We start from the raw sequence: 72,089 nt of genomic DNA on the forward strand, positions 1-72,089 counted from the left end.
CCGAAAGGGGCGTTGTGGGGTGCTAACACCTTCCCCGCACGTAACCGACTCCCTTACCCAACTCTGGTTGTAATGGCCAAAGTTGATTTGCGAAATCAATTGCCTTATCCCTTTTTCCAATGTTTTGAGTAAAACATTGGTGGCGACTCCAAGAACCCTACTTTGCGAAAACCACTAATCCATGGAGAGTCTCGTTTGAGATTAACATGGATTGGTGACTCATTTAATAAAATTGTTAGTTCGATGAGGTCTCAGTTTGAGAATAAGTCGTTCTAGTTATCCACCACTTTTAAAACAATTAAAAAGAGTCCAACCATCGTCGCGAATGCCAAGGACCGTTTCGGCGGGTGGCGACAGATGGCGACTCCACTGGGGAAGCCTCGAGAGTCAATCCCATTTAGTGATGGATTATTTCTAAAAATAATAGTTTAAAATTACTTCGTTACCCCTCACTTGTATGATAACATGTTTTATCTATTTGGCTTTAATAACTGTTGTATGTTTAAATTTCCGCAATTGTTTGAAATACAAACTGCACACGAACCTTTGCACACAACAGTTCCCTCTATACCCGGGGGCATGAGTGGAAAGCCATAGGGAGTGGATGTTAGTACGGCCGGTTGTCGAATGGGTCTATAGGTGCCCGTAGACCGTTGTCGGAAAGCATCACTCAAGGTGATAACCATGAACTCAAGTCTGACAGTGCGTTGGAGCTTTCCATCGACTTACGACGAGAGGAATTGGGTCCCTATAATGGGGGCACCTTAGGGGCCTTGGACCGGTGAGAACAGTTAGAACCTCCTTGAATATGCACTTTTCTGCAGGATACCCCTACCTCGTGATTCGCTCGTGACTGTTCGTGGATGAGTGAATTGTTTGTGCATTGCTTATGTGACATTGTATGAGCATACATTGCACTATTTAAATATACAACATTCCTTTTTAAATAAGAATAAATAGAAATAAGAATCTTCCATTACATGGTGTTAACATCTACATTCATCACATTCATATAGGTAGTTTCCCTTTTCACCCAAAAAATACAAAAAAAAAAAAACAAAATACCCAAAGAAAAATAAAGAAAAATATTATTTATCCAAACCAAGCAATATCATGCATCATCTTAGGAAAACCCCGAAAACATGATAATGCTTAGTTGAATAAACACTATGCATGCATATTCACCGCCATCATCTCATATCATGCATTTTATTGTAGATCATGGAGGGATCTAGGGGAATGCAAGGGCAGTTCAAGAAAGTGGATTTCTTATTATACCGTGCCGAGAGGTTGGATCACCTCTGTTCTTTGATGCCACGAGAGGCTCGCATTGAGTTTGAAAAATCATATGGACGAGTTCTCGACTTGATGAAGATATGTGTGGATCCAGCTTTTCTGAGAGCATTGGTTCACTTCTGGAGTCTCGATCTGCATTGCTTCGAGTTCCCCCAGTTTGACTTAGTTCCTACTCTCGAGGAGTACGAGCTCATGCTACGATGGCCCAAATCAGCCGGGGTCTATATCTTTCATGGCAATCATGTGGTCGTGGAGAGGGTCGCTACTCAAGTCAAACTACCATCACGATTATCTGCCTTAGTGGGGAACGGCAGCATCAAAGGTTGGAAGCTCGCTATGATAGAAGACCACCTTTCTTCCTTGGCTGGTGAGGGAGATTGGTTAGCTTTCAACAAGACTCTAGCGTTAGCCGTGTTTGGGACGATCCTATTCCCCTTTCACGCTAACACAGTGGACCATGCTGCTATGGACGCTTTCTTTGCTTGGGACGTACACATGAAGAGTCCCGTGCCTGCCATTCTTGCCGACACCTTGCTTTCTGTCAACCTATCTCAGCAGAAGCAAGGGAAGACTATCCGATTCTGCACCTCCTTGTTGTATGTGTGGGGCATCACACACTTCTATGCCTCTAGTCACATGGGGACCTTGCCCGATCCATTGAGGAGTTTTTCGAAGATCCCCGTACGCCGCCGCTACGCTTCCGAATGGAAGGAGGAGATGGAACAGTGGAGTATTGAGCACTTCACGTGGGTTTGTCCTTGGTTCCGTCCAAGCAATATATTGATGAGATGCGGCAGCTATCCAAGCATACCATTGATGGGCCTCAGAGGTTGCATAGCCTACTCACCTAGATTGGCTATGAGGCAACTTATGAGGACTCAGATTGTTCCTACTCAAGAGGAGCTTGGAGGATTGTGTTTCTCCTTTGATTCCGAGCATCAGAGGGACATGCACGCTGTCATTAGAGCGTGGGAGAGACCAATCTATGAGGGAGATCAAGAGCTTGGAAAGCCTCGGGTATCCGTCTCCACAGATTACGAGATATGGAGGAACGAGAGCGGGGTGTCCCAACCATCTACCTCTTGCGCAACCGCAACTACAAGGAGGTTAATGCAAGAACAAGTCGATGCCTTGACCAAGAAACTGGAAATCATGGGAGCTCAGATGAGAGTTCTTGAAGAGAAAAACGAAGAATCCAGTTTCGTCATTGATGGTCTACAAAGGCAATGCAAGAAAAAGGACCACGAGATAGAGCGGCTCAAGGATGAGTGTGCTAACCTCAATGAGGAGGCTACTCGGGCATCCAAAATGCCAAAGGTTGAACCGAGTAGTCAACTCCGAGAAGTCAATGCAAAGATAGCACACCTTGAAGCCGAGTATGCAAGGCAGGCACAGTTGATCAAGGACATGCAAGATGATCTGCTCTTGACTCGATCCGACGCACAACAATGGCAGGAAGTTGCTCAACAACAAACCGCAAGCCTTTCCGATTTCCACAAGAAGGAAAGGGAGGGACTAGCACAAATGGCTAGACTCCGAGAGGAGAAGGATCGAGCCGAAGACGAGCTTAACGAGCTGCAGGCCATGATCAACTATCACATTCAAAAAGCGAAGGACGCTCAAAAGACTAGCGATGATATGAGCCAAGCAGTCCATATGCAAGTCGAAGCAATGGCCCGCCGTGTAGAGGAAGCCGAAGACGAATGGAGAAGAAACATGAACCCGCCTGTGGGTTTCTATCGGCTTTTCTCATTTTGTAAAAAATTGCTTCAAAGCATTGTATAATAAGTTGTACACTTTCTTTGATTAATAAAATCGAATTTTTGAGATTTATTGCCTTTGCATTTCATAGTCATTCATTTGCGCATATCTCTCCCGGTAATTTATTAATAACATTAATAAAAAGAAAGAATTAATAGATGCGTATGTTCAGAATGGATCGCACGCTATTTGTAATTAAGTGCAAACCAACAACTACGCCAAGCGAACACACGTCAGCTCCGTTGTTGGTAATCAAGACTAATAAAGGGGAAGGTCCGACACCGTTAAGGATCACTGCTCCAAGGCCTTTTCCCTACGAATCAAATAAGGCTGTGCCGTGGATATACGACATCCATTCGTCTGCCGACAGTGATATCTCTAACATCGCTGGACTTGGGGGCATGACTAGGAGTGGCAGAATCTACACTCCCGAAGATCTTCATGACAAAGCTCCCAAGAATAAAGGAAAAGAAAAAGAGAAAACCGAGGAAAATAAAGAATCCGAGGAGGAGACTGACGAGCTGTTAAAGTATATACGACAGAGCGAGTACTCCATCGTGGATCAACTTCATAGGACGCCGACAAATATCACTCTGTTGTCGTTGATCCTAAGCTCCGAACCGCATCGACAAGCTCTGTTGAAAGTCTTGAACGAGGCATATGTGTCGCACACCATCTCCCAAGACAAGTTTGAGGGGATTGTTAGTCACATCACGGCTAATGATCACCTCACTTTCACCGATGAAGAGATCCCCGCTGAGGGATTGAACCACAACAAGCCCTTGCACATCTCTGTAAAGTGCAAGGAGTATCACATCGCTAAAGTCTTGGTGGATAACGGATCTTCTTTGAACGTGATGCCAAGAATGGACACATACAAGAATGGAGAGACTCAAAATAAAATCAAAATAGCACAAGCAAATAGTTCCTAAACAAGTTGATTGAGGAAGAAATTCAAGACAATCAACCAATGGATCTATGAACACAAGAACTTCAAACTATAGATCCGAAAATTGAAAAAACTCAAACAAGACAAGACAAGAACACACAAACACAAAACAGACACAAAATTTTGAAGAACACTTATCTCCTTGAAAACCTGGCTCTGATACCAAAAATGATGGAAGAGAATAGGAGAAGTGGAAGGTGTAGCTTCTCCTTGAATCCGCCAATGCTAGGATCTTCTTCAAAGGAGATTAGAAACCGTGATGAAGAACACTTGAAGACAATAGAAACTCGGATCTAGGTGTCCTAAGCTATGGAGGGAAGCATCCAAGCTCAAGCCTCAAGGGATTGCACACTTCAAAGAGAAGGAAAATAGGTTTTCCTAGGGTATTTTGAAGGCACTCTCTAAGACTTTCTCTCTTGGAATTTCGGTGACTTTGAGGGAGAAACTTGGCTCAATGGCTCTCAAATTTCTGAATATTCAAAGTGAGTACAATAGATGAGAGGAGGGAAACATATAGCATCCGAATTTGAGGAGAACACTTGGCGCCACATGATTGGTCACATGTTGGCGCCAAGATTTGAATTCAAATTCAAATTTGAATTCAAACCTTGTGTCACATGCTCATGACCGGTCATGTAGAGCTAAATGAAAGATTAGGTTGAATTTAGAGTGAATTTAGGGTTGCATTTCGGTGTCACACTTGTGCAACCAAGGTGGTGCCAAAAGTGTGACCTAAATGCAACTTAAATTCATCTAAATTTGACCTAATTTGTCCTAATTCAAATGAACTATTAATCCTCCTTAAACCCTAAACTAATGACCAAAATACAATGGTCTAATGAATACAATCAATAGGAAATATTACAAGAATGAAAATGAGCCCAATATTGGGTAGCAAAAGCCCAAAGGCCCATGAAGCCCAAAACTAGGCCCAACTAGCCTATAACCTAAAATGCTACTCTATGTGGTCCAAAATACAAGACCAAAATATATGATACCTATACTAACATGATGTATACAAAACATATGAAAATAGATATAACAAAATATGGCCCATGAAAAATTCAACTTGGGCTTTCCTAGGCCCAATGGGCCCGATGGGCCCTGACAGGCCCAAACCTTCATGTCTATCCAACTCCTCTTGGATCTTTAAGTATGTCACCTCTTGCACTTCAAAGCATGATTCCATCATCCCCTCCCTCTTGAAAAGGAATTGTCCTCAAATCTCGAGGATGAATGGAAGAAGAAAAATTAACACCTACATATAAAACATGCAAGGAATAAGAAGTAACATGGTAAGAGAAAAGATCATGGATCCTAAGAGGAGTCCTAGTATCTAACCTAACAAAGAAAGATAAAATATTAGACTCTCTAAAAATAGGCTCCTCTTCTAAGCATAACCTAGAAGTAAAACCTAAAAATGTAAGAACACTATGACTAAGACAATGAAAAGACTGATTTTTAAACACTACAATATCTTGCCTAAAGTTCCCTAAATGGTATCCTAGGCTTTTCCTAAAATATAAAGAAAATACTACTAAAAAACGTCCTAAACAATTTTGGATGTGATTGTTTATTAGATACTCATAGTCATATATTCTATTTTTGTCTTGTAGGGAAGGAAACATATTAAGTTCAAAAAAATAAGAACTTCCCATAAGATCAAGCATAGAATATATATTATTACAAGTTATATCTACTAAACAATGTAAACCAAAAATTGGGTGCTTTATGAAATCCAAAGAAATACTTCCTTCCTTGTGCACCGTCAAGGAAGTAGTATAAGGAGTAACACTAGGTATAGTCCACTCCTTTTTCACTATATCTCGAAGTTGAGAAGAATTCTTTACTTGAAATTCATTTTGTTCTTCATTCTCAACTTTAAGATAAGTGGCAGCATTAGGATAAGAGTCAAGACTTTTATGAATAAAGAGAGTTCTTTTCAAGTCTTGTTTGGTCATATCTCTTTTGTCACAAATGTCTTAGTGGAGTCCCCTTTATCCACACTCTGTCCTTCTTTCTTTTCTTTGTTTCTTTTCTTTTTCATTTGCTTTTGATCCTCAAACACTTGGGGTGGTGTTAAAGGATTAAAAACAATTTCCTTATTTTTATGAATGAAGGATATTTTGTTAGTGAGGCCATCATGTATAGTTTGTTTATCAAATTGCCATGGCCTACCAAGCAAAATATGACAAGCTTCCATAGGGATCACATCACATAAAACTTTATCTTTATAATCCCCTATAGAAAACTTGACCTTCACTTGTTGATTCACCTCCAATTCCTCACCTTCATTGAGCCAATGAAGTTTGTAGGGGTGAGGGTGAGGAATGGTGGTAAGGGCTAACTTGTTAATCAACCTTGTACTACAACAATTTGAACATGATCCACTATCAACAATGAGAGAACAAGTTCTTTTGGAAACTAAACATCTTGTGTGAAAGATGTTCTCTCTTTGTGACAGTGAAGTAGGACAAGGTTGACTTCCAAGAAGCCTTTTGACCATAAGAAGATCACCATCAACAGGATATAGCTTTTCAATTTGAGGATCTTCCTTACTAGTCTCACTATCACTTGAAGTGGTAGAACTAGATTCATCAAGGCTACTATAAATGTCTTATCCTCTCAAAACCATGACCTTTTTAGTTGGACATTGAGAAGCTATATGGCCTCTCCCAAGACATTTAAAGCATTTGATGTCACTAGTTTTACTACTAGAAGTGACAACATTTTTATCATTTTCTTTTTTTATTTCTTTTTCTTGACCCTTGCTAGAGTTTTTAGAAGAGTCATATTGACCCTCTCTCTTGTAGTCATTCTTGATATAAGAGTTAGTTTGAGTTTTTCCTTTTCTCAAATTTTGTTGTTCCACCCTTATACAAAGTTGGACCAAATCATCAAGGTCCCTATAAGGGAGTAACTCAACTCTATCTCTTATGTCAAAATTTAGACCACTCAAAAACCTAGCAATGGTCAATCTTTCCTCTTCCCTTATGCCAGCCCTCATGAGATACAACTCCATCTTTTGTCTATACTCCTCAACACTCATATTCTTTTGTTGGAGTCTTTGGAGCTTATCCATAAGCTCCCTACTATAATAAGAAGGTATGTGCCTTCTTCTCATAGCACTCCTTAACTCATTCCAATAAGTGATGGGAGGATCATTATGAAGTCTTCTCTCTCTTTCCAAGGATGTCCACCAATACATGGCTTGTCCTTGAAAAGCTAGGGTGGCTAAAGGAACTTTTCTTTCCTCACCTACTTTATGACAAGTGAAAATTTGTTCCACTTTCATCTCCCAATCCAAGTAGGCATCCACATCTTCTTTTCCATGAAAGTAAGGGAGATCAACCCTTGATTCCCTCACTTTGTGTTCTTTAATGACTCTCCTAGGATGAGGTTGATAGTAAGCATCCATATGCAAACTACCATCATTATTTTGGCTTTGAGAATCATTGGAGCTCTTGGTTGAGCTCCTAGAAGAACCTTTTGGACTTTTATTTTTATTTAATCTTTTCAAAAGTTTTTCTTCTCGTTGCTTAATCATTTGAATCTCTTGTTCTAAAGCCATGATTTGTACTTCTTTTTCAAGTTTTTCTTTTTGTTTTTGAAGTACTTCATCTTGCTTCCAAAGTTTTAGTGCTTCAACCTCCTTTACAATTCTTTTAAAACTTTTAGGAGATTGAAAGTCACTACTACTTTGAGAATGTTGACTCATGATTAAGCAATAAGAGTTTATATGCTATGCAAAAAGGTATAAAATATTTTTGAGATTTTCTAGGAATGAAAATAGCACTTGGAAGTCTAAGTGTACAAGTTGCACTATCAAGGGAGGTGAGCTACAAAGAGCCACTTAATAACCAAGCCTTTTCAAGTGGAAATCACTAAACTCCTTTGTGGTATTTCCAATTCCCCAAAACTTTTCACAAAATTTTTTTGTATGCTTTTTACAACTTTGTTTGTTTTTGACACTTAACTAAGCGTGAGCAAATAAGACTACACAATTCTAGACGTTTATAGGCAACAAAGTAAAGCAATTAAGTACAAGAAAACTTAAAAAGAAGCAAGTTAAGCAACTAGTCGGATATCCTAAGTGGAAGCTTGAAACATATGAAATTTCCAAGCCACTTCCACTAGTACTACACGTGAGAGTCTATCAAGGATGTAGATATACCTGACCAGCTTCTTAATACTCCCTCCAAGCTTTACAAATTGGTTTAAAAATACAAGAGAATTGACAAAAATTAAACTAGCCTAAAAAGCAATAAAGTGGCGGTTTTAGTGACCAAATAGTGACGGATTGTTGTGCAAATTTTCCAACACTTAACCAAGTGTTTAATCCGCCACTAATCCTTCAATATGCTGCTCCTGGACCTGCAAAAGAAACACAACAAAGAGGTTAAAGTGGCTGCCTCACAAGGTGAAGGGATTGGTCACTCAAGTGAAGGAAATTTAGGAGGATTTTGGTCACTAAATTAGGTCAAATTTGGTGATTATAGTGTCCAAAAGTTTTCCTACTCTTTGTTGAGCAATGCTTGATCCTTGAGCAAGGATTTAAGGCCACTTCCAGCACAGGAAATTATTGAAAGAAAACTAGACAAGCAACAAAGCACAATTTGGAAAGCTTATACCAAAATTAAGAGTAATATGTGTATATGACAAGACTCAAAGAAGTTCAACAAGTAAAACTGAAAATTAAGACTCCAAATAAAAGCTAGCACTCAGAGAGAAGAGTTCCTAGATAGGTACTAGAATAGATGAACAAAACAAAAAAAATTTGAAGACAATTGGACAAGTATAGCAAAAGTAGTAGCCAAAACAATAACAAGGAATCAAGTAGGTTTTTCAACTTGTATACCTCTCGGCTTTTTCCTTTTAATTTTCTTTCTCTATTTTTTTTTTATTCTTTCTTTTTCCAGTATCAAATTAAGAGTCCAGAGAGTATATTTCCCTTTTGTTTCAAAATTTTCAATGATTCCAAGCTATAGAAACCGAGAATACAAATCAGCAAAAAATTAGGTCAAATTTCAAGTAACTTGAATAACTAGTGCACTAGTCTTTAGGTTTTTGGTTTGGATTCCTTTTGAACTCTTTTCTTTTTGATCTTTTGAACACTTTAGGCTCTGTTTTATCTCTGTTTTCAGCCTCTAATTTTTTTAAAATTTGAATCCACAAGAAGAGTGCACTAGAAGTAGGTTTACACTTGAAATTTTGAGTCACAAAAATTTTTATAAGATTTTCAATGGAATGTGATTTGAAAACTTAAGAACATAATAGAAACCTAACTCTAAAGAAACTTGCTAGGACTAATAGCAAATTATGAACACAAAAAGGTAAAGAAAAAGCACATATAGGTAGGCACAAAGAGAAGCAAAACCGAGAGCAATATGTAGACACAAAATTCAAAATAAAACTAGGTTAAACATGCTATTCAAGGAATTGGCAACATTTAAGGATTAAACACAAACTTCTAAGACAAAACATAGATTCAAAACCAAAATCTAAATGCAATGCATGAGGTCCAATCACGGACACATAGAAGAATGGAGAGACTCAAAATAAAATCAAAATAGCACAAGCAAATAGTTCCTAAACAAGTTGATTGAGGAAGAAATTCAAGACAATCAACCAATGGATCTATGAACACAAGAACTTCAAACTATAGATCCGAAAATTGAAAAAACTCAAACAAGACAAGACAAGAACACACAAACACAAAACGGACACAAAATTTTGAAGAACACTTATCTCCTTGAAAACCTGGCTCTGATACCAAAAATGATGGAAGAGAATAGGAGAAGTGGAAGGTGTAGCTTCTCCTTGAATCCGCCAATGCTAGGATCTTCTTCAAAGGAGATTAGAAACCGTGATGAAGAACACTTGAAGACAATAGAAACTCGGATCTAGGTGTCCTAAGCTATGGAGGGAAGCATCCAAGCTCAAGCCTCAAGGGATTGCACACTTCAAAGAGAAGGAAAATAGGTTTTCCTAGGGTATTTTGAAGGCACTCTCTAAGACTTTCTCTCTTGGAATTTCGGTGACTTTGAGGGAGAAACTTGGCTCAATGGCTCTCAAATTTCTGAATATTCAAAGTGAGTACAATAGATGAGAGGAGGGAAACATATAGCATCCGAATTTGAGGAGAACACTTGGCGCCACATGATTGGTCACATGTTGGCGCCAAGATTTGAATTCAAATTCAAATTTGAATTCAAACCTTGTGTCACATGCTCATGACCGGTCATGTAGAGCTAAATGAAAGATTAGGTTGAATTTAGAGTGAATTTAGGGTTGCATTTCGGTGTCACACTTGTGCAACCAAGGTGGTGCCAAAAGTGTGACCTAAATGCAACTTAAATTCATCTAAATTTGACCTAATTTGTCCTAATTCAAATGAACTATTAATCCTCCTTAAACCCTAAACTAATGACCAAAATACAATGGTCTAATGAATACAATCAATAGGAAATATTACAAGAATGAAAATGAGCCAAATATTGGGTACCAAAAGCCCAAAGGCCCATGAAGCCCAAAACTAGGCCCAACTAGCCTATAACCTAAAATGCTACTCTATGTGGTCCAAAATACAAGACCAAAATATATGATACCTATACTAACATGATGTATACAAAACATATGAAAATAGATATAACAAAATATGGCCCATGAAAAATTCAACTTGGGCCTTCCTAGGCCCAATGGGCCCGATGGGCCCTGACAGGCCCAAACCTTCATGTCTATCCAACTCCTCTTGGATCTTTAAGTATGTCACCTCTTGCACTCCAAAGCATGATTCCATCATCTAGGCAATGTAGACCCCTAAAATTGTCCGGGTCGGAAATAAGACTCGAAGACTCTCAAAGATCGAAGGGAAGTCAGCCAGAAGGACTCCTAGAGGACCATAGGATGACTATCTGTAGCTTTAGAGGTCTTAGAGTAGCTAAAAATAAGAAAGTGGGAGGATTGAAGCTCAATACGGCCTCCTTGGAGTTCAGTACGGCCGTACTGCACATTTTGAACTACAATACGGCCGTACTGAAACCAATACGGCCGTATTGAAGTTTTTGAACTTCAATACGGCCGTACTGAATTCAATACGGCCGTATTGAAGTTCAAAAACTCAATACGGGCCGTATTGACCCCAAAGGCCGTACTGCGCCTCATTCCTATATATAGGACGTCATTTGGACGTCATTCCACACTTTTTGACACTTCTCCACAGTGTTTTGACTCTCTCCTTGAGTGTTCTGGGGTTTTTGAGCAGTGTTCTGCCCTAGAAATCGCTCTAAGAGACAATCCGACAAAGTTCTTGAGTCACGAGCCATTTGCTTGAGTCTCGAACCTAGTCGAAGGGAAATCCTTTGGATTTCCATAGTCAAAAATTATTTTAGGAGAGGAGCGAGCGAGCTTGTAGAGGGAAGGAGCGCCAAAAAGCCTCCTAAACATCGTTTGAATTTATAAAAGCTTGCTTCAGAGGTTTCTCTTCTAATCCTTTCTTTTATCGCTTTATTTTCTTGATTGTTGCATTCATATTTAAAGCTTTTCATAATGTAGATACTTAGTTTATAATTGTTTAAATAAATAAATAGGGGTAATTTAGTAATTTTACACTGTTATTTATAAAATAATCCGTCATAGGGAACCCTAATGGGGCGTTGTGGGGTGCTAACACCTTCCTCACACGTAACCGACTCCCTTACCCAACTCTGGTTGTAATGGCCAAGGTTGATTTACGAAAATCAATTGCTTTATCCCTTTTTCCAATGTTTTGAGTAAAACATTGGTGGCGACTCCAAGAACCCTACTTTTTGCGAAAACCACTAATCCATGGAGGGTCCCGCTTAGGATTAACATGGATTGGTGAATCATTTTAATAAAATTGTTAGTTCGACAAGGTCTCAGTTTGAGAATAAGTCGTTCTAACCATTCACTATTTTTCAAATCTAAAAAGAGTCCAACCATCGTCGCGAATGCCAAGGTCCGTTTCGGCGGGTGGCGACAGGCAAAAATAAGGACAATCAAAAACAAAATAAATCCATGATGGTACCATGAACTGAATTCAGAAAGAAAAGCTCAAGGGAAACTATCCAAGTTGTCAAAATACAACGCTAATAAACAAGACTTTCTTAACTTCATAAGTGTTTAATCAAACAAGCCTAAACACATAAGCCTACCTCGGCCAGCCATTCTTACAAAAACCATTTTCAAAATAATAATCCCCTCTAAAACACAAAACTTTTTAAAATATACCTTTCCTTTCTTTTCTCTCTTGTCCCAAACGATTTTAGGATAATCTAGTGGAAACATGGAGATATAGTAATCAATAGGAGGGTTGATACGTCTTCTAAAAGAAGGGAAGGATCACTTGGTTGATGACACCAATCTAACACGCATCATTCCTCGGTTACAGAAATCGGCAGCGCACAGTCCGTCTAGAGGAATGGCAAAAATCCTAACAAAAACGCATCGGTTAATTCTTTTGAAAAATGAATCAAATAGAATTAGGTGCATCATACCGCATACATGCATACAGATGATAGGTGTACTGGAAGATCACTTATTCTCTGTTTATCCAAAAAAAAAAAAAAAAAAAAAAAAAAAAACCTCAATATGCCCGTACCAGTCTCAATACGCCCGTATTGAGACTAGGGTTACAGGCAACCTTTCAGATTCAATACGGGCGTACTGAACCCAATACGCCCGTATTGACCCCAATGGTCACACCAATACGGGCGTATTGAATCCAATACGGCCCGTATTGGTTCCCATTTTTACACAATAACGGCCATGTCAGTACGGCCGTATTGAATTCAATACAGGCCGTACTGACGTGAAATTTTCTATAAATAGCCCATTTTCCCCCCTCATTTCTGCACAGCATTCTTCACTCCTTTGCATACCTTCTTTGTGAGTGTGTCTGAGATCTTCCCAAACTCCGAGAAATGGCCGAATCGTCGAGAAAGAGGCAAATGGTTCCCGCCCAACGCGAAATGACCGCGCGGCACCTAGAGAGGCTGGAGCTTCTTGAGTCGTTTGTCTTCAAGCCATCAAGGGTGCTCGACTTTAGCATCCTCCAAGCGATGGAGTGGGAGGACGAGGTCCGTGGCTATATTGCCGCCATAGGATGGGGGTTCCTCCTTAACCCCCACCCTAAGATCTTCCCGACTGCGACAAAGGAGTTCTTGGCCACCGTCGGCGTCACTGAGTCGACGAACAGCTTTGGAGAGGCGGTCTACTCGGTGGATTTCTGGATGAATGGAGGATACCGCTCCTTGTCGTTGGACGAGTTCAACGTCCAAGCCGACTTCTTTTCACGAGCCGATCAGCTAGAGTATCGGGACGCCATCTGCGAGTACCCTGATAGTCCGACCCAGATTGAGATGTGGCGAGAGATCACGAGTCAGATGGATTACCATGCTGGAGTGAAGGGTACTCGGCTCCCGACTACACTCCGGATCTGCCATAAGCTGATCACCGGCTCTATCCATGCCAGATCAAAGAGCCCAGAGTCAGTGACACGACAGGATCTACTGGCTCTTTACTGCATGGTCACCAGACAGAGGGCCAACCCCGGATTCTTCTTCCTCGAGCACATAAAGAATCTGGGGGCACGAGAGGGTAGCGCAGCTCGGCAGGGATACATCATGGTCTCCACGCTTCTTTCACGGCTTGCCGAGAACTGGGGGTGTCCCGATGGCGTAGACGCGGAGGAGTTGGCGCCTAAGCCCATCAACGCTGCCACCCTGATCAACATGAGGATCATTGCCAAGGCAGGGAGGCAATACGTACGGACGACCACCGACGACACCTTCAGCGAGCTCTTTGCAGATATTGAGCTCCCGGGTGACGAGGACCCGCAGCCTGAGGCCGGCACCTCGCAGCAGGACAGGGCCTACTTCGATGCTCGCTTCGACGCCTTGCAGCGGAGCATCGATACTCGATTTGATGCCGCTCAGCACAGCATCGGCGCCTTGCAGCAGAGCGTCGACACTCGATTCGATGCTGCTCAGCACGGTATCGACGCCCTCAGACAGGAGTTCGACAGCCTGTCGGTCTGGCTGCACCGTCACTTCCCCGACCCTCCACAGGACCCGCCGGCAAAGGAGTGAAGACCGGCTATTCTTTTTTCTTGTTTTTTATGTATTTGTTTGATCGGGCTGTGCCCCACCTTTTCATTTGTACAAATTTCATTCTATTCAATAAATGGAATTTTCCACTTTTGAGTCCAAATTCTTTAGCATTTTAATTTCTGTACAGAAAAAGCCAAAATCAACAAAAAAGGCAAAAATACAGAAAAAGCCAAAATCAACAAAAAGGCAAAAAAAAAAGAAAAACCGAAATCAACAAAAAAGGCAAATATAGAAAATCCCACAAAATCGTACAGAATAACTGAGCCTGGAGAGGCTTGCCTAAATAATACTCCCCAGAAATTTCAGTTCACACTCTTGGGCCGAATCCCCAGTAAGAGCTATCAAAGCAAGATCAGCAAGATTTCCCAATGGAAGCAATGATCATCCAAACGCAATATCCAAGTCAAAGGACTCAGACTTCCTCAGTGGAAGATAGCTTTCCGACTCAAGCGACGAGTGAAGCTAAGCCTGAAGAGGCTTCTTAAATAATACTCTGGGATACATAAGATCCTTAAAATCCCATTCGCCTACTCAGAGGCACCTCTTCAAAAAGAGAAAATTCAAAAAATATCCATAATCATTCCCCAAGCGGAATTCGGCACTTGGCCAATCATTGAACGCCAAGATGATCTGCCTAACCAAAGAGGCTAATCAAAATCAACGACAGAATCCCCCAGTGGATAACAGCCTACGCAGAGGCAACAAAACCAGAAAATCAAAAGACTCCCGAATAAGGATAACCGGGATACTCCACCAACGTCGAAAGGACGTCAGCCAATCATAAGGCACCGCTCATCTCAGAAAGAGCATCTTTGTGTCTGCACCCCAAGGAATCAGAAATTCCCCATTGGGCACCAACTACGCAGTGGAAAGTTGGGACACAAGAACCTATGAGTAACTGCACATCCCCTAGACGGATCCCTGCGTTATCCAGCCCTCAGCGGCACCAAAATCAAAAACAAACCGTCGAAGCAGCATCGTGGACTGTGAAGACAAAAACCATCACAAGACCCTGGAGAGGGCAAACTCACACTGCCAAAGTGATCAGAAACACGAAGGCAGACCCTGGAGAGGGCAAACTCACGCTACCAAAGTGATCAGAAACACGGAGGTATGCAACCCTGGGGAGGGCAAACCGCAGACCCTAGAAAGGGCAAACTCAACTGCCTAGGTTGTCAGAAACACCGAAGCAGAGCTTGGAGAGGCGGTACTCACGCTACCAAAGTGATCAGAAACACGGAGGTATGCAGCTTCCAGCTCGGGCGACGAGTGAAGCTAAGCCTGGAGAGGCGGTACTCAGCTACCCTGTCGTCAGAAACAACAGTGGTATGCAACTGTCAAGGTCGTCAGAAACAACCAAGACAGAGCCTGGAGAGGCGGTACTCAGCTGCCCCATCGTCAGAAACAATGGAGGTATGCAACTGCCAATGTCGTCAGAAACAACAGAGGCAGAGCCTGGAGAGGCAGTACTCAGCTACCGAGATTGTCAGAAACACCGAGGTATGCACGAGCCTGGAGAGGCAACGACTAATACTCAACCTAGAGAGGCTACTCAACAATTTTCCACCGGAAGACACTACAAGTCAGAAGGATGGCTCATTCCCCGGACAATTAGGGTCAACTCCTTTACTTGTCAACCGGTACACCAAAAGGCCGTTTGACTAAGTAAAAGGGGGGCAGCTGTAGACCCCTAAAATTGTCCGGGTCGGAAATAAGACTCGAAGACTCTCAAAGACCGAAGGAAAGTCAGCCAGAAGGACTCCTAGAAGACCCTAGGATGATTATCTGTAGGTTTAGAGGTCTTAGAGTAGCTCGAAATAAGGAAGTGGGAGGATTGGAGCTCAATACGGCCTCCTAGAAGTTCAGTACGGCCGTACTGATCATTTTGAACTACAATACGGCCGTACTGAAACCAATACGGTCGTACTGAAGTTTTTGAACTTCAGTACGGCCGTACTGAATTCAATACGGCCGTACTGTAGTTCAAAACTTCAGTACGGGCCGTATTGACCCCAGAGGCCGTACTGCGCCTCACTCCTATATATAGGACGTCATTTGGACGTCATTCCACACTTTCCAACACTTTTGGACACCTTTTTGACTCTCTCCTTGAGTATTCTGGGGTTTTTGAGCAGTGTTCTGCCCTAGAAATTGCTCTGAGAGTCGATCCAACGAAGTTCTTGAGTCACGAGCCATTTGCTTGAGTCTCGAACCTAGTCGAAGGGAAATCTTTTGGATTTCCATAGTCAAAAATTATTTTTTAGGAAGGAGCGAGCGAGCGTGTAGAGGGAGGGAGCGCCAAAAAGCCTCCTAGACTTTGTTGAGATATATAAAAGCACGCTTCAAAGGTTTCTTCTTCAAAATCCCTTCTTTTACTGCTTTCTGATTGTTGCATATTGTCATCATGTAGATATCTCGTTAACAATCGTTTATAATAAATAGGGGTAATTTAGTAATTTTACATTGTTATTTATGAAATAATCTGTCATAGAGAACCCGAAAGGGGCGTTGTGGGGTGCTAATACCTTCCCCGCACGTAACCGACTCCCTTACCCAACTCTGGTTGTAATGGCCAAAGTTGATTTGCGAAATCAATTGCCTTATCCCTTTTTCCAATGTTTTGAGTAAAACATTGGTGGCGACTCCAAGAACCCTACTTTGCGAAAACCACTAATCCATGGAGAGTCTCGTTTGAGATTAACATGGATTGGTGACTCATTTAATAAAATTGTTAGTTCGATGAGGTCTCAGTTTGAGAATAAGTCGTTCTAGCAATCCACCACTTTTAAAACAATTAAAAAGAGTCCAACCATAGTCGCGAATGCCAAGGACCGTTTCGGCGGGTGGCGACAACCACGTATGGTCCTTCGTAATTCGGGGCCCTATCGTGGCTTGCTCTTCTCTCTACTCCTGCTTCGGCAGAGGATTCTTGCTCACGTCGGGCGCTGTCGAATCAAAAGTGATCCACCCAGCATCGATAAGGTCTTGGACCTTATATTTGAGAGCTCTACAGTTCTCCGTTGAATGCCCCGGTGCTCCCGAATGGTATAGACATTTGTCTTGCGGATTGTACCAATCGGGGTAAGGTGGATCAATTTTCCTTGGTGGAATGTTAGCTAGAAGATGAGCTTGCACTAGCTTCGGCAGGAGGTCGCTATATGTGGTCGGAAGTTTATCAAACTTCTTAACAGGGTTGTACTGCGATTTTCCCGACTTCGAAGCGGAGGAAGATGAAGAAATAGTTATGGCGTTGACTCCTCCCTCCTTATTCTTCCCATAGGTCTTCTTAGCTTCAAATGATTGGGAAGGCTTAGCTAGCTTCCCACTTTTCAGCCCTTGTTCCACTCTTTCTCCAATGGTGATGATGTCTGAAAAGAGCGTTGTCGTGTTCCCTATCATCTTGTCGTAATAGGGACCGGTCAACGAGTTTATAAACAAGGACACCGTCTCCTTATCCGACAGCGGGGGCTCTATTTGTGCCGCCAACTCCCTCCATCGTTGGGCGTATGCCTCAAAGGATTCATCACTTTTCTTACTCAAGGCTTGAAGGTCGGACCTATCGGGTGTTAGGTCGATGTTATACTTGTAGCGCTTGAGAAATGCGTCGGCCAACTGCTTCCATGTACGCACCTGATTCCCATCCAGCTGCATATACCAGTTGAGTGCGGTGTCTGCCAAGCTCTCTTGGAAGCAATGGATTAAGAGCTTTTCATTAGTGGCATATGCAGCCATCTTTCGGCAATACATGGTGAGATGACTTTTGGGGCAAGTCGATCCCACATACTTTGGGAGATCGGGCACTTTAAATTTGGGAGGGAATTGGATGTCCCTCACTAAGCACATGTCGGCGGCATCTTTGATATCAAAATCATGCCCCTCCATAGCCCTCAGCCGGTCCTCGAGAGCGTGGAATTGCTCCTTTGAAATCTCGGGCTCTCTAATTGTAATCCCCGCCCCAAGGGGTACAGCTTGCGGAGGCTCATGCTCTTGCTCCTCCTCATGATAGGACTCATGGTCACTGTGTTGAGCCCCGTGTATGTTTTGGTGACGCATGAGTTCCACCATTTGCGCCATTTGCTCCTTGAGCTGTGAGAGCTCGGCTGTAAGCTTCCTATTTTGTTCCTCCAACGCGTCCATTTTCTTGAGTTTCTGCGCGCGCGTGAGGACAGAGAGATGACCAGCCACTTTCTAAAATGAATGCTTAATCTAATTAGTTTATTTATGGAATGAATACACTCTTGACATGAGCTTGATAACCTTCCATCTTTAAGGTGCTACCTTTTTAAGACGGAGGTTTACCATCCTCCTTGACTTATGATCTCTCCCCAACGGAGAATCTCAATAGTCATGGGTCTCTTTCACTCATGTCAAGGGGTATTGGTGAGCCTAAAATGAATGGTTATGAGGATGCATGATGTCTTATTGGTAATGATGCACATGCTCCTTACTTTTATTATATTTTCACACATGGTCTTTCCTCTCATGTCATGACATTTTTCATGCATGGGGGTTATTCTTAGACCTCATCACGAGGTTTATTATTAATGCACAAACAATGTCACATAGACCTATACACAAACAATTCACTCATCCACGAACAGTCACGAGCGAATCACGAGGTAGGGGTGTCCTGCAAACAAGTGCATATTCAAGGAGGTTCTAACTGTTCTCACCGGTCTAAGGCCCCCAAGGTGCCCCCATTATAGGGACCCAATCCCTCTCGTCGTAAGTCGATGGAAAGCTCCAACGCACTGTCAGACTTGAGTTCATGGTTTTCACCTTGAGTGATGTTTTCCGACAACGGTCTACGGGCACCTATAGACCCATTCGACAACCGGCCGTACTAACATCCACTCCCTATGGCTTTCCACTCATGCCCCCGGGTATAGAGGGAACTGTTGTGTGCAAAGGTTCGTGTGCAGTTTATATTTCAAACAATTGCGAAAATTTAAACATCCAACAGTTATTAAAGCCAATTAGGTAAAACATATTATCATACAAGCGAGGGGTAATGAAGTAATTTTAAACTATTATTTTAGAAATAATTCATCACTAAATGGGACTGACTCTCGAGGCTTCCCCAGTGAAGTCGCCATCTGTCGCCACCCGCCGAAACGGACATTGGCATTCGCGACGATGGTTGGACTCTTTTTAGTTTTGAAAAATGATGGATTGTTAGAACGACTTATTCTCAAACTGAGACTTCATCGAGCTAACAATTTTGTTAAATGATTCTCACCAATCCGTGTTAATCCCAAACGGGACCCTCCATGGATTAATGGTTTTCGCAAAAAGGGGTTCTTGGAGTCGCCACCAATGTTTTACTCAAAACATTGGAAAAAGACATAAGGCAATTGATTTTCGCAAATCAACTTTGGCCATTACAACCAGATTCGGGTAAGGGAGTCGATTACGTGTGAGGAAGGTGTTAGCACCCCACAACACCCCTTTCGGGTTCCCTATGACGGATTATTTCATAAATAATAGCGTAAAATTACTAAACTACCCCTATTTATTAGAACGATTATAAGTAAACTATCTACATGATGAAAGCTTTAAACGTGCAATGCAACAATCAAAAAGCGATAAATGAAAGCGGTAAAAGAAAGGCTTTGGAAAGAAACCTTCGAAGCGGGCTTTTTTATATTCAAAAAGGAGTTTAGGAGGCTTTTTGGCGCTCCTTCCCACTACACGTTCGCTCGCTCCTTTCCCTAAAAATAAATTTTTACTATGGAAATCAAAGAGATTTCCCTTCGACTTGTTCGAGTCTCAAGTTAAAGGCTCGTGAACTCAAGAACTTAGTCGGATCAGCTCTCGGAGAGATTTCTAGGGCAAAGAATAGCTCAAAAACCCAAGAATACTCAGCAAGAGGGTGGAGAAATGCTCTAAAAGTGTCCAAAATGTGTGGAAGGACGAGCCAATGACGTCCTATTTATAGGATTGAGGCGCAGTACGGCCTAGGGAGTCAATACGGCCCGTACTGAGTTTTTGAACTACAGTACGGCCGTACTGAAGTTCAAAAACTTCAGTACGGCTGTATTGATTTCATTATGGCCGTATTGTAGTTCAAATGGCTCAGTACGGCCGTACTGAACCTCTAGGAGGGCGTATTGAGCTCCAATCCTCACACACCCTTATTCTAAGCTACTCTAAGACTTCTAGACCTACAAAGAATCATCCTAGGGTCTTCCAGGAGTCCTTCCGGCTGACTTTCCTTCGGTCTTCGAGAGTCTTTGAGTCTTATTTCCGACCCGGACAATTTTAGGGGTCTACAACCCTCTGATAGTAGCCAATTTATCTTCTCACATGTTGTCATTATTTCACTTAAAGAGGCATCTACCATTGTCTTTCCAGTATCACGTGAAGATATTATGGTAAAAAGCACATGGATTAGAATATACTCAAGAAAGTTACAATATTCTTATGCAAAATGTATAATTCATACATATTTTAGACTGATGAATGAAACAATATGATAACTAAAAACAAAAAAGATGCTTGTATGCTTCCCAGAATATATGATTTATTCAAAAACCTTCACACACTCAGCCTTGAACTCCGGCAAGAACTCCCTCTCCACATTGGCAACAACCACGAGAGCCTTTGTCGCGGCCTTCCGCATTGACCAATCGTCGCTGCTCAGCGACACCACCAAGCAGGGATCCGGAGCTCCGTCGATCGCGGCGGCAAGACACAGCGCCGCGCCAGCCTGCGCGTTCTGGTCCTGCTCCGTGAACAGCACCTCCGCCAACAGCTTCACGAACGAACCTAACGGCTGCTTGCTGACGTGGTGCAACAATGCCGCGACGAAACTCACACACGCGGATCGCACCGACGAGTTCGCGTCTCGGAGCCGCCGCACGACGCAATCGGGCTTGAAGCCCTCGAGGTGGAGGATGGAGATGTCGGCGGTGGCAGCGTCGGGGGCGAGGCCGGAGGAGAGCATGAGGTTTAGGGTTTGGTGGATGGGGGAGAGGAGAGGGATTGGGAGTGGGAGTGGGAGGAGGCGGCTAGGTTTACGTCTGGAGTGAAAGGGTAGTGAGCACTAAAATTAGGGTCCCATATCTACATCGGTCATAAGCAAAACCGATGTAGAATAACTCCCTGGATTTCATTTCTACATCGGTTACAGGCAAAACCGATGTAAATATGTTTGTATTTTCTATCTATTTACAAGTTTGCCACCGCGTTGAGCATTTACATCGGTTATTTTAGAACCAATGTAAATATGGCGATGTTAAATAGTATTTTTGTAGTAGTGGCATGGTCAACATTCCCCTAAGAGTCACAAAAGCACTAAAGATGAGCTTAGGCAACTTAGGGAATATATTAGGAAAAAAGAGATAGAAAATGAAAAAAACAATGAAACCATAAGGGAGTTGTTAAATAAACTTGTGGTGGGTGAGACTAGCAAACCCCATGGCAATGAGGGTCATGGGCCTACTAGACCCAAAAGACATGATGGAGAGAGGCCTTCTAGTCTCATAAGCATTCACATGATGATGGGTCATCTAGACCCAAAAGCCATCACTCACACACTCACTCATTAACAAGTGAAGGGTTTTATAGTAGTCACCATGATGATGGCTACTATCAAAGACCCCCTAGGCACCATAGGCCTAGGCATGATACAACCTCTTCTAGAGAACCTAGGTTTGACCTTCCTCCCTTCTATGGAAAAGATAATGTGGATGATTACCTAGATTGGGAGATGAAGGTTGAACAACTCTTCACTTGCCACAATGTGAGTGAAGAGAGAAAGGTTCCCATGGCTACCCTAAGCTTTCAAGGGTATGCCATGTATTGGTGGACTTCCCTTGAGAGAGAAAAAAGAACTCATCATGAGCCTCCAATTCAATATTGGAATGAGCTTAGAAGTGCCTTGAGGAGAAGGCACATTCCTCCATATTTTGAGAGGGAGTTGATGGACAAGCTCCAAAGACTCCAACAAAGAACCCTTAGTGTTGAGGAATATAGGCAACAAATGGAGTTGCTTATGATGAGGGCTGGCATAAGAGAGGAGGAAAGAACAACCATAGCTAGGTTTCAAAGTGGCCTAAACCTAGAGATTAGGGATAAAGTTGAACTATTACCCTATAGAGATCTAAATGAGCTAGTTCAACTTTGTGTGAGGGTAGAACAACAACTAAGAAGAAAGCCTAGTTTTAGGAAAGAAACTACCCCCTACCCTAAAAAGGACTTCAAGAAGGAGGGTACTCCCTCCTATCCAAAAGAAAGGCCACAAAAAGAAAAATCAAAAGAAAAACCTTCCCATGATACTAGGACTAGTTCCATTAAGTGTTTTAAGTGCTTAGGAAGGGGACACATAGCTTCCCAATGCCCCACAAAAAAAACCATGATCATTAGAGGCAATGAGATCCTAAGTGAAGAAAGCACTTCATCTTCTTCATCATCCTCAAGTGAAGAAGATGCTAGTCTTAGTTCTAGTGAGGAAGCACCATGTGAAGGTGACCTATTGGTTGTCCAAAGGTTACTTACCAACCAACCCAATGATCAAGACCAATCACAAAGAGATAACCTTTTTCATTCTAGATGCAAAATTTTTAAGAAAACTTGTTCTCTCATTGTTGATAGTGGATCTTGTAATAATTTTGTAAGCCAAAGGTTGGTTGATAAGCTTAACCTAACTACTATAGCCCATCCAAAATCTTAAAAACTTCAATGGCTTAATGAGAATGGACCTATAGAAGTTAAGGATCAAGTAAATGTTCCTTTCTCCATTGGAAAATATAAAGATGAAATTTTATGTGATATAATTCCAATGGATGCAAGCCACATTTTACTTGGAAGGCCTTGGCAACATGATAGGAAGGCCATTCATGATGGTGTTACAAATAAAATTCGCCTAGTCCACCTAGGCAAGAAACACACCTTGACTCCTCTTTCACCTTCACAAGTGTTGGAGGATCAAGTATTTATGAAATCAAAAAAAAGAAAAGAGGAAAAAAAGAAGGTTCTAGAGTTGGAGGGTAGTGTCTCCTCCAAGGAAGTTGTCCCTAGAAGTCAATTTTTAATAGAACATTCTATTAAAAAATGTCTTCTAGTTGAACAACCTCTTTACCTTCTCAATGATAAAAAGACACTACTCTTGGAAATGAGTAAGGAGGATAGTGTCTCCTCCAAAAATCTTGTGATAAAGGAAAGTCACTTTTCTATTAAAAATGATTACAAAAAGACTTTTCTTCTTCACCAAGATTTTAGCTCTTTTTCTATTGCTGCCACGGACTTAGAGCTTAAGATCCACAACCTAAATAATTTTGAAAATAAAGGATCTCAAGTTCTTAGTCTTGTGAAGAAGGAGTGGACTTCACCTAGTTCTACTTCTTATGCTACTACTTTGGTGGTGCCCACTGTAGACAGCCATTGTCTATTTAGGACTTTTCCTTCTTTAGTTGTTCTAATAAAGCACCCAACCTTTGGTTTATATTGTTTATTAGATACATCTCATGGTGTTTTATTTTCTACTTTTGATCTTAAGGGAAGTTCAAAATTCTTTGAACTTAATTTTACTACTTCCCTTCAAGATCAAATTAGATTCTATGACTTTTCTAAACTCTTTACACCCTCTTCCATGATGTATCTAACATATAATATGATCAAGGGTTGTCTAGGTAGTTTCCTTATTATATTCACTTTGTTTTCTTGTAGAAGCCTAGGTTACTACATAGGGTGCTTTAGGCAAGATATCTTAGTATATAGGACTACTTCCTTAGTTTCTTATAGTTTTAGTACTTTCACATTTTTAGGATTTAGTTTTACACTTAGACTACACTATAGTGAGGATCCTATTCTTATGCTTAGAGAACCTATCCTTCCTAGTCTAAGGACCCTTGCTAGGATTATAGCAGGAATTCCTCATAGGGTGCACTTTCCATATATATTACATGAATATGTCATCCCTAATGCTTTGTTTTTTGTTTTCATTGTAGGTGATGATATCTTTGTGGAAGGACCATTGGATTTGAGGACAAATGGGGGGAGGGTATGATGGAAATCTAATCCCCAAGGATCCCTTTGGAAGAGGTAAGACCAAGAAGGGTGAAGGTTGAGCTAAGGAGTTTCCATTGTACATACTTGTACATACTTGTAGATACTTGTATAGGTGCATTTTTGCCTTTGTATTTGTAAGGCACTTTATTTTCCTTTTTAGTAGCTTTTTGTATATGGTTTCTAGGGTAGGTTACTTGGACACTTTGACTCCATTTAACCTAACCTAGAAATACATTCCTTTTTAGTTTTTCTAGTAGGAGTGGCAATAGCAAAATAGAGAGTGTCCTTAGTAAGCTAGAGTGTGCTCCTAGCAATTTAGCCAAAGGTGGTCCTAGGCTAAAATTTTCATATTAGACTCATTTTACTCCTAATTTTTCATAGATTTGATTTAGCTAGGTTCCATTCACATTGGATGAACCTAACTAAACCAAATTGACCATTTTAAGAACGGATGGAGTAAAATAAACCCAATGGGCCGCCCACCTAGAAGTGTGTTCACACTTTGTGTTCACACTTGTCTACACTTGGCCGAATTTTTAGGAGACTCTCAAGCTTGGAAGCTTGAAGCACAAGCTTCTCCTTGGTTAGCTTACCAAGCAAGCCAAGTGAGAAGCTTGCTCTCAAGCCTCTTAACTTGGACGGTTGTAGCTAGACTCAACCATGGTTCCTAGTGAACCATGGTTAAGACTAGCTTGCTCTCTAAGCTTCCTACTCCTATATACTTGTAAATCTTACCTTGTAAGACACTTTTGATGTATTGAGAATTCATTTTCTGAAATTGAGTTCAGATTTTCTCTCTTCCAAAAGTCCCTAAACCTCTTTGAGTGCATCCAATTCTCTTATCCCTTCCATAGAAGAGTGTGGTGAGAATTGAAGGGGCTTATCTCTTCTCCAAGGAGTGGCGCCTCTTGGGAGTGTTTCTCCACCAACCGTGGTGGCTTTAAGGCTTCCTCCTCCATAGGAAGCCTTAACCAAGCATAGGAAGGATCAAGGAGTTCAAGGTCTAGGGAGGAGATTGAAGGAGACTCACATCAATCCGGGTTTCTCTACAAATCTTCCATCAACTCCTCTTAGGATCCATGATCTTTTTTCTTACCATCTCACTTCTTATTCCTTGCATGTTTTACATGTAGGTGCTAATTTTTCTTCCATGCATCCTCTAGATTTGAGGACAAATCCTTTTCAAGAGGGAGGGGATGATGGAATCATACTTGGGAATGGAAGAGGTGACACACTCAAAGATCCAAGAGGAGTGGGGTAGATATGGAAGATTGGGCCAGTCAAGGCCCAATGGGCCCTATGGGCTTGGAAGGCCCAAAGCAAGTTTCAACATGGGCCTATCTTGTTATAAATATTCTTGTTATATTTTGTTAACATAGTTTGAATATATTTTGGCCTTGTATTTTGGACCACATAGAGTAGTATTTTAAGTTTTAGGCTTGTTGGGCCTAGTTTTGGGCTTCATGAGCCTTTGGGCTTTTGGTACCCAATATTGGGCTCATTTTCTTTCTTGTAATTTTTTCTATTCATTGTATTTCTTGGACCAATGTATTTAGGTCATTAGATTAGGAAAATACAAGGAATACTAAAGTAGGCTAACTAGGTTAAATTAGGTTTAATTTGGAAGCCATTTAAGTTACATTTGACTCACATGTTTTGCACCATTGGTGGCTGAACATGTGACACTCAAATTAACCCTAAATGACTCTCAAATCAAACCTAGATGCACCTTAGGTACCTAAAGTTTCGGCCAAACACATGGGAGCCAAAATTTGAATTCAAATTTCAAATTTGAATTCAAATTTTGGGCACCACATGTAAGCTTTGACTTAGGCGCCCAAAAGTGTGCATAACCGGATGCTACTTAAGTATTTCTTCTACTCTTTGGATTCACTTTTGAGATTAATAAAATTGGAGAGCTTATTCAGCCCAATTTTCCCTTGAAAGTCACCGTGAGAGAGAGCTACACTTTTAGGAATCCATTAGGTTTTTCCTCCTCTTTGAAGTGAGCTCTCCCTTGAACCTTAAGCTTGGATGCTTCCATCCAAGGCTTAAGCCTTCTTCCAATCCGTGAATCATCCTCCATCTAGTGTTCATCACTTCGGTTCCAAGCTCCTTGAAGAAGATCCGAGCTAAGGTGAAGAATAGGAGAAGAACAACATTCACTCCTCCTACCTTCTCCATCATTGTTGATTTTATAAAATTGAGGTACTAAAATTGTAGATTTTAAAAAAAGAGAGAATAAAATTATAAATTTCATATTATAAAAAGATCAAAAATAAAATTTAATCAAAAAATATATTGTCATATCATTCAAGTTCAACCAATAACACATCCAATACAAATCTATTTGTCAATATTATAAAATACCTCACTTAAATCATTCAACATTAAAAATTTTTAAAATAACAAATATCATTAAATTTAAACTTAGATTTTTTGCTTAGAGCTGACATAATTACAATAGTCAATAATAAAAAAAATGAGAGAACAAAATGAGACAAAATAATAATAATAATAATAATAATAATAGAGTTTCATTTTACTAGTGAAATATAATGAAGGACTTTCATATTTGAACACATATTTATCTTTCACTAAAAGTTCAAACTTCATAACTCAAACCAAAATTAATAATAAAACTAAAATAAAAATAATAGGATTTTTTAATCAAATAGATTAATTTGATTCCATTTCTAAAAATGAAAATTTGAAATATAAATCAAACTAATTAGATTTATATCGTTTTAATCTGAATTTAAAGATAAATTTAAAAAGTTTATTAAAAGTAAAAAAGTTATTATTGAACAAAACTCTTAAAAAGTAAAAACATTACGTTGAATAATGAGTTTAAAAAAATTATCTCTTAAGATATATATTCTTATTTATAAATTTAAATTATAATAAAATTTAATTATGAATATAAAAGTTATTATATAATTTATATATTTAAATATTAATATAAAATAAATATATATTTTGTGTATTACACATATTAAAATATTACCTATTTTTCTTTTAATTTGAAAATTTTATTTAATTAAAAATACATTTAGATTTATTAATAATATTTTAAGCATGGTAAATTGGTTTATTTATATATTATATTATAACAACATATAATAATAATAGTAATACATTTTTAATAAAAATAATATATATTGATATTACTATTAATATCTTATTTTTTATTTGAAATTGAAATTAGTAAAAACAAAATTGAAATCTTCCTCACTTGCTAAGAATTTATCTTTCTGTCATTATGCATCCATGATTTTTTTATTCGCCTATTTTCTTGCGATACTTGATTTTCAGTTTTTATTTTCCATACAATTATTTTCTTCCTTCTCCAAAAATTTATGAATTTCCTTCTGCTTCACTACCTCGAACCTTGACACTTTTGGCACCTCTCTCCAAAGCCCTCTCTTAATTCCAAAAACAGGTTTCGTATTGTTAGGAAAAAAATTATAACTTCTCAATGATATTTGCCAGTAAGATATTTTAGAATCATCGTCAATGTTTGCTATGTCACGGTACAGAGACGTATTTAGAAATTTCGAGGCCTTAGGCAAAAATTAAGCTAGGGGCCTATATTAATATAGCGTATTTTTACACTAGTGATAGTTAATTCATTTAATCTATCTTATAGCATAGTTGATCTTAAATATGATTTAATCAATTTTAATTTTGAAAACTTGTTTCAACAGTCGTAACAGTTACATATAATGTTAATAATATTCTATATTTGGAAAAGAACATAAATATTTTTAATGGTGTGTTAATTTCATTTGTTAGAATTTCTTTAAAAAATTTTAATTCTGAAAACAAATCAAGACCATCAATATCAAAATGGTTCTCAAAACTCTAAATATTTTCAAGATTGATAAAAGATTTTTTCAATTCATCTTTCCCTAAAATCTTTCCCTAAAGTTTTAAATTTATTTGAATCAAATAAAAAACCAAACATGTTTTCATATTCTAAAAATTGTTCAAATCGACTCTTGATAGAAGAAATAGATTGATGTAATATATACAAAAATTAACCAATGCGAAAAGAATCTTCAGCAGAATGAGCTATCTTATTACTATCAATGTCATCAAAATGTTTTTTTCCTATGAATCTTATACTTTTGATTGAACTTACACTACAAGAAAAATTGTTATTATCTACGGAATATTATCTACGGAAATTTTTTCGTAGATAACATTTAATTATCTAAGAAATATTATCTACGGAATATTTTCCGTAGATAATATTTAATTTTCTACAGAATATTATCTACGCAATTTTTTTCGTAGATAATTTCCAGTTATCTACGGAAATATCCGTAGATAACTGGAAATTATCTACGGAAAAAATTCCGTAGATAAATTCCGTAAGTAAAACATATTTTTATTATCTTTTCATTTTTATTTATTATAAAATAATTAAAATATTTAATTTAACATCATTAAAAAAAAATAATCATTATAAAATTTATTCTTTTTTAGTTTAATTATTTATTATAATACTTTTTATTTACCAAAAAATTATTTTTAATTAAAATATATTTTAGAATAATGAATAGCTTTAACTTTTGTGTACCATATTTAATGGAAAACATAAAGAAAAGATGAATTCAGTTTTACTTTATTAAACGTAAGAAACAAATTAAAGATTGAATTTTTTTAACAAATAAAAACTAATATAACAATTAATAATTTATATTTCTATTTATATTAATTATAAATATTTCTTATATCATATAATAATTTATATAATTTATTTAATATTTTTTAAGTTAAATTTGATTCTCTTATTTTTAAAAGATTTATAAATTTATAATTTGTAATTTATAATTTACAATTTAAAATTTAAAATTTAAAACGGATATTATAAACATACAAATTGGAAAACGAAAGTCCCGCGTTTCACTTGAAGTCCCTAATCCCTAATCCCTAACTCTGCATCTCCTCCTTGAAGCACCTCCTTCTTGAAGCACTCTGCATCTTGGCGGCACTTCTTCTCGATAAGTTTGATGTTCCAGGTGGAGTCGTGTGCAGTGTGAAGTAATATTTGCATTTTTGTGGGTCAAAATCAAGGAACTCTCATGCAAAATCGAATAGCATTACAATGTTTCACAAATATCTTTTTAGTTTTTAGGAGTCAAGATACCCATTCACTAAATTACGACTTCCCCCTTTCTTATTTTATGCATCTCAATGTCCATTTCTGCCTTCTAAGATGTTAATTAATTTTATGTTTTACATTTCAGTTACATTTCAGTTCCTAACTCTCTTGGAACACACCACTGGTCATCACGGGCTCTCTCCTCTGCATGTAGCTGCTGCCAATGGTCGGATCGAGGTTGTTCTTGTTCCTGTTCCTTGATTCCTTTGTCTTGTCTTGTCTCTGGATTTCAGTGGTGTTGTGTTTTTGTTGCTTTGTGTTTTGATCATGCTGGTGTTTTCTTAAAACAATAAAATAAATAAAAAAAATTGGGCAGGTTCTTTTAATGTTGTTGGACAGGTCTTCCAATGTTGATATATTGAATCGCCAAAAACAGGTGCCTTTCTTGTCTCTGTTTATCTTTGCCTGCAATTGAACTCTTTTAAGTTTTACTACATGTTTGGATAAACTTCTTTACAAACATTTATAAGTAAATATAATAAAAGTCTTGTTGGATACAAACTTGTAACAACTTTCAAGAGTTTATTATCTGCTAAAATTAAAGAGCTTTTTTCAGTAGAGAAGATTTTAAAAAAAGTCCTAGTTTGTATTCGATCAGACTCTAAAGGTCTAATTGGATAGATTTCTGCAGAAAAGTACTTTACGAAAAGAAAAATAAGAAACAAAGCTAAAATTAGTTTATGCATATGCTAATTTGTAGAAGGTTTTTCTTATTAGCTTCTGCAAAGTCTTATTTTTAATGTATGCATAAACTAGTTTTAGCTTATAGAGCTTCTTATTTTTCTTATGGTCGTAGATAAATATATCTTGTCTATTAATGTTTATGTTTTCTGCTGTCTCAATGTTCATATAGAAAACTATAAATAATTACATCACAATATGTATTAGTTTTTCTTTACTATTGTTTCATCTTGCAATTCTTTTTATTTTTAATTTGTAGCAGAGCAGCACCGTGAATAGTTGAAGCTGAAAACAAGATTTGAATCACTTCAAAGAACCCAAAGGTAAATGCAGGATTCAATTACTTTAATATTGTATTTATCCCTGCTACTATAGAAACATTAGGAGTTATGATTTGCACGGTGCACCAAAAGAAAAACAACCCTTCACTGACAAAGAGAATTAGTTGTTAATGAAATTGAAATTTATTTTTTGTGGCTTTTATTTAATAGCAATAACTCAATTTCCTGTATCTCTTGGTTGGGCCAAAACTTTAATGGCTAAAGAATAAGTTTAATATATTTGTAGACTCTATTTTTTTATTTATAGAATTTTAATAAGGTTCTTAAACTTTTAAAAAAATATAATTAGATCTTTAGTCTTTTTACAATTAATAATTAGACAGACAACCTTTATTAGCCTTCTCGCATTAGTCCCAATTCAATGCACGCTCACCAAATGCAGACTTATACTCATGATTCATGAATGTATGATCATACTATCCTATACATCATCAACATATAAATAATCCAAGAAGAGTTTGGGAGATAAGGTAGAGAGTTTTGATCAAAAGAGTCAAAACTCCAAGCATTGGAGAACAACTGGTTTTCTTCTGTGCTTGGATTGGTGTCCCATGTTTCTCTTCTTAGAGTCATTAGTTCCTCCAAGAAATCATGGTCATAGAGCTCCATCTCTCTCTCTGTTATTGTGAATATGATAATTCTTTAAGAAACACCTTTTTAGTTTTGAGAATATGTAGTATAGTGAGGGTGAAGAATTTATAGGGGAGTACAACGAGGGTTGTGGCGTATGGATTATTATATGCAATGTAGTATGTGTGATGATGTATTCATTAAAACCTATGGCCTAAGACAGAAATGGAATCTGCTTTTTTCATTTCACAGCGATTAATGTCTTTTTCACCGAAATCTCTGCAATCAAACACAAACTATATATTTAATTGGTATTCTTGGAAAACTCTGACCGTCGTATCTGTCTGGAAACAAAAAGAATGGAGTTACTATCATAAAACCTGCCAGGTTCTTTGTATGTTTAAAGCTATGCAATATAAATTATTGTAAACAGAATGGAAAACAAACCCTTTCCACCTCTCTCTCTCGACCCTTGAAAATAATTTCTTAGATGGGTCCCACTCCCCAATGCCTCCAAAATTTGGCATAGCTCACGAATTCAAATGAGTTGGTACTCTTCTTTTGTTCTTTCTGCACTACCTCTCCTATCCAATTCGCTTAATACTTAATTAAAATTGTAATTTCATAGCCAATAAAAAACCAGACTATCAATTTATACTTAATTTTCTAGTTAAAAGCCATTAAGCTAAAAGTATGGAATCATCACCCTCTCGTCACTAGGTAAGAATAGGACATTCTATAACATAATATTTACGTAGATGATAGTATTATTGTAATACAACCTCCTATACCTTCCAAAGGATTGTTATTTTTTGGTTTATGCATTTAGTTTATAGTGGGAAATATGCAACATCGATCAGAGCTTGCACTCTTCAACTACTTACCCTTTTTCTTAAAGTGAAAATTGTTCATGTAGAAGTAATTCACTAGTCTTTTTTCATCTTAAATTTGAGAAGTCCTTTCGTATTAGTGTACCTATTGGTTTGCTCTTTTCCGTACGTAACTTCTTCAACATTTTTATAGCACACTAATTACTTATCCTATAGGAAATTCTAATCTTACAAATTAATAGGAAATTCTAGTTTCAAAGACATTCTAAAGTTACATATTAGAATATTTTATTGGGAAGATGAATTTATATTCCCGTGCTATTGGATTGATTATGATTCCAAAGAAAAGTACTTCATCTCTCCGAGATCAAACTTCTAGAACTCGATCTCCATATCTAACTTGAACTACTTTTCATTCCTCAGTTTTTATACTTATATTTATTTAAGCTTTCATTCTGCTCTGCCTCACAATAGAATTTGTAAATAGAAGAGGTATTGAAGTGAGTTCATATTTTCACTTTACAGAGCCCTGCAGATGGTGTAAGCAGATTTAGAACAAGTAACATAAGTCTTGTTGATCTAGCTGGGTTAGAACGGCAAAAATTAACAGGTGCAGTAGGAGACCGTTTGAAGGAAGCTGGCAATATTAACAGATCACTTTCACAGCTCGGGTATGGTTTAAAATGTGTGTCTATACATTGATATTTGATATCAGAGTTGAAATACAAATTACAATCAATCACAAATAATGAATAGCTTTAACTTTTTATGCTAATGATTACTTTAGACTTCTTTTTTAATTTGGATAAGTAATACCAGAAAGGTAATGAAGTCTGCATATATAGCATGAGTTTGAATTAATTTTCTATTCGATTAAAATCAATAATAAAATCACTTAAAGTCAAAACAAAAAATAACTTTTTTAACTTTTGACAGTAATTCTGAGTCTGGGAATTGATTATATAGAAAGTGTCTGAATATAGTATTAGTATGATGGATATGCGTCAGCAGTTATGGAGGTAGAATCTAAGTTTTAGAGTTATGAAATGTATGTATGGGACATGTGCAAGTGTAAGTCCACAAAGAGATCATTACTATCTTCTTAAATGGAGTCTTATAGATGCATCCTTGTGGTTGTCAGTTGACTCGAATTCCTTTGGTTACAACAGTCCTCTTAAGTGCTGGGAAAAGGTGCCTCTCATATTGAATTTTTATTGAAATATAAATAGTTATAGTATTAAAGAATTAAGAATTTTGGTATAATTAACTTTTGAACCGACAATAGTTAAATTAGTTAAAAATGATCAATTTTTTTTCTAATTTCTAGTTGATAGTCTACTGTTCAAACTTAAATAAATTGTCAAAGTTAGAAGCAGAGCAGTATATTCCTTCAAATAAAAATATCCTATGTATATTCTTATTTATATAATAATTGTAACAACTTTCTATGGTGCACGTGCTTATTATTTGTATGCTAGCAAGGTTTATTTTTCAGTCAACTTTCTTTTTTTCCAATAATTCATTGCAATTTAATGCTTGTTTTACATTATTATTGTAACTTTGGTATAACACATTCCTGAATCTTCTTTGCAGAACCCGTGACATAAACATAGTAGTTGGCCACGTACATGTTTTGAATAGTAGCGAAAGCATCATACAATATCTAGGAGTTTGATTGATTAATAACTTCTCAAAGACCCTCGTCAAGTATTTAATTGTTTACTATTGCAAATATTTTATTAATTTTTTACTATCTAGCTGACGACGAATAATTCTATTTAGATGTGATCATGTGAATCTGTCAACTAAGATCTAATAAGTAATTATCTTATAATTAATAACATGTTTAGATATTACTATATTTATCATATTTAACTTATTTTGATTATATCATTAGTGATGTGAAATTTTTAATATGCACCTTTTATTCTAAGTATTGAGTATCTCAAATATAAAATTACTTTTCAATGCAAAAATACTTTTCTCTTTTTGGACCACTAGGATGCCATTTTAACAATCTCAAATTTGCTTGTTCATGTCAGATTTGTGAATGTTCACTACTATTTGCTCGACTAGAAGTGCTTAACATAAATCTATGAAAGCTAATTTCAAATATGTTTATATTAATAATGAAGTATTGTACGGAATTACTATGGTAGCCTGGTTTGCATAATTCCAACAATAGTATAATATAAAACATGAAATAATAGTATAATATAAAACATTAAGATAGCGTTGGCCAATTGCATGGGCACATGATTCTGAATGACTTTAAACTGGTTAAAAACCAGTTTACCCCAACAGATTTGAATATAGCGTTGGTATGCAAAGGGCATATGACAATATATTTAAATGTTATTAATATGTAGAAGATGAATTCCATTCCAACACCTTTGTCTTTCCATGTTCTAATATATTTGTTATAAATATACAGAACATGAATTCTATCCCAGCAAGTCGTCAATGGATGTATGATAGAATGTATATGGGGAGAAGAGGTTTAAAGGAATCTTTTGTACATGGGGTTGAAGAGTTTATAAGAATAGCTTGTCAACAACAAAGCTATATTAATGAAGGGAAACTTAGATGTCCATGTGCTAAATGTCCGTCCACAAAGATTGATGGTGTTCATACTGTGAAGGTTCACCTTTTCAAGTATGGGTTCATGCCGAACTACTACATTTGGACTAATCATGGTGAAGAGATGGAAAATGTTGACAATAATCTCATAGGTGCTTCAAGTATTGGTATAAATGCGACTGAAAGTGAAACCTCTAACTCAATGCATGATATGATGTGTGATGCTCTTAGGCAACATGGGGCATTTGACATACTAGGAAATAATAACGTGGAAGAGCCTCCGAATGAAGAAGCACAAAGATTTTACAATCTTTTATCTGAGGCAAATTGTCCATTGTATGAGGGATCATCAGAGTCTAAGTTATCAATGTGTGTAAGACTTTTAGCATGCAAGTCTAATTGGAATGTTCCCGATGAATGCGTCGATTTTATAACAAAAATGTTGTTGGATGTGACTCCTGTGAATAAATGTTTGCCCAAAAATTACTATGACACTAAAAGATTAGTGTCAAAATTGGGACTGAGTGCTAGAAGGATAGATTGTTGCGAAAATTGGGCATATGTGTTGGCATCAAAATAGAAGTACCTCTGGTGTTTTACGTCATCCCTCAGTGGTGAAGCCTGGAAGCACTTTGATCGAGTGTATCCAGATTTTGCAGCCGATCCTCGCAATGTACGACTTGTTTTACGCTTAGATGGGTTTAATCCATACATTCAATCAACAACTCCACCTTATTCTTGTTGGCCGGTAATTGTAACCCCATACAATCTTCCCCCTAAAATGTGCATGACAAAACCATTTATGTTTTTAACTTGTCTTATACCTGGTCCACGGAATCCAAAGGCAGCTATTGATGTGTATCTAGAACCATTGATTGACGATCTTAAAAAGTTGTGGATTGGTGTCCAAACCTATGACATTTCAAAGAAGCAAAATTTTATGATGAAGGCAACATTAATGTGGACTATTAATGACTTCCCTGCATATGGCATGTTGTCTGGTTGGGGAACTCAAGGTAAATTGGCATGTCCACATTGCATGGAGCATTCTAAAGCCTTTACATTAGAGAATGGCGGTAAAAATTGTTGGTTTGACTCACACCGAAGGTTTTTACCCACCAATCATGCATTCAGGAAGAACTGAAAAGCGTTTATAAAAGGCAAGGTTGAAACTGATGCGCCACCACCTACATTGATACCCGATCAAGTTTGGCAAAGAGTTAGGGATTTACCTTTAGTAACAGAAAATCCTAGCTTGCCTAGGTTACAAGGATATGGGGAGTCACATAATTCGAGGAAAAGAAGTATATTTTGGGATCTTCCTTATTGGAAAGATAATATTTTGAGACACAATCTTGATGTGATGCACATTGAGAAGAATTTCTTTGATAACATATTGAACACTGTTATGAATGTTAGTGGTAAAACGAAAGACAATGAGAAGGCACAGATGGACCTAGCTTTGTATTGTAGTCGACCTGACTTGGAAATGAAATTGCAACTGAATGGGAAAATGTTAAAGCCAAAAGCAAATTACACTTTACCTATAGAGGAATCAAAGATACTTTGTCGTTAGATAAAAGAACTCCGAGTTCCGGATGGTTATTCATCCAACTTGGCAAGATGTGCTGATGTCGAAAAGGGAAGGATGCATGGCATGAAAAGCCATGACTGCCATGTTTTCATGGAGTGTTTACTTCCTATTGCATTCAGTTCATTACCAGTGCATGCTTTAAATCCACTAACTGAAATAAGTCATTTCTTCAAAGACTTGTGCTCTACCACATTGAAGGTTGAGGATTTGGATAGGATGGAACTAAACATTCCAATTATTCTTTGCAAATTGGAAAGAGTATTCCTTCCCGCATTCTTTGATTCAATGGAACATCTACCTATTCACCTTGCATATGAAGCACGACTTGGTGGTCCAGTTCAATATAGGTGGATGTATCCATTTGAAAGGTACTACAATTATCATACTATTCTATATAACTAGTATTGTTCAATGTTTATGAACCCTAACCTATTCATATAATTTTATAAATTTATGGGAGATTCTAAGCGATCAGTGAAAAATAAGGCGAGGGTTGAAGGATCGATATGTGCATCTTACATACACCGTGAAACAACTCATTTTTGTTCTCATTATTTCCACAACTCCACGTTGTCATCGCAAAGTTGTAGAAATGAATTGGAAAATGAAAGTGATAGGTGTCCATCATCGTTGTCCATATTTAATCAACCAGCTCGTCATTCTGGGAAGCAAAAATCTCATTGGTTAAGCCAGCAACAATGGAAGTCAGCCCATGTTCATGTTTTGATCAATTGTACAGAAGTTAAACCATATCTTGAGTCAGTATTTTCCAACAATTGATTTTGTAGTATAGTAAATCAAACTTTCTTTTTGAACTGACCACCTCATTCATATTTTTTGATAGTTCATTCCTACAATTAGAACATATAAGTGAATCAACAGCTCCTTCTCGCATACATGATGATTTCCCCAAGTGGTTTAAGGATCATGTACGTAGCACAAAATTTATTTTACTTTAACATTACTTATATAAAACATAACAAATACTTTGTTGAATATTGTAGGTTTACAATGAACCTATAAGCGTCAGAAACCAACACTTGAGAGAATTATCACTTGGTCCGTTCATTGAGGTTAAAGAATGGCACACTCTATATGTGAATGGCTATAAATTTCATAACCATGAATGGAGTCAAGGTAAAAAGACAATAAATAGTAGAGTTTATGTCAAAGGGCTTACTGAAAGAGGTGATGATGACTTCTATGGGGTCATCCAACACATATATGAACTAGAGTACAATAGTTCAAGTTCTCCCAAGAAAGTCATGTTATTTTATTGTGACTGGTATGATCCATCACAAAGAGGTACAAGAGTAGATCCCAAATATAATGTTGTCAATATTCGCATGGATAGAAGATATGTGGCATATGATCCATTTATTATTGCTCATAATGTAAGGCAAGTTTATTATGTCGCATATCCAACATCACGAATAGATAAATGCGGTTGGTGTGTGCCAATTAAAACAAAGCCTAGAGGTCATATAGAATGTCATGTGGAGGACGATGTACCGTACCAAGTAGACCAAGTGTCACACGTCAATGAAGTCATAGAAGTAGAACCTATTTTAGGCTTCCAAGATTCACAAATTCTTGTTGAAGAAGAAGATGAACCGTCCGAGATACAACCAGTTCATTTGGAAGAACATATTCAACAAGGGGAATTTGAAGACAATGATTTGGAGCAAAATTATGATGATGAAGAAGGAGAATTTGAAGACTATGATTCCGAAGAGGACAATGAAGAAATGGAGATGGATAATGAGAATTCTGATTCGTCTGACTAGGATTATATCTATTATAGAAATTGTGAGTAGGCAAATATCATGTTCAATTGTAACATCAATGTTTAATTAATATTTATATAAAACCAATATATATTGTTTCTCGTAGTAATCACTTGATATTTGCATTGTTTTAATTGCTACATAGTATTTAATTATAATGTTTTAAAAACCATTAGGTAACATAATCATGTTTAATTCTATGTTGTGAAATGTTTAAACATTGAATCACCACAATTTGTTAAATTGTTTTTTTGCAGATAATGGCATCAGGAGGTGCTGATAAGTTTCCCCAATGTCCTTCACTTGGTGGCAACAAAGGAAAAAAAGGGGAAAAAACCAAGGTATGTTCTTAGACTACCTAAACAAACAACCCAACCACTTGTAGGTTTAGAGCCCATAACTCCTCAAACTGAAATCCCTGCACCCATGCCTCACCAAACAGAAGTTGCTACGAGCACACCTCCCCAAACCCAAAATGCTAGAACCATACCTCCTAACACCCAAATTGCTACTCCCCCATTACCCCAAACCCAAAATGTTGAACCCACATGCTCCCAAAAACAAAATCAGTTACCTTCTTCTAGAGCTTCACATTGTGAACCTAGTAGCAATGCATCACCAATGTCAGTACCCTCCAGACTTTTTGAAATTCCTACTGGAGATGAAGAGCAAGTGTCCAACAATGATACATCACCATTCAACAATGAAGATCCACCAGCTGGGTCTATTCTTCCAATGATTGAGCCTTGTAATGATGGGTAAAACTTATAATTTTTGCTTTCTAAATCCTATTTTTTCTTTCCCAGCATTGAACTGATTTAATTTTTTTTCCTCATTAATTAGGTTTTATCCAAGCAGGGTAGCATCTAAGGCAATCACATTGACTATTAAGCAACAATTTGTTGAGCCATGGATGACTTGGGGTGCAATGACGGAAGAACAAAAAGATATCTTCTTTCAGCGTTTTAAGGTACATAATTTGTTTATTATCATTCTGTTCTAAAGGGATTACGTTAAATGCACTAAGTTTGTAGTCATGAATAATTTAATTGCTTCCTTATTCTGTTTATGCAGAAAAAAGTTTCATGGAGACGTGAATATGAAAAGAAGATAAAAAAAATATTTCACACAAAAACATCTCATAGGCTTTCTGAAATGTTCAAGAAAGCTCGTCAAATAAACAAGAAGCCTGATTGGATGTTTGATATAGTTTGGCAGAGTTTGATTTCCCAGTGGATGGCCCCAGAATTTAAAACAAAGAGTATCCAAGCTCAAAAAAATAGAGCATCTGAGAAAGGTGAAAGTCTGCACACAGGTGGCTCCATCACCCATCACGAGCATGCTATGCGGATGGTAATTACATTAAACTAATATATTTTATTTAATATAATTTTAGAAATATGATGATTAACTATTTATACAATTATAGTCACAAGAGTTGGGTCGCCTTCCACATGTTGATGAGTTGTTCCACCAAACTCATGTACGGAAGCTTACGGGTGATTTTGTTGACCAAAGATCTAAGCGAACATATGTGAGTTATTTTTTTCGTATTATTGCTTTATTCTGAAAAGAATAAAGCAATCTAGGTGGGAGCCTCGTGCACTGGGCCGCCCTTTTTTTATTGCTTTATTCTTTTCAATTTTAATCATCTTTGATAAATGTCACTTCTAAACATCTTTATTTGTGAAATAGGATCAATTTGAGACTATATTTAATCAAGCTAGGTCTGAGGCTGCATCTTGTACGTGAGGTTCTGAAACGTCTTCTATGGACCCAGTTCAGGAAGAAAGACTCCGCAATAAGAGTTGGATTGCTGCTGCTGGTGGGGTTACAGACAAAAGAAGACTTTATGGGGTTGGAAAAGTCGTTTCTCCATTGAAAATGGTGGATACCTTCACAAATATATCTTCTGCTCGTGCTACTGAAGATTCAGACAAAATTATTCAATTGGAAGAGCAAGTCCGTAAGTCTAGGGAGGAGGCTCGTCAATCTAGGGAGGAGGCTCGTCAATCTAGGGAACAAAATGAATGCTTGCAACGCCAGTTTCAATCCCTGTTCAATGCTGTTCTACCTCTCCTACCTTCTGATACACAACATATTTTGCAACAACAAGTGGATCAACAATTTCATGACAACCACGATGACCAACAACCACCACCTACTGGACACTATGGAGATGACTATTAGTTAGATTTTTTTTAGATTATGGATCCACAACTATTTAAATATTTTATTATGTATAATTTTATGCAAAAATAGTCTTATTTTACACTATGACATGGAAACTAATTATGCATAATTGCTATGGGTATTTAGATTTTAAAGATGTTTGATTTTATATCGTGGTTATAGGATATTTAAAGAAATCTGAGAAGTGATTTTATTAATATTTCTGACCAGGTAAAACTATTTATAAAGATTGGTCTGGAAAGGTAAACAAAACAATTCATGCTATGTTGAAATCAGTTATCTACGGAAATTTTCGTAGGTAAGTTATCTACGGAAATTTTCGTAGATAAACGCATCCGTAGATAAATTTCGTAGATAAATTTCGTAGATAAACGCATCCGTAGATAAATTCTATATCCGTAGATAACGTTATCTACAGAAGATTTTCCGTAGATAATGTTATCTATGACCTTATTATTTATGGATTTTTTTTCATAGATAATCCGTAGATAATTATAAGTTATCTACGGATTTTCATCATTATCTACGGATTTTTTCCGTAGATAATGCTGATTTTTCTTGTAGTGTTAGGCTCTATATCCATTTCAATAGCCATTTCTTTGGTGGATTCTAATGCAGATGCAAAACCATTTTACCTATAATTTTTTAAATAAGGTCTCTTAAGTGATCTATAACATCTATATGCATATCTTTAAATTGCATAATCTTACTTATAGAATTAATTGTGAAAAGTATATCATACCAAATATTCATTCCTAATAAAAATTCAAAATTCTCCATCTCATAAGTTGCCAAACACATGGCTTCACTCTTTATCTTAGGATCTTCACTAGTTTTCGATAATTGAACAAGTGCATCCCTTATTTTTGGTGCTTGAAACTTTATGGCTTTAATATTTCAAGTAATTTTAATAATAAAAAAATAAAAGATATAAAAAATGTAAGATATGTGTCTTATAAAATTTAATTTTTTTATTTAGATATTTGTTGAGGAAGAGATTTTCCCCCCTATAATCTTAATTAAGTGTATGGAACATTTCCAAGAGTGTTCTGGGCATTTTATGTTATTATGAATTTATGTTGTTTTACTATTTCATTTGGCTACGTAAATTCAATGATTTTTATCCTGTATTAGAAAATTCTTGATTTTTTTAATCTTGTTTTGTAAATTACTTAAAACATTCACTTTTAGTTTTTGAGAAACTTAATATCACAATTGAAGGTTGTTTTCACAAATTGAATTTTGCATGAAAAATACTATTCCAAACATTCTCTCAAATTGATGTTGTTCACGAAATAATGTTTATTACTACATCAATATGATTGATGCAGACATGTTAACTAATAGCATGTGAGGATCAAGGATGTCTTCTTCAAACAATTATGATCTTAAGGTATGTTGAGTTGTTTTTAATGTCATTTTAAATATATGATTAAAAAAAACAAATTATCATGAAAAATATAGATTGTGATACTAAAATTGGTAAAATGACTTCTTTCTAATCTTAGTGAAACTATAAAATTAATTGCAGGTGTCATGACTATTAACTAATGGAACTTATGGAGTTGCAACAGAAGACTTAAAAAATTATGATGTAATCCATCTAGTGGGACTAAGAATTGGTGTCATCTCTTTGATTAACATATTCACAGATGTTACAAACAATATTAAGTAGCTAAGACTTGGAAGGAGTGATGGAATGTTTTGCTAACAAGTTTGTGGCTATTATATTCTTAGAAGAATACCCAATTTATTTATTTATTTATTTTTTACATTTTCTCTTGTAATAATGACAAAGCATATCTTTATTGATTAGTTTTATTTACATTTTGTTAAAATATATATTATGAGAAAATTTATAATATAATCATTTAATCTATTTTTTATGTGTATTTTATTAATGCATTTTTGCATAAATGAATTATTATATATATAATTTTGCAAAGGTAAAATAATAGGGTAATTTGTATGAAAAAGTAAAATATTATAGACAAAATTGAAATCAATATCATAATTAGAAAATGAAATTAAAGACCAAAATAAAAAATACTATATTATTATTAATATTATTTTAAATAATAATTACTAGTTGTGACAAAATATTTTGACACTAATGGTAATATCTTTATTATTTAAAACTCTTAATAGTGACAATTAACTTATCACTATTATATTATTGTATATTTGTGATAACTTGATTTTGTCACTGTTATATATATAAATATTAGTGACAATAATTTTCTCACAATAAACACTAATATTTGTGACATTTGAAAAATCGTCGCTAATTTAATAGTGACTCGCGCATTAGTGACGATCGCTGATAAATCAAAATATCGTCACAAAATGCTTTTAGTGATGAATTTCAAACTTTTAGTGACAAATGTGGTTATCACAAAAAAATAATTTTCTTGTAGTGATGGCTGAACACTTTGAGTGATATATTGATTTAGCCGAGATTTCCTTTCCCAAGTTCTCTTTCTCTCAAAGCTTGTTTCTCTCTTTGAAATTTTTTCTTTTCTCTTATCATCTCTTGAGTATGGTGAGAAATTGAAGAGACTTATCATTCTTCAAGAGTGTGACGCCATTAAGGAGATTCTCCACATCATCTTGTTTGGTGAAAATGGCTTCTAGCATCCATGGAAGCCACTGAAAAAGTTTGAAGGGGTCCAAGAGGTGAAGATCCTTCCTTAGAATCTTGAAGGAGCTAGCTACATTAATCTTGTTTCTCCTAGGTTTTCTATCATAAGAATTTTGGAAGAGAGAAAACTCAATGATATATCTCATATATTCATCAAAAGTGACTGGATTATACAAGAGTCCTATATATAGGGTTTATTAGCTTGTGCTACAAGTTACTCCAACCTAGGTTAAAAATAACCTAAGTTAGATTAACTTGAACTCAAGACAACTAATCCTAGTCTACTTAACCTATTTGGCCAACCCAAGCTCCACATATCACTTTCTTAGATCTAGAATCACAAATTAGAGCTTGCCATGTGGCAAGGCAAGGAAAGTATAACTCATGTCACCATCCTAGATCTAGAATGGCCAATGAGAGCTTGCCATATGACATGCCATGTTTGATGAAAAAGTTTGACATGATTGATATTCATCTTATGTCTTACTACCTTGACAACAAGAAGACAAAGACATCTTTATGACTTAAGAAGGTTATGCTATGTAGATGATTAAGAAGTTATGATGAATGAATCTAATCCAGTTGACACACAAATGGAATATAAAGTCAAATTATCAAAGCATGGAGAAGGAGAAAAAGTGGATCCAACACTCTTTAAGAGATTGATTGGAAGTTCGCGATATTTAATTAACATGCATAAGACCTAATATTCTCTACGCAGTTGGAGTTGTTAGTAATGCATGTAGAATCTAACAATCAATCATTTGAAGGTGACAAAGAATTTCTTTAATATATCAAAGATACAACAAATCTTGGCTTCTACTATTTTATTTCTGATGACTAAAAACTTGTTGGATATAGTGATAGGGACTGGAGTGGACATGTGGTTCGTGGTAAAAACACAACTAGCTTTGTGTTCTACATGGGAGACATTACCTTCACATGCATTTCAAAGAAGTAACCAATTGTTACTCTTTCTAGCTACTTGTGAAGTGGAATACGTAGCTACTACCTCACGTGTTTGCCATGCAATTGGTTATGAAATCTACTAAAGGAGTTGGGTTTGTTGCATGAAAATCATACCAAGATTTTTGTAGAAAATAAGTCAACAATAGCATTAGCTAAGAACTTAGGTTTCCATGACCAAAGTAAACACATTATATATGCATTATCACTACATTAGAAAGTGCCTAACAAGAAAGGATGTGCATTTAAAGTATGTGATGATTCATGATCAAGTAGTAGATATCTTCACCAAGCCACTTAAAAAAAATATTTCACCACATTGAAAAGCTTGATTGAAGTAATAAAATCAAGGGGGAGGGGGTGTTGAAATATAAACATGATTTTGGAACTTATTTGTCTAAATAAAAGTCCAATTTCTAGAAACTTGTTAAGGTCACATTCTAGAAGTATTTTGAAAAGAATCTTTGAAGATAATTCTAGAGAACATATAAAATTATTTGTAATATGTGAGTAGGTTTGAATTTTTGAACAACTTTCTAGAGAATCATTTGTAGCCATTAGATTAAAGATGTGTTGCCAAAATCTTAGCTATTGATTGAGGAGAAGCAACTAAAATAAATAGAAATGATATCTTTGTATGCAACCAAAATCAATATATGTTCAATTAAAAATATAAGTTGTTTCTCTAAATTAAAACGTATAGTGTTTATCATTTTTCCATACTTCTTCTATTAATAAATTTTTATTCCAACAGTTTTCAAATTCTAATAACTAATTATATTTTTGAGCTATTCAAAAAATAGGAACATTTTATTTTTTTATTTTTTTTTTCTTCACTTCAAAGTATTTATGATTATCATTCCTAGCATCCGAAGAAGTAATTATAATAATATTAGTTACATATGATATGACATATTTAGATAAACTTATACATAAACCTTATTTTAAGATAAGATAAAATAAAAGGAAAAATGAAATAAATTTTTTCTTAAACTACAATTAAGTTATTCATATGATAAAAAAATTATTTTAGAGATATTAATAAATGAAAGAACTTTTATAATTATGTTACAGATAAACTAATTTTAACTTTTAAAAAATTTAATAATACTATTTTTTTTTCTTTTATATATTGTTCTCCTAAATATGTATTTATGTTAGTATTTAATTACATAGCAGTCTTATACATAAGATATGAATGTAAATAATTTTTTATCTCTTCCAATCAATTTTAAATGATACTCATTGATGATTTGTATCATCCAACACTACAGTCTACAAAAGTATTGAAACTCCAACATGCAGCTTCAAACCAAACTAGCTCAAAAGCAGTCATCTTTAATTACAGTATAATTTAGATAATTCAAATTCAGCTCTCACTCGTGATGACCCCATTTGTCAGTTCGTTAAGTCTCTCTCTTTCTGAATAGCCTGTATCTTGTGATACTGATACATAATAAAACTAACTATATATATCATCACTGAGAAGATCCCTTTATAACCCATCCTAAAACTGATTGATCGCTGAGTGAGTATCCAATCGCTGTTGCGGTGTTACTGAGTGGCCCCTTCCCCAATTCAATGCTTCCTCCTGCAGTGACCTGTCCTTGCCACCACCAACGAATGCTTGTCCTACGGGTGCCCCAATGCAAGTATAGTCGCTGGTAAGAACGTGACCCACATAGTAATCGTTAACTGCATGAGAATAGGGCAATGGAGGTGAGGCATATAGAAAGTGTTGGTGCGGTAGTGATGGTTGTGTTGGCATGTGCAGTGAGGATGAAGCTCCAGACATGTATCTTGGGAATCTTAGACGCATTGTCGGGTCACCCATGTTGCTTGCAGGATGAGGATAGCCCCCTAATGCTATTGGTTGACAGCATCTGAAACAGTTGTACATTTAATTTACTTGTTCAAAAAGATAAACTATTAATGTGGAGGAAAACAAGTTTCAAAAGTTTTGAAATCTAAAAAATGTGGAAGAATTAAGTGTAATGTTAAAATTTTTGATTCATAGTGAAATGGGAAGATTCTTTACTAGTGTTTTTATTTTTATTTTTTATTTTCTCTTTCTCCTTTTTAATTACCAAAGTATTATTAAATGTTTTATAAAAGATACATTGAAAATAACTTGTATTTTTTTGTTTTATTTATTTTCTTTACAAATATTTGAAAAATAAAAACAACTTCAAATTATATAGTGACAATTTAATAATTAAAGAATGAAAATAAAAAAAAACTGTAATAATTTTTTACTAATATTTCTAATGTTCTATAAAGTAAACATAAAGTTAATGTACATGTATTTAATATTTAAAACATAAAAATTATATTTAATTCATTATTTACTCATCTAATTTCGGAAACGTATTTACAATGATATTTTATATATATTTAAATCATTATAACTGATTTTCTAACTTCTTTTACCCAATTGTTGATACATTATGCTTTCGTATACACTAACTTTTGTATTTTTCCATTTCTTACGTGGCTATTTATTTTAATATTCTTTTTTTCTTTCTTTCAAACCTAAAATCCAACGATGTTATATGTATTTCATATAACCACATTACTTTGCAGGATAAAACTTTTATTTTTATTGTATTATTTCTTAAACTAAAAAGATAATTAGTGATCTGTTTGTTTAAATATTTTTTTATAAAAGGATTTTTTTTAAGAAAAAATAAACACATTTTTATTTTTTGATGTATTTCTTTAAACTTTCTTTTAAAAATAAGTATTTTTCTTTATTTTGTGAAACAACTCTTTTCTGGTTATTAAAGAATTGCATTTTTAATTTTTTTTTAAGTAAACAGGCCTAATATATAGAACGATGTTAAAAGAACTTTAGAATTATTCATTAGTTAATCTTCATAACTTCAATGTGATTAATAATATTGTTCTCTTTATCCTCATAATAATTTATAAGTGTGATATTTAAAAGAAAAAAGAAAAAAGTCTCAAAATAAGTATCATAATAATCTTCGTAATATTCTTTAAAAAAATATTATGTTACATTTCATATAAAAATAATAATCATATTTAAAATTTATATTTCATCTATTTATTAATTTTTTTTTAGTATATATAAAACAATATATCACGGTGTAGAAACTTATTATAGCATGGAATGGGTATTTTAAAAGAGAGTTAAAACTTAAAAAGATGCATCGCAAGAAGAGTTAGGGAAATAGTACTTGCATATACCCCAGGTACAAAGAGAAAATTAGAAAGGACAATATAAAAGTCAGTAATAGTATGTATGTTCATACCCTAGCTGGGGGGCAGCTTGGGTGCTTATGCTATGATCGTTACGGTAGACCAGCTGACGAGCATGGTTCAGGGTCTCTGTTTCCCTCTCTGCACCACAGACAGACACACAAACACGCATCAAATCAAACAAGGAAACAAAAACGATTTCCTTTTATTTAAAAAATGTACCAAGAATTTCAGCACTACGGCCTACAATTTTGTGATTGAAATGACAATGCTTCATATGATCAAATCATTAACAACCATCCAGTGTTTCCATTTTTTAAATGTCTTTTTATTTAAGAGAATATTGAATAATAGACTATTTTATGGTTTTGTTTAATTGGGTTATTTATTTATTTTTCATAAAATGGGGAAAATAGAAAAACAAAAGGCTAAAGAGGACTAGCTAGCCTTGGCGATGGCGGTTCATGTGTCCCCCAAGAGCCTGTGACTTGCAGAACTTAAGGGAACAAAATCTACACTCGTAGACCTTCTCACACTCTTCGATTGCATCCTTGAAGCTGTCTTGCTTTTTCCTGCAGTCTGAAAAAAAAAAAAAAAAAAAAGCTAAGTTACTAACTTCCATGACACCCCTCTTTTCCGATACCCAAATCATGAATAAAATAATTAAATTTAATTAAAACCTAATTTTTTCTTTGATTCCATTCTCATGCATTTTCCATTATTATTTGTGTTTGGCTTTCATGTTTTAAGAAAGGTAAAGGAGGCTGGGGAAGACAAAAGGGAAAAATAAAATAATAGAAGAGAAAAACTGTAATGAGTGTTAAAATATGAAATATGATAAACCATGCATGTGGTATTAGTTTCTTCCATTTTGTTTCCAAATATATGATGAGAAAGCTGTATTGATTTGGTATCTATGGATGTCCCCCAAAAAAGAAAACCATAAAACAATATAACTTTTATGTTGCTTTGAACTTTTATAGCAAAATATATGTGGTATAATGTCAAAAAAAAAAAAAAAATATATATATATATATATATATATATATATATATATATATATATATATATATATGTGGTATATGATCATTAATTAAAAAAGGTTTACCGGATGAGGAAGTATCTTGGAGGAGTTGTTTGCCATCTCTAAAGTACTCATCAGGCAAGTTGTTAAGATCTAATGGGTTCTTTTCTGGTCTCCTGTTAAGGAACACAACAAAGTCAAGAGAGAGAATATGTGTATTCAAGAGTTAGAGAACGAGATAGAGAACATAATAATCAATGAGAATCAGTGAGAAGGTTTAGTGGGGGAAGACCTACATGATACCGACAGAGAGAGACAGAAAAATAAAATGAAGGTATGGGAGTGAAGTGGGGGCAAAAACTGTTTCAGATCCGAAGGTAAAACTAAAACACTATACACTTCTGTTTGAGACTCTGATATATAGATGCTAGCCGAGTGATATATGGTGGAAGATAAAGGAGTTTTGAAAGTTTTCTTCAGTTCCTCTGCCACCCTTCTCTCTCTCCCTTAAACATAAATTAAACTAATGAGTCTCGTGACTATGGAAAAAATAATTCAAATTTGTCTTGTATTTTTATTTTATTTTATTTTAATTTCCTTCCTTTTTTATATATGGGGAGTGGAATTAATTAAATACGAAAATTAGCATTGCTAGTTTCTTTTGGTTTGGTTGAGACTAAGAAGAAAGAAAACAATGGCACAGAAAAAAGTTTCAGTAGTCCTGAAGCAAGTTGCCTTTATGTTAATTATTATTATATAGTAACACTACGGATTCTCCTTACCCACTGTCTGGCTCTATATAGGTCCCTTTTGCCCTAGAGCTAGCAATAAGTGGTAAAAAAATATATGATTTTTTATAAGACTAAAAAAAATTAAATTAAGATAAGACATCACTTAAAAATTTGCGGGAGGATTACAAAATGCCTACCCTATTTTTAGCGCAGTCTTCAGTGAAAAGAAATAAAACACAATAGAAATCAGAAGTTTTAGTTAATAGGAATCAATGGATATAATCTTATGTGTCACTCTGCTTGTGGGTCCAAATATATATGAAATTAATTAATAATTTAAATGAAATAGTGTATAAACAACGGTAATAAATGAAAAGCTCAAATGAAAATCCTTTTCCCACAAAGGATGGAAAATCAAATGTACTGTACACATCTTTGAGAATTAAAGGCTGCCTTAAGAGTGAAAGATGACATATATCCGAGAAAGAAACGAAGACATGGCATAGGGTCATAGAGATTTTGCGTGGTTTATGTGCTCAAAGAAGGGCGCATGTCTGAGAATGTGTCATGTATGGTCCACAATTGCTCAATACCTCCTGATGGGTTTAAAATTTGATCCAGGGGACTTCGACTTGCATCAAGGAAGGGTTGCTATCAGTATCTATCATTAGGGTTTTTTGCGATCTAGGTTGATAGACGCAACCCCACATGTTGTTTTATTTTTTGGAAGTTGCGATATCTCATAGATTACATATACATAGTCCTTTTCAGCCCATGGTTATGAAAGTGAACAACTGGATTTGAATTATCTTAATTTAACATATTCTTCATTTTACTCTTTGTTTGCTTTAGATTCTAAATAAAATGCATCTCTTCTAAAAAAATGAAAAAGAAAGAAGTTTTACATAACAAATAACGTGGTGACATTTTATAATTTGAAATAGTTATTTTACATTAATTTTAATTTGAATGGATGTAGAAAAGGTTTTTACTGCAATATTCTATTTCGAACCAATATAATGTGTAATTTTTAAATTTTATTTGAGCTTTTGTTTTGCTTAATTTCACTTTCAGTTTAGATATGTTGTGTTGTTGACGTTGATAATTTTTTTTTTTTTTTTTTCAGATCGAAGAAGAGCAAGTCTTATAGAGGAAGATTGGGAGGTGGTATAGGAGGATGAAGCCGAGTTTGGGGTGGTTCTGGATGGGAGTTGAGAAGGGGTGGGTTTGGACGGGAGGGGGGAGAAGGCTTGGATTGGGGGTGGGGAATTAAGGATTCAAGGACATGTGGGGGGAAGAAGACTTGTAATCCTTTTACCTATTTTACTTGTGGGGAAGATGTGGTTATGCCAAGCAAGCCAAGGAGCACTTAGCAGAGGGAAAGAAATGAAAACACATGGATAACGATGTTAAACTTTTGAAAAACGTATCGATCGTCACAAATAGTAAATAGACAAGAATTTAAGTATTAAAACCAAGGACCTACTATTTTGATACTACTTAGGAAGATAATAAAGTGAGGTTTGAGATTCATTATTAAAAGAATATTTTTAGAGTTCCTGATGGAACCAACTTCTCCATGAGAGCTAGTGGTTGATTCCTTCTCTTTTCCAAAGTTGATACGATGTGAAGGATGATCTCTTCAAGGGTATGAAAATGGAGGATTTGGTGTTTGGGAAGGTGAAGGGTGATGCACAAAATAAAGGAGAGAAATGGATGGTGTGTTTGGTGGTGTAGTTCCTTTAGGTTAACTCATTTCACTTAGGATGATGAAGGCCAACCAAGGAAGACCCAAGCTCACTCTAGTTAGAGAGGAGAGGATAGGGGGCCATGGAGTTCCTAGGGGACTAAGGAAGGAATGAAGAGACACAAAGGCTCACTCAAATTCATTAATTTCCAAAGTGGCTACAAGGTGGGTTACCTAAAGTACTTATAGGGAGAGAAAGACATCTAGGATTTCTTGGGAGCATTTGGCCGAAATTTTGGAGTCCAAATGCACCCTAAATGAACCCTAAATGCATCCCAAATGAAATGGCTCTCATCCCTCCTAAAAGACTAAAGTACCCTTAGGTATAAAAAAAAGAAAGAAATGGACTTTTGACCTTACACTACAAGAAAATGACGATTTTGCGACGGTTATTGATGGAGGAGGCCCATGGGCTAAGGGCCCAACTACTAGGGCTATGGCAAGGATGATGCATGAAGAGTGGGCCCAAGCCCAAGGAAGGCCCGCCACTTTATTTTGTTGGGCTTTGTCTCAAGCCCATTAGATTAGGGTTAGTGTAGGATTGGGCCTTAGTGCCTTGTATTTCTTTTGGGCCTTGTATTTCCAGCCATGTAGCATAGGAATTTCATTTAGAGGTCATTAGAATTTAGGGTTAATTAAGGTTACATGTGAATTATCATTAGCATGTAATTAACTTGGCATTTGAGAGGCATTTCGGCCATGTGTACACATGCACATGGTGTGACTTAAATGCAACTCAAATGAGAAGCTAAATTACATGCCAAATGATGGAGCACATGGAGGTTCCGGGTTTGGCTCCTAAAATTTGAATTTTGAATTCAAATTTTAGGCGCCTAAGGTTAAGTAACCATACCATGGTTTTACTTAACCTTAGGCTAACCCAAGGAACCATTTGACCTAATTTTACCCTATATATTCCTTATGGCCGAGCATTGTATTTACTTTGGATTATATTGAATGAGTATTTCTCACATAGAATTCTCCTTCTCCGAAGTCACCTTACTCCTAGCTTCTACCCTACTTGAGAGCTTCTCCTTGTAGAGGTAGGACACCATTCTTCTTTGGACTTAGCTTGAAGCAAGTTTAGGTCACCTTGATCCTTTGTGGCGTCTCCATTCCTTGAAGTTTCTCCAAGGAATTCCGTGAAGGATTGAATCATCCATGTGCATCCAAGTGGAAGCACATCAAGTGGTATCAAGAGCATCCGGTTTGTCTTCAAGAGATAAGTCTTGATCCTTATCTTTTGAAATTTGTGATCCGTGGTTCATTCATCTTGTGTTCATCTTGTTCATTTTATGTTCATGTCATATTAGAGTTGATTCCTTCCTAGATCTATTTTTTTGTCTTAAAATTGATGGATCTAGTTTTGGTTTTGCTTGAATGATTCATATATGCATTTTACCTTGAATTGCTTCCATGAATCATGCTCCAACTCTTTTGTCTATTAGGAAAATTTTCTGCCTATGAACTTTTTAATTTCTTTGAGTCTCATTGAAAATTTTATTCGGTCATTGATTGCTTGAGTTTTATTTTTTTGTTTTGGAATCCATGTCTAGTAGGATTGTGTAGTTCTTTCATGTTCATCATTCCTAGCTATGCTTGTTGATCCAATTTGATTTTCTTTTGGAATTGCATCTTAAAAGTATTTTCTGGATTTGGCCGAGATCCATTATTGTTGGTATAAGCTCATTTTTTTGTTTAATTGAGTTCATGAACTACTATTAGATCATTAGTAGTTTTCTTAGAATATTTAGGTTTCCAAAAATTTGAAAATGTCTTAAAATTTTTTCTTTAATCCGTGAGTGTTTGATCTTTGTTGTGTAAAGGAGTGCTGAAATTTGTGTTTGTAATTCAAATTTGAATTTGAATTGTGGAGCCTAAAACCGTGCACGTGCCTTCTAAATTTACAAGCATAAAAAGCATGACTCATTTGACTTGAATTTGAACCTTATTTGTTTGTCATTTGCCAATTCAAATTTGAAATCCGGTTTTTAGAGTTTCATAAGGTGACCGAGACTTATATGATTTCTAAGTATTGAAAGAAAAAGGCAACTCCTAAGTTTGTAAAAAAAAAAAAAAAAAAAAAAAAAATATATATATATATATATATATATATATATATATATATATATATATATATTAGAAGAAAGATCAAAAGAAATTCAAAACAAAAGTGATTAAAAAAAAATGCTAAACCTAATTTGAAAAGTAAAAGCCAATCAAGGAGTTTGATTTCTCAATTGTTTGCTTCTCGGTTTGAACCTATTTTGAATCATAAAATTTTCAGCTATTTTATTCTTAAGTGTTTTTGGTTTTGAGCATCCATTTTAGAACCAATCTAGGTTAAATTCCTTCTTGTTCTAGTCATCTATATTTTTGTGTCATCTAAACTTTTCATTTCTTAATCTACTCTTGTCTTTCCCTACTTCTTCCATATTTTCTGGTTGTTCTTATAATTGTTCAAATCAAAGTGTGGCCTAAGTTTGACCTAGCCTATCTTCCTAGAAGCTAGTTCTACAAGGTTCATCAAAAGAAGCCTAAGGAAAGGAGGAGGAAGGAAGCTAGAGGTGGCTTTCGGATTTGGCTACTTAAACACAAACACTAACACTCTTGGCTAGAAATTTGGTGGTGGTTGGACTGGACAAACCGTGAAGCATCTTGGAGATTTAATTTGAATTTGTAATTGTTTAAAAAAAAAAATATGTGTTAGTGACGGATTTTAGTGACTAATTTTCCTTACTAGTTTGAAAATTTATTTTCAAATTTAGTCACTAATCCATCACTAATTCTTGGTGGCTGTTTTCATACATTACATTAAGCCACTTGTTCTTTGCTTTTTGATTTGATTCATACTTTGTATTTGGGCCATTTCAAGGAGTGTCTTGGAAGTGTCTTTGGTACACAACCATCTCTCTTTAGGTTTACCATTTTTCGTTAGTACTTGGTGAGAGTGGTCCTTGATTGATCTTTGGTATCTTTCAAGCTCTCACCCTAGGACACGTTTAGGTAGTGTTAATTCTTGCTTAATTCTTGTCTTTACTTGCTTTCATACGACTAGTATATCATAGTTCATAAAACAACAAAAATAATTTTCATTGAAAAAGAATTTGGTAGAGATTAACTACAAAGGGGATTAGTAATTTTTACTTGAAGAGGCTTGGTTTTTAAGTGGCTCCTAGTAGCTCACCTCCCTCCAAAGTTCAATTTGTATACATAATCCTCCAAGTACTTAGTCTTAACCTTGCATAAAAAATTTCTTTTCAAACTTCTTTTTTTAAAAAGAATCTTTCACCTATAATGGAAGAATTTTCTACTCCTCATAGTGATACTAATTCAAGTGATAACAAGGATTTTGCTACATTATCACGTGAATTAAGATCACTAAAGTTATGGAAAGAGCAAGAATCTCAACAAAGACTTAGAGAAAAATTTAAAAGAGAAGCTCATATTGCTCTTATGGAGGAGGAAATTCGTCTATTAAAGGAAAAAGACAAAAAGAACCATCATGGTCAACATAGTTCATACGCTCATAGTTCCACACTAGGAGAGTCAATGCATGATAGCCTAGCTTTAGGAGATCATTACCAACCACCCTCCTAGGAGAACCCATAGGACCTCCAAGACAAGGGAATCTAGGGTAGATCTCCCTTATTTTCATGGTAAAGATGATGTGGAGGGGTATCTAGACTGGGAAATGAAAGTGGAACAAATATTCACTTGCCACCAAGTGAGTGAAGAAAGAAAAGTTTCCCTAGCCACCTTGAGTTTCCAAAGTCATGCCATGTATTGGTGGACCTCTCTTGTAAGAGATAGGCGTTTCCATAATGAACCTCCAATTCAATATTGGAATGAATTAAGGAGTGCCTTGAGGAGGAGGCATATTCCCTCTTATTACACTAGGGAGCTTATCAACAAGCTCCAAAGACTCCATCAAAAAAATATGACTGTGGAAGAATATAGACAAACGATGGAGTTATACATAATGAGGGCTGGCATTAGGGAAGAGGAAAATATCACCATTGCTAGGTTTTTGAGTGGTTTATCTTTTGAGATAAGAGATAAGGTTGAGCTTCTCCTTATAGGGATTTGAATGATTTGGTTCAACTTTGCATTAAGGTTGAACAACAAAATTTGAGAAAAAGTTTTAAAACAAGCTCATACTCATCTTCTTTCTCTAAGGTGGATTACAAGAGGGAGGGTAAGAAAAATGACTTTGAAAAGAAAAATACTTTTCCCTCCAAAAATCTAAACAAGGGTAAAGAAACAGAAAAAGACAAAAAAATCAACACCTCACACACTAGCACTAAGTCTAGTGATATTAAGTGCTTTAAGTGTCTTGGGAGAGGCCACATTGCTTCTCAATGCCCTAACAAAAAAGTGATGATTTTAAGGGGGCAAGACATTTATAGTAGCCATGATCAAGCTACTACTTCTTCATCTTCAAGTGAGGATGAAGAAGAAGCAAGTGAGGGAGAGTCATGTGAGGTCACTTACCCTTATAATGGGGAACTTCTTATGATGAGAAGGGTCCTCAAAAATCAACCTAGTGATACACAATCCCAAAGAGAGAACATCTTTCATACAAGATGTAACATTTCAAACAAAGTTTGCTCTCTCATAGTGGATAGTGGATCTTGGTGCAATTGTTGTAGCACTAGGATGATTGAGAAGTTGGGTTTGACTACCACACCCCACCCAAAATCTTATAAACTTCATTGGCTTAATGATGATGGGGATATGGTGGTCAACCATCAAGTGGAAGTAAAGTTTTCTATAGGGAACTATCAAGATAAAGTTAAATGTGATGTAGTTCTTATGGAGGCTTGTCATATTTTATTGGGTAGGCCATGACAATTTGATAAACAAACTCATCATGATGGCCTAACTAATAAAATAACTTTCACACATAAGGGTAAAAAGTTTGTGCTTCATCCTTTATCACCTTCACAATTGATAGAAGATCAAGTACAAATGAAGGCCAAACGTGAGCAAGAAAAAGGAAAACAAAAAAAAGTTGAAAAAAAAAACTTCTAAAAATTGATGAAAAAGAGGATTCTAGAGAGATTAATGTTCCCTCTCTAGAGATAGTTCAAGAAGAGAGTTTTCAATCAAAACCTTTACACAAAACTTCTCTCTTTATTGAATCATCTTCTCATATCCTCATGTGTAGAGGAACATTAACTTGCACTGCCACATCTCCTTTGGATACTTCTCTACCTTTTGAGGTAAAAACTCTTTTAGAGGAATTTGATGATATATTTCCTAAGGAAGGCCCAATTGGACTTCCTCCTTTTAGGGGAATAGAGCATCAAATGGATCTTGTGCCTGGGGCTAGACTTCCAAATAGGCCAGCCTATAGGACTAACCCACAAGAAACCAAAGAGATAGAGAAGCAAGTACAAGAGTTGTTGGAGAAGGGTTGGATTCAAAAGAGCCTAAGCCCTTGTGTTGTACCAGTCATCTTGGTGCCAAAAAAAGATGGAAAATGGAGGATGTGTTGTGACTGTAGAGCCATCAACAACATCACCATAAAATATAGGCACCCAATTCCTAGGGTTGATGACATGCTTGATGAATTGCATGGGTCATCCATATTTTCCAAGGTAGATCTTAAGAGTGGATATCACCAAATTCGAATCAAGGAAGGTGATGAATGGAAAATCGCTTTTAAGACTAAGTTTGGACTATATGAATGGTTAGTAATGCCTTTTGGGCTTACTAATGCACCTAGCACTTTTATGAGGCTGATGAATCATGCCCTTAGGGATTGCATTGGTAGGTTTGTAGTTGTTTATTTTGATGATATTTTAATCTATAGCAAAAGTCTAAGTGATCATGTGGATCACCTAAGACAAGTCTTTCTTGTCCTTAGAGACAATCAATTGTTTGTCATGTGGAAAAGTGCACTTTTTGTGTGGATAATGTAATTTTTTTAGGATTTGTGGTAAGCAAAAATGGGGTTCATGTGGACCCTGAGAAAATCAAAGCCATCCAAGAATGGCCTATTCCTACTAATGTTAGTGAAGTTAGGAGCTTCCATGGTTTGGCAAGCTTTTATAGACGTTTTTTTCCTAACTTCTCTACATTAGCTTCACCTCTCAATGAGTTGGTGAAGAAGGATGTGGCCTTTGAATGGAAGGAAAAACATAATTTAGCCTTTCAAGAACTAAAGCATAAACTTACTCAAGCACCTGTTCTAGCTTTACCTGATTTTTCTAAAACCTTTGAGCTAGAATGTGATGCTTCAGGACTTGGCATAGGAGCTGTGTTGTTACAAGGTGGCCACCCAATAGCTTATTTCAGTGAAAAACTTCATGGGGCTGCCTTGAACTACCCTACCTATGACAAGGAGTTATATGCCTTAGTTCGTGTCCTTCAAACTTGGGAACATTATCTTGTGACCAAGGAATTTGTCATCCATAGTGATCATGAATCACTTAAATATTTGAAGGGTCAACATAAATTAAATAAAAGGCATGCAAAATGGGTTGAGTACCTAGAGCAATTTCCTTATGTCATCAAATATAAAAAGGGCTCTACCAATGTAGTAGCTGATGCTTTGTCAAGAAGACATGTTTTATTGAATACCCTAGGTTCTCAAATATTAGGGTTTGATGACATCAAGGAGTTGTATGAGAAAGACCTTGATTTTGCTAACTTTTATTCTTTATGTATTCAAAAACCTTATCAAGGGTACTATATTTCTGAGGGGTATCTCTTTAAAGAAAACAAACTTTGTATACCCCAAGGATCTATTAGAAAACTTGTAACACCCCAGTTTTCAATAAAGTTATTGTTATTATTATAATAATAATTATTATTATATGGTATTTGGTCATAATTATTTTAATAATTATAGAAGAATATTATTTTGTACGTTTTAAATAATTATTATTTTGGACAATTATTTTGTACGTATTAAATAAGTATTTTTTATTAGCATATTTAAATAAATATTTATATGTTTTAAGAGAAGGTTGATTTTATATGATATTTTGTTATTGAAATTATATTATTATATTTTGGGTCAGAAATATATTATTATTATAGAGGAAAAATATTTTATAATATACATGTATTTATTTTATTTAATTATTTTGAGGAAAAAGAGAAGTGGGTTAGAAGAGAAGGAAAATGGGTTGGGTTGACCCGGCCCAATGGATTAATTTTAAGGAGTCAGGTAGCCTATCTACCTCATTTGCGTTCTAAAGGGTTAGGAAAAAAAAAGGAGAAACAAAGAGCTCTTAGGAAGAGTACTCAAGAACGACCTTAGATCACACCTTTGTCTTCTGCTCATCCAGGTAAGGGGGGAGTGAGAAACCTCGCTCTGGGTGTGGGATTGTATGTTGGGTAGTGGGATTGGCCCCCAATCCTGTGTTTGCTGTATTTTTATGTATGCTAATGTATGAGGGATTTCTCCCAATTGTATCTGTTTTGCTTATTATTTTTCTTATATGCAATTAATTGTATGACTTGAGATCTCTATGGGTTCCTATGGGAAATCCTATGAGAAAACGGGAAAAATATGAATGTTTTCTATTTTGCCTTCTGATTACTTTGTTGTGTTCCTTGTTGGATGTGATGCATGAGTATGTGGTTAATTTTGAAAATAAATATGTTTTAATATGATCTAGAGTGCTCTATGGGTTCCTGCGGGAAACCCTATGAGAAATAGGCAAAATATGAAATATTTTCTGTTTTGATTTCTGATTTTTCTGTTATATTCCTTGTTTGATGAGATGTAAAAATATGTATTTAATTTTATAAATAAACGAGTTTTGATATAAATTAAAGTGCTCTGTGGAGGCTTTGTGAATATGATGATGTAAAGTGAAATGTGATTGAGACATGGGATATGAAATGTGATAATGAAATATGATGACGAAATGCGATATGTGATATGACCATGAGAAATGATAATGTGATATGAGAATGCATAGAGTCTTGATTGACATGCATCATTTGCATAAGTGTTTTAAGGGTACGATATGGAATACACCGCCAGAGAAGGCCCCCTAGTGTAAAAGCTTTGGGGATTAGTCCTTGGGGATAGCTCGATTTGGAAGTCCCAGTCTCGCCCATTGTGTGCATGGGATGTATCTTGCGCAGCTTAGCTATCCTGACAAGACTCTGGTAGTATATCCTTCTAGTGAGAGTGCGCAGAGGGTGTGACCCGGCATGTACTCCTAGACTACTCTTCGTGTATTGCTAGCGGCAATATGCCATGTGATGTTTTACTGGCGCCACATGCATGATAATGTGAAGTCCGTGTCCATGCATGTGCATCCTTATTATTAAATGATGATAAATTACTATTTGTATGACTTGGATGATTGAATAAACTATTGTTGTTGATTGATCTATGAGGTAACTGTATTGTTTGTGTTTGGCTATCCGGTGTGCGTTCCTACACCGTGAGCCAGAGTGAGATGTTTCTCACTCCCTTCTTTTGTGTTGTTTCTCTTGTTTGATATACAGGTGATCATCAGCGTGAGGCTGAGGATGTTGGTGATGAAGCTTAGGCTTCTATGTTGGGTTTTGCTCTGATAGGACATGTGACATCGGGACATAGATAGGATTGCTTAAAATGTTCTTATTAAATTATTTTGGAAAATTCAGTTTTATTTCTTTGTAATTTTACTGGCATGTTATTTGGATTAAGTTTATGAATGTGAACTCTTTACCCTTACGTGGTTGGAAATTTGATTTTTATTGATGAAAAATTCTATTTTTTTATAATTATTGTATATGTATGTTGGGGTAAAGGGTGTCACAAAACTCTTGGTTAAGGAGAGCCATGAGGGTGGGCTCATGGGGCATTTTGGAATTGAGAAAACTCTTTCACTTTTGAAAGAGAAATTCTTTTGGCCTCATATCAAAAGAGATGTTCAAAGATTTTGTAGTAGTTGCATTGCTTGTTTACAAGCAAAGTCTACCACTAAACCTCATGGACTATACACCCCCTTGCCCATATCCTCTTCTCCTTGGGTAGACATTTCCATGGATTTTATCCTTGGATTGCCTAGAACCCAAAGAGGAAAGGATTCCATCTTTGTGGTTGTGGACCGTTTTAGCAAAATGGCACACTTTATTCCATGCCACAAAGTGGATGATGCAAGTCACATTGCTAAATTATTCTTTCAAGAAATAGTGAGACTACATGGGTGTAGACCCCTAAAATTGTCCGGGTCGGAAATAAAGCTCAAAGACTCTCGAAGATCGAAGGAAAGTCAGCCGGAAGGACTCCTGGAAGACCCTAGGATGATTCTTTGTAGGTCTAGAAGTCTTAGAGTAGCTTAGAATAAGGGTGTGCGAGGATTGGAGCTCAATACACCCTTCCAGAGGTTCAGTACGGCCGTACTGAGCCATTTGACCTGCAATACGGCCGTAGTGAACTCAATACGGCCGTATTGAAGTTTTTGAACTTCAGTACGGCCGTACCAAATTCAATACGGCCGTACTGTAGTTCAAAAACCCAGTACGGGCCGTATTGACCTCCCAGGCCGTATTGCGCCTCAATCCTATAAATAGGACGTCATTTGCACGTCATTCCACACTTTTTCCACACTTCTGGACCCTCGTGCTGAGTATTCTTGGGTTTTTGAGCTATTCTCTGCCCTAGAAGTCTCTCCGAGAGCCAATCCGACGAAGTTCTTGAGTCATGAGCCATTAGCTTGAGACTCTAACAAGTCGAAGGGAAATCTCTTTGATTTCCATAGTAAAAATTATCTTTAGAGAAAGGAGCGAGCGAACGTGTAGTGGGAAGGAGCGCCAAAAAGCCTCCTAAACTTCGTTTTGAATATATAAAAGCCCGCTTCGAAGGTTTCTTTCCAAATCCCTTCTTTTACCGCTTTTATTTATTGCTTTTTGATTGTTGCATTGCATGTTTAGAGTTTTCATCATGTAAATATTTTACTCATAATCGTTTCTAATAAATAGGGGTAATTTAGTAACTTTACACTATTATTTATGAAATAATCCGTCATAGGGAACCCGAAAGGGGCGTTGTGGGGTGCTAACACCTTCCTCGCACGTAACCGACTCTGGTTGTAATGGCCAAAGTTGATTTGTGAAAATCAATTGCCTTATATCTTTTTCCAATGTTTTGACTAAAACATTGGTGGCGACTCCAAGAACCCCTTCTTTTTGCGAAAACCACTAATCCATGGAGGGTCCCGCTTGGGATTAACATGGATTGGTGAGAGCCATTTAAACAAAATTGTTAGCTCGATGAGGTCACAGTTTGAGAATAAGTCGTTCTAACAATCCATCATCTTTCAAAACTTAAAAAGAGTCCAACCATTGTCGCGAATGCCAAGGTCCGTTTCGGCGGGTGGCGACAGATGGCGACTTCACTGGGGAAGCCTCGAGAGTCAGTCCCATTTAGTGATGGATTATTTCTAAAATGATAGTTTAAAATTACTTCATTACCCCTCGCTTGTATGATAACATGTTTTACCTAGTTGGCTTTAATAACTGTTGGATGTTTAAATTTTCGCAATCGTTTGAAATATAAACTGCACACGAACCTTTGCACACAACAGTTCCCTCGGGGGGCATGAGTGGAAAGCCATAGAGAGTGGATGTTAGTACGGCCGGTTGTCGAATGGGTCTATAGGTGCCCGTAGACCGTTGTCGGAAAACATCACTCAAGGTGAAAACCATGAACTCAAGTCCGACAGTGCATTGGAGCTTTCCATCGACTTACGACGAGAGGAATTGGGTCCCTATAATGGGGGCACCTTGGGGGCCTTGGACCGGTGAGAACAGTTAGAACCTCCTTGAATATGCACTTGTCTGCAGGATACCCTTACCTCGTGATTCGCTCGTGACTGTTCGTGGATGAATGAATTGTTTGTGTATAGGTCTATGTGACATTGTTTGTGCATTAATAATAAACCTCGTAATAAGGTCTAAGAATAACCCCATGCATGAAAAATGTCATGACATGAGAGGAAAGACCATGTGTGAAAATATAATAAAAGTGAGGAGCATGTGCATCATTACCAATAAGACATCATGCATCCTCATAACCATTCATTTTAGGCTCACCAATACCCCTTGACATGAGTGAAAGAGACCCATGACTATTGAGATTCTCCGTTGGGGAGAGATCATAAGTCAAGGAGGGTGGTAAACCTCCGTCTTAAAAAGGCAGCGCCTTAAAGATGGAAGGTTATCAAGCTCATGTCAAGAGTGTATTCATTCCATAAATAAACTAATTAGATTAAGCATTCATTTTAGAAAGTGGCTGGTCATCTCTCTGTCCTCACGCGCGCGCAGAAAATCAAGAAAATGGACGCGTTGGAGGAACAAAACAGGAAGCTTACAACCGAGCTCTCACAACTCAAGGAGCAAATGGCGCAAATGATGGAACTCATGCGTCATCAAAATATGCACGGGACTCAACACAGTGACCATGAGTCCCATCATGAGGAGGAGCAAGAGCATGAGCCTCCGCAAGTTGTACCCCTTGGGGCGAGGATTACAATTAGAGAGCCCGAGATTTCAAAGGAACAATTCCACGCTCTCGAGGACCGGTTGAGGGCTATGGAGGGGCATGATTTTGATATCAAAGATGCCGTCGACATGTGCTTAGTGAGGGACATCCAATTCCCTCCCAAATTTAAAGTGCCCGATCTCCCAAAGTATGTGGGATCGACTTGCCCCAAAAGTCATCTCACCATGTATTGCCGAAAGATGGCTGCATATGCCACTAATGAAAAGCTCTTAATCCATTGCTTCCAAGAGAGCTTGGCTGACACCGCACTCAACTGGTATATGCAGCTGGATGGGAATCAGGTGCTTACATGGAAGCAGTTGGCCGACGCATTTCTCAAGCGCTACAAGTATAACATCGACCTAACACCCGATAGGTCCGATCTTCAAGCCTTGAGTAAGAAAAATGATGAATCCTTTAAGGCGTACGCCCAACGATGGAGGGAATTGGCAGCACAAATAGAGCCCCCGCTGTCGGATAAGGAGACAGTGTCCCTATTTATAAACTCGTTGACCGGTCCCTATTATGACAAGATGATAGGGAACACGACAACGCTCTTCTCGGACATCATCACCATTGGAGAAAGAGTGGAACAAGGGCTGAAAAGTGGGAAGCTAGCTGGGCCTTCCCAATCATTTGAAGCTAAGAAGACCTATGGGAAGAAGAAAGAAGGAGGAGTCAACGCCGTAACTATTTCTTCATCTTCCTCCGCTTCGAAGTCGGGAAAGTCGCAGTACAACCCTGTAAAGAAGTTTGATAAACTTCCGACCACATATAGCGACCTCCTGCCGAAGCTAGTACAAGCTCATCTTCTAGCTTACATTCCACCAAGGAAAATTGATCCACCTTACCCCGATTGGTACAATCCGCAAGACAAATGTCTATACCATTCGGGGGCACCGGGGCATTCAACGGAGAACTGTAGAGCTCTCAAATATAAGGTCCAAGACCTTATCGATGCTGGGTGGGTCACTTTTGATTCGACAGCGCCCGACGTGAGCAAGAATCCTCTGCCGAAGTAGGAGTAGAGAGAAGAGCAAGCCACGATAGGGCCCCTCCACATTTTTCTTTTCTTTCTGGGACTCATGATCAGTACCCGAGATCATGAGATCTTTTTCATGTAAATAAGGGTTTTTCTTGTACAGTTTTTCATACATATCAATAAAGAGGCATTTTTCACACATCATTCTCTCATTTATTCTTTTCTCTCTTTCTCTCATTAACATTAATAATTCTAAACCAAAAACAGAACCGATAAAACAATTATGTCTGTGATTGTTCGCTCCGACCGGGATCTGAAAGTTGAGGATGAATGGGTTGAGTTGGACAGTGATGAGGAGACCATCTCTCCGGATCTGCAAAGACTGCTAGATCAAGAAGCTCGTCTACTCCAACCGTACCAAGAGAAATTGGAGACCGTGAATTTGGGGCAGGGCCAAGAGATAAAAGAGGTCAACATTGGGACCCATATCAATGATGAAATAAGGGCGCAATTGATCCATTTGTTAAGGGAATATAAGGACGTATTTGCATGGTCGTATCATGATATGCCCGATTTGGACTCTAACATCGTCGAGCACAAGTTACCGTTGAAAGAAGGGTTTCGACCCGTCAAACAAAAGCTCCAACGAATCAAGCCCGAGTGGTCTTTAAAGATCAAGGAGGAGGTAGAAAAGCAATTAGATGCGGGATTCTTGGTTGTATCTCAGTATCCCGAATGGTTGGCTAACATCGTGCCAGTCATTAAAAAGAATGGAAAGGTTAGAGTTTGTGTTGACTACAGGGATCTGAATCGTGCCAGTCCAAAGGACGATTTTCCCTTACCTCACATCGATACACTGGTGGATCATACAGCCACGAACACACTCTATTCCTTTATGGATGGGTACTCTGGGTACAACCAAATCAAGATGAATGAGGAAGACCGCGAGAAAACTTCCTTCATTACACCCTGGGGCACTTTCTGCTACAGGGTGATGCCTTTTGGACTCAAAAATGCGGGTGCCACCTACCAACGAGCGATGGTGATGTTATTCCACGACATGATCCACAAAGAAATCGAAGTATACGTGGATGACATGATCACAAAGTCGAAGGACGAAATGGACCATATCCAATATTTGAGAAAATTATTCAACCGGCTTCGCAAGTATCAGCTTAAGCTAAATCCGGCTAAGTGTACTTTCGGAGTTCGGTCGGGTAAGCTTCTCGGGTTCATCGTCAGTAAAAAAGGCATAGAGGTGGACCCCGATAAAGTGAAGGCAATAATGGAAATGCCTCCTCCTAAAACCGAGAAAGAGATAAGAGGATTCCTCGGCAGGGTGAACTATGTCGCAAGGTTCATCGCACAGTTGACTGACACGTGCAAACCAATATTCAGGCTGTTGCGCAAGAATCATTCCGAATCTTGGGATGAGGATTGTCAACAAGCTTTTGATAAGATCAAACAGTGCTTGGCCAATCCACCAGTATTGGTGCCACCTGTCGAGGGAAGACCATTAATCCTCTACTTAACCGTGCTTGATGAGTCCATGGGAGGTGTGCTAGGACAACAAGACGAAACGGGAAAGAAAGAACGAGCCATCTACTACCTGAGCAAGAAATTTCTCGACTATGAGACCCGCTACACGCCGTTAGAAAAGACGTGTTGTGCGTTAGCATGGGCAACACAACGGCTCAGGCAGTATATGATTAGGCATACTACTTGGTTGGTTTCCAAAATGGATCCAATTAAGTACGTATTCGAAAAACCAATAATCACTGGAAAGATCGCCCGATGGCAAGTACAGTTATCAGAATTTGACATCATACATGTCACACAAAAGGCTATCAAGGGCAGTACCCTAGCTGATTACCTAGCACACGGGCCGACCAACGACTACCAGTCCCTTCAGGATAATTTCCCCGATGAGGATATAATGAATCTACAACATGAAGAGCCTAAAGATGATGCGTGGACCATGTATTTTGATGGAGCCTCCAACATGCTTGGACGAGGGATTGGCACAGTGCTAATCTCTCCACAAGGAAAATACATTCCCGTAACGGCAAGACTCAACTTCGATTGTACAAACAACATGGCCGAATACGAGGCTTGCGCGTTGGGAATCCAAGCAGCCATCAACAATGGTATCCTAAAACTCAAAGTGTTTGGTGATTCGGCCCTAGTCATCTATCAACTACGAGGTGATTGGGAAGTCCGAAATCCTAAACTGATACCATATGTTGAACACATCAAAGATTTGACACATTTCTTCCAAAGTGTCGTCTTTGAATACATTCCAAGGGAGGAGAATCAGTTTGCCGACGCTCTTGCTACGCTCTCGTCGATGTTCGCCTTGGATAGTGAGCATGAAATGCCCATCATCAATATCCGGCGGCACGATAAGCAAGCGTTCTGCCTTCTGATAGATAAAGTTGTCGATGATCGTCCATGGTTCCATGACATCAAGCAATATTTAACAAAAGAGGAATATCCTGATGCGGCCAACGATAATGACAAGAAGCATATCCGAAGAAGGGCCAGGGGATTTCTGCTAGTCGGTGAAACCCTCTACAAGAAAAATTATGACTTGGTCTTGTTGAGATGTATAGACCAAGTCGAAGCTCAAAATATGATCAAAGAAGTACATGAGGGGGTTTTCGGTACCCATATCCCCGGGCCTGCAATGGCTAAAAAGATCCTCAGGGCGGGATACTATTGGTCGACCATGGAAAGGGATTGTTACTAGTACGTGCGAAAATGCCATAAGTGTCAAGCATACGCCGACAACATTCATGTCCCACCGACTCCACTCAATGTATTGGCTTCACCTTGGCCATTCGCAATGTGGGGCATGGATGTTATTGGACCCATCGAGCCGAAAGCATCCAATGGACATAGATTCATCCTTGTGGCCATTGACTACTTCACCAAATGGGTAGAAGCGGCATCGTATGCTCATGTGACCCGAAAGGTGGTAACATCCTTCATCAAGAAGAACATTATATGCAGATACGGTATTCCCGATAAAATCATCACTGATAATGGATCTAATTTGAATAACAAAATGGTGGAAGAACTGTGCCAGGAATTCAAGATCCAACACCACAACTCTTCCCCATATCGGCCAAAGATGAATGGGGCAGTCGAGGCAGCCAATAAAAACATTAAGAAAATAGTGCAAAAGATGGTTGTCTCATTTAAAGACTAGCATGAGATGTTACCCTTTGCTCTTCATGGTTATAGGACTTCAGTACGCACATCTACAGGAGCTACTCCATTCTCCCTCGTCTATGGGATGGAGGCAGTTCTACCTGTCGAAGTCGAGATACCTTCTCTAAGGGTAATCATGGAAGCAAAACTTTCCGAGGCAGAATGGGTTCAAAGCCGATACGACCAGTTGAATCTTATCGAAGAGAAACGGCTGAACGCCATATGCCATGGTCAAGCCTATCAGAGGAAGATCAAAAAGGCTTTTGACAAGAAAGTCCACCCTCGAGTCTACCATGAGGGAGAGCTGGTAATGAAGAAGTTGCTACCAGCTCAAAAGGACAAAATCGGAAAGTGGGCCCCGAATTACGAAGGACCATACGTGGTGAAGCGAGCCTTCTCAGGAGGAGCATTGATCCTCACGGACATGGATGGAGAAGAACTTCGATACCTAGTCAACGCTGACGTGGTAAAGAAGTACTATGCTTGAAGACGTTGCTTGCATAGGCCCGCTAGGATGAAAACCCGAAAAGGGCGTCCTAGGCAAAAGTTAGGGCAAAATAAAAAACCCGCCAGTACAAGGGTACTAGGCAAAACAAAGGCGAATTTATCCCCGCTAGGATACGTCCTAGGCAAAAATTAGGGGCAAAAATTAGGGGCAAAAGAATAAGACACAAAAACAAAGCAAGCAACGATCACTCGAATCGAAAACCGAAAGGCGGTTCAAGTGATTATCTTCTAGAAGCAAGCGTCTTGCAGTATCTACACTCCTGACTCAGGCATCTCACCCGAAGCAATTAGGGGAACGTAAGAGCAACAATTACAGATATAATTGTTAAGCCTAATGTATATAGCCTACCCTGGCCAGCCATTCTTCAGAAATTCCTTTTGTATATCTTTCTGTAAAAACATTTGTGAATATCAATAAAATATCTATTCATTTCTCTTCTCTTGACCATGTGATTATGCCTCTAAATTGGTGTTTCTTAAAAATTGTACGAAATTCCTTTAATAATCGGTCAATAAAGAAAGTTAGAGGGGTTCCTATAAAATCCGTAATCTCCTACGTAAGAGGCTCACAGAAATCCTCCCTCACATCGACGACATAAATTCCTCCAAGAAGAGGAGGAGAGGGAGAGCCATTCATTTTTCTAAAAACATTAACAAAATGATTAAACTTGCATTTTGTGCATCACACACACATTAGTTGCACATTCAAAGACCTTATGATGAGGCAGTCGCATAAAATAGAAAAATAGGAAAAATTTCTTGTGTATGACAGCAGCCAACAGAAAAAAGCCGAAAAATCGACAAAAAAGGCAAAAATTCAGAAAATCCAACAATCGTACAGAATAACTGAGCCTGGAGAGGCTTGCCGAAATAATACTCCCCAGAGACATCTCAGCTTGCACTCTTGGGCCGAATTCCCAGTGAAAACTATCAGAGCAAGATCAGCAAGATTCCCCAATGGAAGCATGATCATCCAAACAAAATATCCAAGTCAAAGAACTTAGACTTCCTCAGTGGAAGATAGCTTTCCAACTCAAGCGACGAGTGAAGCTAAGCCTGAAGAGGCTTTCTAAATAATACTCTGGGATACATAAGATCCTCAACCCCCATTCGCCTACTCAGAGGCACTCCTTCAAAAAGAGAAAATTCGAAAAGATCAATAACCATTCCCCAAGCGGAATTCGGTATTCAACCAAACACCGAACGTCAAGATAATCCGCCTAACAGAAGAGGCCAATCAAGATCAATACGACAGAATCCCCCAGCGGATAACAGCCTACGCAGAGGCAACAAAACCAGAAAATCAAAAGAGTCACCCGAATAAGGATAACCGGGATACTCCACCAACGTCGAAAGGACGTCAGCCAATCATAAGGCATCGCTCACCTCAAAAAGAGCATCTTTGTGTCTGCATCCCCAAGGAATCAGAATTTCTCCAGTGGGCACCAACTATGCAATGGAAAGTTGGGACACAAGAACCTATGAGTAACTGCACATCCCCTAGACGGATCCCTGCGTTATCCAACCCTCAGCGGCACCAAAATCAAAAACAACCGTCGAAGCAACATCGTGGACTGTGGAGACAAAATCATCACAAATCCCTGGAGAGGGCAAACTCACGCTACCAAAGTGACCAGAAGCACGGAGGTATGCATCCTGGAGAGGGCAAACTCAAGCTGCCAAGGTGATCAGAAACACTGAGGTAAGCACGAGCCTGGAGAGGCGACGACTAATACTCAGCTACCAAGGTGATCAGAAACACTGAGGTACGCACGAGCCTGGAGAGGCGACGACTAATACTCAGCTACCGACGTCGTCAGAAACACGGAGGTATGCAGCTGCCAACGTCGTCAGAAACACGGAGGCATGCAGACCCTGAAGAGGGCAAACTCAAGCTGCCAAGGTGATCAGAAACATCGAGGTATGCACGAGCCTGGAGAGGATACGACTAATACTCAGCGGCCAAGGTTGTCAGAAACACCGGGGTATGCACGAGCCTGGAGAGGCGACGACTAATACTCAGCTACCCCGTCGTCAGAAACACGGAGGTATGCAGCTACCGAGGTTGTCAGAAACACCGAGGTATGCACGAGCCTGGAGAGGCGACGACTAATACTCAGCTACCCGGTCGTCAGAAACACGGAGGTATGCAGCTACCGAGGTTGTCAGAAACACCGAGGTATGCACGAGCCTGGAGAGGCGACGACCAATACTCAGCTACCGACGTCGTCAGAAACACGGAGGTATGCAGCTGCCAACGTCGTCAGAAACACGGAGGCATGCAGACCCTGGAGAGGGCAAACTCACGCTACCGAGGTTGTCAGAAACACCGAGGTATGCACGAGCCTGGAGAGGTGACGACTAATACTCAGCTACCGACGTCGTCAGAAACACGGAGGTATGCAGCTGCCAACGTCGTCAGAAACACGGAGGCATGCAGACCCTGGAGAGGGCAAACTCACGCTACCGAGGTTGTCAGAAACACCGAGGTATGCACGAGCCTGGAGAGGCGACGACTAATACTCAACCTGGAGAGGCCACTCAACAATTTTCCCACCGGAAGACACTACAAGTCGGAAGGATGGCTTACTCCCCGGACAATTGGGTCAACTCCTTTACTTGTCAACCGGTACACCAAAAAGCCGTTCGACTAAGTAAAGGGGGGGCAGCTGTAGACCCCTAAAATTGTCCGGGTCGGAAATAAAGCTCAAAGACTCTCGAAGACCGAAGGAAAGTCAGCCGGAAGGACTCCTGGAAGACCCTAGGATGATTCTTTGTAGGTCTAGAAGTCTTAGAGTATCTTAGAATAAGGGTGTGCGAGGATTGGAGCTCAATACACCCTCCTAGAGGTTCAGTACGGCCGTACTGAGCCATTTGAACTGCAATACGGCCGTAGTGAACTCAATACGACCGTATTGAAGTTTTTGAACTTCAGTACGGCCGTACCAAATTCAATACGGCCGTACTGTAGTTCAAAAACCCAGTACGGGCCGTATTGACCTCCCAGACCGTATTGAGCCTCAATCCTATAAATAGGACGTCATTTGCACGTCATTCCACACTTTTTCCACACTTCTGGACCCTCGTGCTGAGTATTCTTGGGTTTTTGAGCTATTCTCTGCCCTAGAAGTCTCTCCGAGAGCCAATCCGACGAAGTTCTTGAGTCATGAGCCATTAGCTTGAGACCCGAACAAGTCGAAGGGAAATCTCTTTGATTTCCATAGTAAAAATTATCTTTAGGGAAAGGAGCGAGCTGACGTGTAGTGGGAAGGAGCGCCAAAAAGCCTCCTAAACTTCGTTTTGAATATATAAAAGCCCGCTTCGAAGGTTTCTTTCCAAATCCCTTCTTTTACCGCTTTTATTTATTGCTTTTTGATTGTTGCATTGCATGTTTAGAGTTTTCATCATGTAAATATTTTACTCATAATCGTTTCTAATAAATAGGGGTAATTTAGTAACTTTACACTATTATTTATGAAATAATCCGTCATAGGGAACCCGAAAGGGGCGTTGTGGGGTGCTAACACCTTCCTCGCACGTAACCGACTCCCTTACCCGACTCTGGTTGTAATGGCCAAAGTTGATTTGTGAAAATCAATTGCCTTATATCTTTTTCCAATGTTTTGAGTAAAACATTGGTGGCGACTCCAAGAACCCCTTCTTTTTGCGAAAACCACTAATCCATGGAGGGTCCCGCTTGGGATTAACATGGATTGGTGAGAGCCATTTAAACAAAATTGTTAGCTCGATGAGGTCTCAGTTTGAGAATAAGTCATTCTAACAATCCATCATCTTTCAAAACTTAAAAAGAGTCCAACCATCGTCGCGAATGCCAAGGTCCGTTTCGGCGGGTGGCGACAATGGGTTACCTAAAACTATAGTTTCCGATAGAGATGTTAAGTTCCTTAGCCGTTTTTGGAAAACTATTTGGGCAAGGCTAGGAACTAAACTTCTATTTTCTACCACATGTCATCCCCAAACTGATGGGCAAACTGAGGTAGTAAATAGGTCTCTAGGGACTATGTTGAGAGTAATCCTCAAAGGCAATAAGAAGTCATGGGATGACTATCTCCCTCATGTGGAGTTTGCCTATAATAGGGTGGTTCACAAGACCACTAACATGTCTCCTTTTGAGATTGTTTATGGCTTTAATCCTCTTACTCCCTTGGATTTATTACCTCTCCCTGATGTTGCTTCCTTTATTCATAAAGAAGGCACTTCACAAGCTGAGTTTGTTAAGAAGTTACATGAGAGGGTTAGAGACCATATTCATTCCCAAACAGCAAAATACCAAAAATATAATAATAAGGGTAGGAAAGAAGTTATCTTCAAGGAAGGTGACTGGGTTTGGCTACACCTTAGGAAGGATAGGTTTCCTTCCAAAAGAAAGTCAAAGCTTAGTCCTAGAGGAGATGGCCCTTTCCAAATCCTTAAGAAAATCAATAATAATGCCTATATCCTCGATCTCCCTTCTGAGTATGGAGTTAGTTCTAGTTTCAATGTTGCTGATTTATCTCTTTTTACAGGGCTAGCTACCCAAGAGGAGGATGCTTTGGATTTGAGGACAAATCCTCTTCAAGAGGGAGGGGATGATGGAGGAGGCCCATGGGCTAAGGGCCCAACTACTAGGGCTATGGCAAGGATGATGCATGAAGAGTGGGCCCAAGCCCAAGGAAGGCCCGCCACTTTATTTTGTTGGGCTTTGTCTCAAGCCCATTAGATTAGGGTTAGTGTAAGATTGGGCCTTAGTGCCTTGTATTTCTTTTGGGCCTTGTATTTCCGGCCATGTAGCATAGGAATTTCATTTAGAGGTCATTAGAATTTAGGGTTAATTAAGGTTACATGTGAATTATCATTAGCATGTAATTAACTTGGCATTTGAGAGGCATTTCGGCCATGTGCACACATGCACATGGTGTGACTTAAATGCAACTCAAATGAGAAGCTAAATTACATGCCAAATGATGGAGCACATGGAGGTTCCGGGTTTGGCTCCTAAAATTTGAATTCTGAATTCAAATTTTAGGCGCCTAAGGTTAAGTAACCATACCATGGTTTTACTTAACCTTAAGCTAACCCAAGGAACCATTTGACCTAATTTTACCCTATGTATTCCTTATGGCCGAGCATTGTATTTACTTTGGATTATATTGAATGAGTATTTCTCACATAGAATTCTCCTTCTCCGAAGTCACCTTACTCCTAGCTTCTACCCTACTTGAGAGCTTCTCCTTGTAGAGCTAGGACACCATTCTTCTTTGGACTTAGCTTGAAGCAAGTTTAGGTCACCTTGATCCTTTGTGGCGTCTCCATTCCTTGAAGTTTCTCCAAGGAATTCCGTGAAGGATTGAATCATCCATGTGCATCCAAGTGGAAGCACATTAGTTATATGGCCTACATTGCGACGGTTATAACTGCCACAAAGACAACATTGCGACGGTTTGGGAACTGTCGCAGAATTGTCCGTCACCAGTCAATTTTGTGACGGTTATCAGAACTGTTGCACAAACCGTCGCAAACTTGGAATTGCGACCCTTTCATCAACTGTCGCACCAACTGCCTCTATATTAACATTGCAACCCTTTCATCAACTGTCGCACCAACTGCCTCTAAATTAATATTACGATTCTTTTTTTACCCGTCGAAAATTATAAATTTTTTTA

General features: G+C 37.6%; 2 protein-coding genes and 1 non-coding gene across 4 annotated transcripts; 2 read left to right on the plus strand and 1 right to left on the minus strand.

Annotated features, from left to right (window-relative positions):
• Positions 1–29,022: 29,022 nt before the first annotated feature.
• Positions 29,023–39,537, plus strand: LOC145953162 (uncharacterized). Of its 2 annotated transcripts, none has more exons than XM_083066898.1 (9): positions 29,023–29,494; positions 29,634–29,693; positions 30,258–30,321; positions 32,265–32,410; positions 37,958–38,458; positions 38,544–38,670; positions 38,775–39,053; positions 39,130–39,234; positions 39,396–39,537. In XM_083066898.1, exons 5-9 carry the CDS (start codon positions 38,127–38,129, stop codon positions 39,450–39,452), a joined length of 900 nt encoding a protein of 299 aa, XP_082923024.1. In that variant the 5' UTR covers positions 29,023–29,494; positions 29,634–29,693; positions 30,258–30,321; positions 32,265–32,410; positions 37,958–38,126; the 3' UTR covers positions 39,453–39,537. The 2 variants fall into 2 exon arrangements, with proteins under 2 accessions (XP_082923024.1, XP_082923023.1); XM_083066897.1 differs by having other exon boundaries at positions 30,261–30,321.
• LOC145953402 (uncharacterized) lies at positions 33,995–35,895 on the plus strand. Its single transcript, XM_083067345.1, has 5 exons — positions 33,995–34,060; positions 34,174–34,779; positions 34,900–35,067; positions 35,164–35,395; positions 35,480–35,895. The coding sequence occupies exons 1-5, from the start codon at positions 33,995–33,997 to the stop codon at positions 35,893–35,895; spliced, it is 1,488 nt and encodes a 495-aa protein (XP_082923471.1).
• Positions 39,538–43,678: 4,141 nt separating the features above from the next.
• Positions 43,679–49,590, minus strand: LOC109791925 (uncharacterized). The gene is made up of 4 exons (XR_014430622.1): positions 48,043–49,590; positions 47,831–47,922; positions 46,776–47,301; positions 43,679–45,383 (listed from the first exon to the last, which is right to left on the minus strand). It is a non-coding gene; the product is annotated as an uncharacterized LOC109791925 (transcript).
• Positions 49,591–72,089: the final 22,499 nt, after the last annotated feature.

The sequence above is a fragment of the Cajanus cajan genome, chromosome 11 (genome assembly GCF_000230855.2).
Source record: "Cajanus cajan strain Asha chromosome 11, NIPB_CcT2T_4, whole genome shotgun sequence".
Lineage (NCBI taxonomy): Eukaryota > Viridiplantae > Streptophyta > Magnoliopsida > Fabales > Fabaceae > Cajanus > Cajanus cajan.

Coding starts and splice junctions, on each gene's coding strand:
- LOC145953402 (XM_083067345.1), top strand. CDS start 33,995: ATGATTCTGAATGACTTTAAACTGGTTAAAAACCAGTTTACCCCAACA. Junction 34,061..34,173: donor CAGATTTGAATATAGCGTTG/GTATGCAAAGGG, acceptor ATAAATATACAG/AACATGAATTCTATCCCAGC. Junction 34,780..34,899: donor TGTTGTTGGATGTGACTCCT/GTGAATAAATGT, acceptor GCATCAAAATAG/AAGTACCTCTGGTGTTTTAC.
- LOC145953162 (XM_083066898.1), top strand. CDS start 38,127: ATGCCTCACCAAACAGAAGTTGCTACGAGCACACCTCCCCAAACCCAA. Junction 38,459..38,543: donor ATTGAGCCTTGTAATGATGG/GTAAAACTTATA, acceptor CTCATTAATTAG/GTTTTATCCAAGCAGGGTAG. Junction 39,235..39,395: donor AAAGATCTAAGCGAACATAT/GTGAGTTATTTT, acceptor TTTGTGAAATAG/GATCAATTTGAGACTATATT.